Below are 72089 nucleotides of genomic sequence, written 5' to 3' on the forward strand. Positions count from 1 at the left end.
GCAATTATACTTCATATTACACATAATTATCAAGAAAAAATAGAGATAACTCATAAAATTTTCAGATTTGCAAAACAAGCACAAATTCACCACAAAGTGGCTCATATGAACACCGAAAACAAGCATAAACATATTCTAAATAATCCTAACCCTTACCACTTATTTAATTCAGTTCTTAGACCTTTCACACACTAGAAACTTTGCACACAAAGCCAGAGGCACGGTTGGTGGTAGTGTAGTTTCGTTTTTGGCTGAAAAGTGTCACAAAAATGTCAAAATTCAATCACTTTGAGCTCGAATTTCTCTAACTTCTTAGGCGTGTTCCATATAGGATTTAAGAGGAGTTTTCTACACATGGAGAAAGCAATAATTAATCATGGCTACTATTAAAAAAACAAAAAAGGAAGGAGAAGGAACAAGAGCTTACCTTGTCAAAATTTCGGTATAAACATAACAATTAGCGACAACGAACAAGGGTTTGTGTATGTATGGCTTGAGTCCTTGAAGAACAATATAAAAACGGTAAGGAAAAGAGCTGAAAATACAGGTAATAAATGCAGAAGTTTCTTGTAAGAACCGGGTTTTAGTTAACAAGTTAATTAAAATAAAAAAATAATTAAATTGCCCTAAATAAGTTCGAAATTTAGAAATATTAATTTAAAATTTAAATATGATATTTAGACTAAGTAGATTTTTCTGAGTGAGTGACAGAAGATAAATGTCGGTAAAAAAATTCTCAATAAAATCGCGTTGCAAGTATAGTTCTAAACTGACATACAATCCTCGGTCAACATTTAATTTGTTTGTCACAATGCAAACCAATAAAAAAAACCGAAGTATTTAAACCTCGAGTTGTCTCTCAAAGAAATTGCAGGAAAGTGTACTTATTATTGGTTGTGGGAAAGTATTTTTGGAGTTTTGAATGATGAACAAGGGATGTAAATAACAAGAAAATAAACTAACAACTAAGAAAACTCTTAGCAAGAGGTAAGAATTAGAATTTCTATCTTCATTATCATCCTCAATTGTGATGGTAAATGTAAATTGCCTTCACTTAGTTAACCTCTAACCAATGAAGGAAAGTTAAGAGCATACAATCAACTTGAGTTCACAAGTCCTAGTCAACTAATAGTGAAAGACTAGATTTAGTGAAGTTCAAGCTAATCGGCAATCTTCAATTACCAATTAACAAGAGATTTTGATAATTCAAGAGTCTCCAAATCACCAACCCAAGCCAAGAATACAAAAATCTATTTTAAAATCCAACCAAGCATTTTATCAAACACTTGGAAGGCACAAAATAAAAACACAGAACATTAACAAGGAATAGTAAAATCTAAGACTAACAATTGCAGAAAAACAATAACAACAAATTAAAGAAAGTGACAATAAACATAAAATACCTCAAAGTGCATTAAAAGGAAATTGGAATCAACAAGGAGTCATGAACAATAAAGCAACAAGGTAAAGGAAATAACATATAAAATTAAGAAAGCAAAGAGGTAGTAACAAGAAATTAAAAGAGGAACTTGAATCAAGATAAGAAGTGGAACGTAAACTAGCTGAAATTGAAAATAAAAGAATAAACCTTAAAACCTAAAGAGAGGAGAGAGCCTCTCTCTCTAGAATTCTACATCTATCTAAACACTAATGTATGTGATGAATGGAATTGTCCATCCTCCTTCACTCCCAGCCTCTAATCTGCAGACTGGGCTCGAAACTGGGCCAAAAATCAGCTCAGAAATTGCCCCCAATGTTTTCCCTTTACGGAGGCAAGTGCCGCTTGTCATGCGTACACGTCAACCACGCGTATGCGTCGTTTGAACTCTGCACTTGCCATGCATACGCATCAGTCACGCGTACACGTCAGTGGACGACGCTCCTGGTCATGCGCACGCGTCAGCCATGCGTACGCAGTTCATTACCAGCTTCTCAACTCTTTAATTCTTTGTGCTCCTTCCACTTTTGCATGCTCCCTTTCCATCCTCTAAGCCATTCCTGCCCTATAAACTATGAAATCACTTAACAAAAACATCACATCATCGAACGGTAATAAGTGAGGATTAAATATTAGCGATTTTAAGGTCTAAGAAGCATATTTTCAATCATAGTACAAAATTAGGAAGGAAACTTAAAAACATGCAATTTACATGAATAAATGTGAGAATAATTGACAAAATCCACTCAATTTAATCCAAAATATACCATAAAATAGTGGTTTATCAATCTTTTCATGGTTAAACATTAGCATATCCTCATGCTAAGCTCAAGAGAAGCTATAAAGAGGTGAAGAGGGACGGTAGGATTCATTATATACAACCTATTTATATGAATGCAACTAAATGCAAAATATTTTTACCTATTTGGTTAAAATTGTATCTACCTCCAAGAACACATATGAACATGTAGGGCTAACATAGTATGATGATTCATGAATTCCACCAATTTAAATAACAAAATGAAGTATAAACAAACTCACAAGAAGAAAGCTCGTGAAAGCCTGGAACAAGGAATTGAGCATCAAACCCTCACCGGATGTGTATCCGCTCTAATCGCTCAAGTGTTTAAGGTTCAATTATGTCAATTCTCTACTAATCTTGCTTTCTAATAAGGCTTACTCTTCTTCTACCAATCAACATATATTCAATGTATGGATGCACATATCAAGAGATCTTTTCAAGGGTTGTAAGGGGTTAGGATCAAGGTAGGATTATATTTAGTCAAGTGGACTAAAATTTGAATCCTTGAGTACAATACATATGCATTGCTACCACCATTTACTTTGGGGCATTTTGACCCCTTTTATTATTTTTATTTTCTCTTTTCTCTTTTTTTTTGTATATATGGTGGATGATGATTAATGCATACGATTAAAGTAGTGAATGCATGAACATGCCCTCAACATTCTTTTCACATTTTCATCAAAAGTATAACATATCCAATTCCCAAACTAAACGTTCCCATACCCAATTTTCCCATACTTAAATTATACAGACTCTCACTATTCTAAGCTAACCAAGGATTCAAATTAAGGACATTCATTATTTTCCGCTTAAAGTTAGTGATGTGCTAAAATAAAGAACAAATGGGGTAAAATAGGCTCAACATTGGTTTGCAAAGGATGATGAAAGGGTAAGGCTATATGGGTATGTAAGCTTAGTGAAATAAAGACCTCAATCATATAAATGCATTCATACATCAAACAATGGAAATATAGAATCAAGCAAGACAAAGATCACAATCTTAGAAAGAACAACACACACCAAAACAAAATATATTGGTGGATAAGATGCAACCAATCAATTAGGCTCAAATCTCACTAGGTTTGTGTGTTCTAGCTCTAAAACCATGTTCCAAAATAAATTTTTTCAAGAAAGTTCAACAAAAATTTTGATTAAAATTAGTGAAATGCCCTAAAATAGTTTCTTGGAAAGGAATTCATCACATCAACCAAGTAGTCCTAACATAAAAATGGGTAGAATATGTACAAACTCTAACTATCATGCAATGCAATAACTAACTAACAAAGAAGATTAAGAATTGGTGTTGGAAAAGGAAGTAGTTATCCACGGAAGTTGGTCCTCGACCTCCCCACACTTAAAGATTGCACCGTCCTCGGTGCATTCAAAGATGAGTAAGGTGGATTAGGGTGGTTGCTACAACTGATAAGCTCCTTCAAAAGATTGTGTGGAAGGACTTGTTGTTCGCCCCATTTAGAAGCTTTTTCTTTCCCTTCTTGGTGGCCAGCCTGAAAATGGAGAAAAACATAAAAGATTAAGCCCAAGATATCAAAGCAAATAAAATATAGGTGGGGCTAATGCCAAATAAGAGTGGGGTTCTCAACTACATGGTAGCTACAACATGTAAGTGAAAAAGCAATATAAGCGAATAACATATCAACGGTGCAAGAATTGCAACAATGAGTAAGAAAAAGTGGGTCATGAAAGACAATGTGAATTCATATCAATGCACAAAAGAATGCAAGTATCGATAGAGATTAAGCATTGACCTAAAAATTTCATCACCCAATCAATATCAAACAAGTCACAAGGCACCAAAACAATGCAATAAATATGCAACAGTTGAGTAAGAAAATTCAACACCATTGGAAAAATAGCAAACTTAGAAAATAAGAACAAGCACAAAGTTAAAATGCAATGAATAAAAGTATGCGAATGCAATTGACAAAAGAAAAGAAAGAGGATAAAAATGAGAAGTAAAATTTTGAAGAGAGGGAGAAGAAAAATGTAAGATAGGAAGAAGAAAGAAGAAGAAAGGAAAGAAGAAAGAAGAAGAAAGAAATGGGAGAAGAGAAGCGACGCGTATGCGTCGTCCACGCGCACGCCTGGAAAGTAGAAGGAGAAGTGATGCGTACGTGTCAGTCATACGTACGCGTGAGAAGCAGGTAAGAGAAGGTGACGCGTACGTGTTAGTCACGCGTACGCGTGGGGGTGCATTGTGCTCTTCGCACAACACCCGCACAGTTCCATCACAACTCTCTATTTTTTTGAACTATGCAGCAGCAGCATCCCAGCAACGCGTACGTGTCATCCACGCGCATGCGTGGACGGGTGCTTTTTTTTTTAAGAAACTGACAAGCTACCAAAGCAATGCCAAATATTATTAAAGAAGCTAAACAACCACAACTTAAACTAAATAAACCTAACTAAAAATGAAAATTCAACTTATTACCAATATAAACAAAAGGATAAATAGAAAGAATTTACCATGGTGGGGTGTCTCCCACCTAGTACTTTTATTTAAAGTCCTTAAGTTGGACACTTGGTGAGCTCCTTGTCATGGTGGCTTGTGCTTAAATTCATCCTTGAACTCCCAAGAGTGCTTGATCTTCAAGTGGTTATTAGAATTTCCAACCAATTTCACCAAGCCTTGGTGAGGTTCTCCACAAGATACGAGCTCCCAAAGTTGGCATTCATGTTGTAATCCGGGATCCCATATCTTATTTTTGCACCCATCTTCAAATTGATCCTTGTAATTCCACTCAGGTGGTGAGTAAGATGAACTCTCAAGGAGGTACCAAACTCTTCTTCTAGACCCATCTAATTGAGCACTAAACCAATCCTTGCATTTAATTCTTGAAATCTCAACCTTGATGAGCCTTGAATTGCGACGCCAACTACTAAACATCCTTCTCTTATGCTTTATTCCACAAAGCCTCTTAAGTTGACCATCCATTTCAAGCATACCATACTCAAGTGGGACAATAAAGCTCAGAGAGATAAGTTTTACCCACTCAAATGAAAGAGTAGATGACAACCTAGGTAGAGGAGTCTTCAACGATCTTGACAAAGCATATTCAACTCTTGTCCATCCTTTATGAAGGACTTCCACCTTTTGAAAAGATTCTTCCTCTTCAAGCTTTTCCTCACCAAATTCATCCAACTCTTTTCCGTCACTTAAATCATAAATAGGAGGTTTAGAGAAGTCTACCTCCATATCACTTTCAAATTCATCCGAAGAAGGTTCTTCAAACTCAAGGAGTTCACTTGCGGATGCAAATTCATCACTAGGAGGACTTGATTTATGATCATCATCACCAAGGGAACTTGCCTCTTGCTCTATTCCTTCCAATTCTTTATAGGGAACATGTCTTGGAGGTTGTGCACTATCCTCCTCAACATCAATTTCAAGCTACTTGGAGGAATACTCTACAACTCTTGATTTCCATGGAGTTTCAGCATCTCCTAAGTCTTCAACCACTTCCTCTTCTTCGATAATTTCGGCTTTCTCCACTTGCTCTAGTACAAAGTCCCCCTCTTTTTTTTCACCAGAGTCTCTAATCTCTCTCTCATGCTCCGTTCTTCATTAGATTCTCCACATGAGGCCATGGGAGTTCCTTGTGTGTCCAAACATTGGGAAGCTAATCGACTTACTACCTCAATCAAGGCAGCCATGAATTCTAGTCTCCTCCTTTGAGCTTCTCGTTGCTCATGAAGTAGTGAAGTGAAAGAATCATCTATTTGGGACTTGGGGTGGATAAGAGGGTTTATTGGTTGGGAAAAAAGGTTCACAATAGGAAGATGGTTCATTTTGGTAGGGGATTGAGGTGGTATATGTGATAATGGTGGTTCTCGGGAGTAATTGTGTTGGAATGTGGGTGGTTCTATAGGTTTTCTTTCATAGTGGTCACAAGGGTGAGGTATAGGTGATTGGTTGTATGAGGGGTGTGGATAATAGGATGGTGTTTGGTGAAATGTGGCTTGTGAAGAAGGTGGTTGAGGGCTATGTTGAAGATAGGGCTCATAGGCATATGGTGGTTGTGATTGATAATCACAAGGAGGTCCACCATAGCCATTAGATGTGTACGCATCAAGGGGTGATTCTTGCTCATAGTACATTGGAGGAGGTTGTTGCCAAGATGGTTGATCATAAGCATATGGCTCCTCCCACCTTTGATTCTCCTATCCTTGATGTAAGCCTTCATTGTAGTTTTCATTTCCTACAACATAGTTGTAACCATACTCATAGCCAAAATGATGATAATTCATAATAGCAATAGAAAATAAAAACAAAAGGTGACAAAAATAAGCAAACAAAGTCCTAAAACTAACAAAAACTAACAAAGAAGCAAAAGGCGAATATATTCACAATATATACAATAACTAATAACAAGGCACACATTTGTAATTCCCCGACAACAGCGCCAAAAACTTGACGGAGGATAAATGTCTGTAAAGAATTTCTCAATAAAATCGCGTTGCAAGTATAGTTCTAAACTGACATACAATCCTTGGTCAACGTTTAATTTATTTGTCACAATGCAAACCAATAAAAATAACCAAAGTATTTAAACCTCGGATTGTCTCTCAAAGGAATTGCAGGGAAGTGTACTTATTATTGGTTGTGGAAAAGTATTTTTGGGGTTTTGAATGATGAACAAGGAATGTAAATAACAAGAAAATAAACTAACAACTAAGAAAAGTCTTAGAAAGAGGTAAGAATTGGAATTCTTATCTTCATTATCATCCTCAATTGTGATGGTAAATGTAAATTGCCTTCACTTAGTTAACCTCTAACCAATGAAGGAAAGTCAAGTGTATACAATCAACTTGAGCTCACAAGTCCTAGTCAATTCATAGTGAAAGACTAGATTTTGTGAAGTTCAAGCTAACCGGCAATCTTCAATTACCAATCAATAAGAGATTTTGATAATTCAAGAGTCTCCAAATTACCAACCCAAGCCAAGAACACAAAAATCTATTTTAAAATCCAACCAAACATTTTATCAAACACTTGGAAGGCACAAAATAAAAACATAGAATATTAACAAGGAATAGTAAAATCTAAGATTAACAATTGCAGGAAAACAATAACAACAAATTAAAGAAAGTGACAATAAACATAAAATACCTCAAAGTGCATTAAAAGGAAATTGGAATCAACAAGGGGTCATGAACAATAAAGCAACAAGGTAAAGGAAATAACATATAAAAGTAAGAAAACAAAGAGGTAGTAACAAGAAATTAAAAAAGGAACTTGATTCAAGATAAGAAGTGGAACCTAAACCTAGATGAAATTGAAAAGAAAAGAAGAAACCCTAAAACCTAGAGAGAGGAGAGAGCCTCTCTCTTTAGAATTCTACATCTATCTAAAAACTAATGTGTGTGAATGAATGGAATTGTCCATTCTCCTTCACTCCCAACCTCTAATCTGCAGATTGGGCTCGAAACTGGGCCAAAAATCAGCTCAGAAATCGCCCTAGCGTTTTCCCTTTACGAAGGCATGATAGATGAGAATTTCTGCCAATTCGAAAAACTAGATAAAGTAATTCCATTGTGAGTATAATCCAAATTGGCAATGGATCCTCTCAATCAAAATTCAATTCAAGATAATGTCACTATTCAAACCAAATTTAACCGAGAGTATTTCGACTCCCGGGTCGTTCTCCCTAGGAACTAGTGACAACAAGTGCATACAATTTTGGTTGTGGAAAGCAAGGGGTGTTTTCAATGAAGAAGTAAGCAATAAAGGAATTAAAGAACAATATAAAATTGCAATTAATAAACTAATAAAGGAATAAAGGAACTATGTATGTAATATAAACAAGTAATGCTATAAGGTGATGGAAAATTGGTTTAAAGCATAAATGAAACCTTGACTTGGGATGAATTAAGGAATCCCTTCCTTGCCATAACCACAACTATGATAATTATCATGGGTTAATCTTGCTTAGTTAACCCCAACCATCGAGAAGTAAGTCAAGCAAGCATAATTGACCTTAATCCATAAGTCCTAGCCAACTTACCAAACTAGTTGGTAAAATGCTAGCTTTAATGGAAACAAGAATCAACTAACTCCCCAAGAATTACCACTAAATGTTGGATATTATGGCTCTAGTAATCCATAAATTTATTTTTCCCAAGCCAAGGGTTGGAAATTACCCTATAATCAAAATTGGCATTTCATCAAACACATAGAGGGCATAAACATAAAACATGACAAAATTGGAAAAATGGTGAAAGCTATGAACCATAAATGCTCAAAATCAATAAAAGCAACTCAAACAAACATAAAATAAGAATCAAGAATCAAATTAAACAACTAGAAATCAAAATTGCAAGACAATGTAAATGTTGACAAAAGAGAGTAAAATATATGAAAGTGTAGAACAAGTAATGTAATTGAAAGAGGCAATTAAAGAAATACTTACAATGTAAATTGCAAAATCCAAAAGCAAGACTTGAAGTATAAAATGCTACAAATCCTAAACCCTAAGAGAGAATTCCCTAATCTACACTACACTACTCCTAATGTGTATTTTCTAATCTAAGATGGCTCTCCTTTGTTATGGCATGAAGTTCCCTTCATATAGCACTTGATTTCAGCATCCAAACCTTCCAAAATTGGGCCAAAGGCCCCCCAAAATCACGCAGCACATGTTTCATTAACAAAAGCATGTGCAGGGATCTATGCGGACGCACAGATGTGTGCGTCCGCACTCTTAGCTGAAAATTCTCCTGTGCGTACGCACAGGCACTTGTGCGCACACACACGTCGTTGTGTGTGCTTTTCCTTATTTTCTTCATGTGTTCTCCCTTGTACATGCTTTCTTTCACTTTTGGCCATCCATTCTTGCCTCTAAGGCCTGAAATCACTCAACAAACATGTCATGGCATCAAATGGAATAAAAGTGTGGCACGCGTCAGCCACACTTACGCGTCAGTACCAGCCTCTTAACTCTTTAATTGTTTGTGCTCCTTCTACTTTTTCATGCTCTCTTTCCATCATCTAAGCCATTCCTGCCCTATAAACTCTGAAATCACTTAACAAACACATCACGGCATCGAATGGTAATAAGAGAGGATTAAAAATTAGTGATTTTAAAGCCTAAGAAGCATGTTTTCAATCATAGTACAAAATTAGGAATGAAACTTGAAAACATGCAATTTACATGAATAAGTGTAGGAATAATTGACAAAATCCACTCAATTCAATCCAAAATATACCATAAAATAGTGGTTTATCAGTGAGAAAATGTAATTTTCTGCTGAAAATTGCGTAAAAATACGTACCGGTAAATTAGCCGGCAGTACCGGCTTAAGTCTGTTCAGTACTGCATGAGAGTAATAAAAACTGTAGAAAAACTTATATCTTACATATTGGGCACTGTTACCATACTGTGAACCTCCGGTTCTCATACCATATGTTATTATTATTTTTCAGATGTAGGTTGCAACACACCTCGGTGTGTTTGCTGACATGGTGACAGAGCGGAGAGTGGTTTCTCTTTTGTGTTATTCTGCTTTACTTCTATTGTAGTTATTCTCTCATCTTTTGTATAAATATAACTTTTTATCCTTAGAGGCTTTTATTTAAAACTTCGAGAGATAGTTGTAGACTTGTTATAAAACTCTGTTGTATTTCCTGACTAGTCTGCTTAAACTTCGCAGGCTATGACTAGTTTCTTTTGTATAACCAATATATATATTTTTACCTTGTTTATTTATTAGCTACTTCCTTGTATCTTGGGGCTTTACTACATGGTCGTATATTTATATGTTCTATTCTTATGTTGCCTACGCGTTTAGTTATCGTGTGTGAATGCTTCATGTGTTATAATTCCGCTTTATGCAACTTTGAGCTTATTTCTTTCATCGGGCTTCTAGTTATATAAATTCTTGAAAATATATTTTATAATATGAGCTTTAGAACTGTCATGGGACTTTGTTTTCCTTTGCTTTATGGCTAAGGTAAGGTTTAGGGTGATAGGGTGTTACATTTCTTTTTTCTCCTCTCTCACGGTTTTTATCTCTCTTTTTGTGGTAAAATGTTGTTAAATTTTTGCTTGGTAATTGTCTTAAATAAAATGCTAAGTACAACCTAATTAATATGGTAAAAGTGTGCTGGAAAAATTAGCGAAAAATGGGCTGAGAATAAGAGAGAAAGGGCATAATTCCGAGAAAACACCGTCAGCTTTATAATGACGTGTTTATCTGTAGTTAACTGCGGTTAATTATTCGTAGCTAAAAAACATAGCAGAGAGGGGTGAGAGGCTGAGAGAGGGGGACACGTTACTCGGGTGGAAAGTAAGAGGATTCGGAATTTGTAGGAGTCGTTTGCGGAATACTAGTAAAAAATTCAGTTCGGGTAACTTTTACCGTGCAGCAAAATAATTAATGGTTAATATTTATTCTTAAAGAAGTAAGTCATGAATGGATGACTAATATAAATTTTGAGACACATTTATTTGGGTAAAAATTTATTTTTACCACTAGTTTCGAGATTTTCGGTTACCAGCGTTTTTCTCAGTGCGCGCAAAATCGTTAGTAAAAATGTTTTCCTAACTCAATTTTGACTTAAAGGGATTAATTACCCTCATGAAGCCAAGTTTGACCTCGTAAATCTCATTTTTCTATTTAATTTTTGTTTTTTAACCCTTGGGCCTTCCTCGCTATTTTTTATAAGGCATTGGTTCGGAATTTTACAAGATAAATTTTAAAATAGCTAGAAAAGTCTATTTACCGAAAATTGGGTTCTTACAAACAACACTAAAACTAGCATTAAACGTAACAAAAATAGATTAATGAAAAAAATAATTCAAACTCCTTGATTTCATTCAAATTCAAATCCTTCATCATCAACACTGATTTTCACAAAGAAAAACAAATTTTCAACTCGTATAAAAACTACTACACAAGCATCAACTACTCACGAACTACATTAATCAAAAGAACGAATCAAACCTTGTCGAGTTGATTTGATTCAGAACAATAATCCAATTCATCCTGATTCTACAAATCTAAAATTGCATCATATATTAATTTCAAAAATGAAACTCCTATACGATTTTGATTTTACTGCTTGACTTCAAGAAAACTAGAATCACCACCAAACAACTAAAAATTTGATCGAAAATAAATTCAGATCAAACAACATTAACTGTAAAAGGAAAAATCCATATAGAAGTAAAGAAAAAATTCATAGAGAATGTAAAGAAATTAAGAAGAAAATAAAAAAAAAGAAAGTCGTTCATGTTAAAAGTCAGGTAAAAAACTCAAATAAGTCAAGGGGAGTAAAATTTTACACAAATCCGCCAAATCAAAATCTACTTCGTAAATCCACCAATGCACATTTATATGTAGTTCAAACCAACCTGATTCGAACTCTATTTCTACATAATTCGAATAAGCTTGGTTCGAATTATACACAAACACATGCACACACTAATTCGAACCAGCTTGGTTCGAATTATACACTTATTAAAAAAATTAATAATTTAAAAATTAAAAAATATATATTTTATTTTATACATTAAAAAAACTAACAAAATATTTAATTACGAGACTTCTTTAAAATATTAATGAGCTATCAATTCGAATTCCATACAATACTCTTTTATCTATTTTTAATAGCTTATGAATATTTTTTAATAAATTTTTTTAAATTATACTAAAAAAAATTTGATCCTATGCAAAACAATTTAAAAAAAATGGCTTAAAAAATGTTAGGAGTACTATAAAAATTTGTAATATCCTAATGACTTAGGACATTAAAGAAATACTCTACATAGTCAATAATAATTTAGAAATTAAAGAAAAAATATTTTTTATCATGTATTTACCTAAATCACTAGAATATTACAAACTTTTATAGTACTCATAACATCTTTTAAGCCATTTTTTAAAAATTATTTTGTATAGAATAAAATATTTTTTTAATTGTTTTATATGGAATAAAATATTTTCTTTTATTTCTAAATTATTATTGACTATGTAGAGTATTTTATTTAAAATTTGAGTACATGCATGTATTTATCTAAGTTATTAGAACGTTACAAATTTTTATAATACTTCTAACATTTTTTAAGCAATTTTTTTTAAATTATTTTGCATAGGATCAAATATTTTTTGTAGTATAATTTAAATAAATTTATTAAAAAATATTCATGAGCTATTAAAAATAGACAAAAGAATATTGTATGGAATTCGAATTGATAGCTCATTAATAATTTGAAAAAGTCTCGTAATTAAGTATTTTGTTAGCTTTTTTTTACGTATAAAATAAAATATATATTTTTTTAATTTTTAAATTATTAATTTTTTTAATAAATGTATAATTCGAACCAATTAGTGTGTGCATGTGTTTGTGTATAATTCGAACCAAGTTGGTTCGAATTATGTAGAAATGGAGTTCGAATCAGGCTGGTTCGAACTACATATAAATGTAGGAAGCAGATTTTGATTTGGCAGATTTGTGTAAAATTTTGCTCCTCTTGATTTATTATTGTGATTTGCCCTAAAAGTCAATTACATATAAATTGCGCGTGGATGTAAAAGAGGTTATAACAATTTGATTGGAGTTAATTAAGTAATTGACTTAATTATAAAATATTATTATTGATTAAATTAGATTATTTTTGTAATTTTCTACTTTCAATCTATGTTTATTAGTAAGTTGATTTGAGTGGGGTTATTAGATTTAAGATTCTACTAAATATTTTATTTATATAAAATTCCATAAATTAAATGTCAAAAGATTTTAAAAAATATGAATAAATCTTAAGAGCTTTTGGAAAAACATGTTTTAGTTCTAAAAACTATAACGACAATACAAATTATATAGACTAATTGAAATTAATATCTTCCTATTAAAAATTTATATATACTTTGCTTTTAAAACCAGATCAGTTGGGTAGTTGTATGGATAAAAAAAATCTACCAAGCAATTCCCATGTTAATTCATAATTTTCTGTTTGAACGGGATCAAAACTCATGTATAAGGGTTAATTTAACAATAAACACACTTAAAATCTCTACACAATTTTTTTAATTAAGAATTAAAGATAAAATTTTTTTATCGATAATGTTTACACATTGCTGATTCGCTGTCATCCTAATTTAAGTTTTAGATAAATTTTTTGTATATACTATATACCAATAGAATAAAATTGAAACATTTTGAAAATATAAAATATTTAAAATTAACATTGCGTTTTTTCCCCAAAAAAGGCAATTGGTGTGGGAAATCAGGGAAATGCTAATGCAACTAAAATTTAAAAATAATAAATAATATAATAAATAATTGTTTTTAATTTTTTAATTTTTCTTTTTGTAAAAATGTATTAGCTCATTTTTTAATTTTTTAAAACTAATATTGTAGCCTAATTAACAGGTTATCTTTTTTTCAATTTTAATTATCCATATAAAAAATAATAAAATGAAAAGATAATATTAGAGAAAACTAAATAAAACATAAAAATTTCAAGCTAAATAAAATAAATAAATGATTTCCTGTCATACTCGTAGAAGATGGGTTACCTTCGTAATTTTAACGCTATATTTCCATATTTTTTCTGTTTAGGACGGAATTTTAACGCTATGATGCAGCACTTATTACTATTAGGCATACAATCACCATTCTCTCTGTCACTGTGACCCAAACCCCCATTTCTCTCTCTCTCTCTCTCTCTCTCTGCCCTAATCCACCACCGTTCCCACTCTTCGGAACCAAGATCCATTTCCCAATAATATCACTGTAAGTTTTTCTCTTTTGTCATTCTTTTCTCTCTTTCGTTGCGCCATCTTTTTTTTTTTTTGGTTTAAGAACGCCTCCGTTTTTGTTTAAAGTTTCCGTCGTTTTGTCACGTCGTTTCCGTCTGCTCGAGCTGTGCTTCCTGCTCGTGTCGTCGCCGCGCCTCCCTCGCCTCTCTCTCTCTCCTCACGTCTCAGCAGTAACCACCAGAGAGAGTTTAATTTGTATTTTGCAACCTTGTTTATCTTTTTCAAGCACAAGATCTTCTTCTTCAGGTAAGGATTTGGGTTAAGGATACCTCAGTATTTTAATGTATTTATGTATCTATAATTGCTTGACATCTTAGAAATCTACGTATTCATCTATGTTTCTCTTTGATAATTTTTTTTTCCTTTTAAACTGTTAGTGCTTCTGCTAGAACATGTGGTTTGACATTGTTTTATGTTTGGATTTTTACTTTTTATTTGTTATTTATTTATTTTTTTGATGAACTCTGTTTGTGCTGTGAGTTATTGGCATGAGGGTTTGTGTTAGGTTTGAAAAATTTTGTCAAATAGATATTTCATATTTGGTAATATATATGTTGATGATTTTTATCGAAAGCAATGAATATATGACATATGATGTAGTTTATGGTAGTATTTGATTTGTTTATTACTATGTTAGTGAAATTTGATTTGTGAAGGTAAATGTAATAATTCATTTATCAGTCAGAAAAGCACAATTTTGGAGAGTGTTGGTGTTAATTTGATGATTCTAGATTTGATATATTTAAGTTAGTAAATCCTTTTCATGTTTTCAAGTTTTACATGTTTAGTGGGCAGTAGAACTCAAAGGTGTTTGTTTTGTCCTGTATTCCTCAGTTTTTGATACGGGTGAAAAGCTTTTTGAGCCAATTGACAATGGGGTTTATTAACGAGTATTAATTTATCACTACAAGGAAAATGTTGTTTGTTTCCTCACTTTTCAGGAGTTGAAACAAAATAAAATGAAAGAAACTGCTTTCCTCTCTGTAGATTTTGGCAGAGAAAGATAATATATAATTCTTTAAATACTTTTTTTCCTTATTTATTTATTAAAAGTATTATAATCTATAATGCCAGTTCCACTTGCTCCTTATCCAACACCATCGGCTCCATATACTTCTTCTCTATCTGCAAATGGTATCTTAATTTTTCTTGATGTGTGCCTACTTGGATTTTTTTTCTACTGTCTAATTTTCTATCATTACTCTTATATAATGTTGTGGATCATGCTTGTATAACCCATGCTTGTATAACTATGCAAAAATGGACAGTGATGATTATTGTTGCAATTTCTTCTATTACTAGTCTTTTTTACTTGCTATAATATTTTTTTATTATTATGTAATCAGAAAATTGTTATATCACTACTTCAGATGAGAACTATATATAGTAGTGGTTGTTCAAATTTCTAATAGAATATAATTTATGATTATCATGACTGGAGTTTCGGTTGTGTATGATGATGAGGAGAATCTTCTGTAGTGTATGTTGTGTTAGTGATTTTTGTTGTTATTAATCAGGGGAAGGAAAAAAGCAGGGGAAAATTAAAGAAGAAAACAGAGAAATTTTGATAACATTTTTACAAGAGTTGTGCATGTATGCTTTAGGGCCTGTTTGGATAGGGTCATAAGTAACTTTTTTTAACTTTTAACTTATGAAAAGGTATAGTATTAATGTCTGATGCAATTTTTAAAACAAAATTATAGCTTTTTAAGAAGCTATTTAAGTGCTTATGGAGAAGTTAAAAAAATGACTTCTCTCATAATAAAAGCTTTTTATCACGTTTCTTTTAAAATAAGCACTTTTAGAACTAAAAAACCAAACACAAAATAACTTATTTATAAAGCTACTTTTAATATAAGCATTTATTATTTAAGCTATTCTTTCAAAAGTAGCTTAATTAAGCTATTTACCGAAACTATTATAAGTTAAACTTATTAGTGCTAGTAAGTTTTGACTTTTGAGATTTCTTTGTAACTTTGATTTGGATAATAGTGAAGCTTTTTAATACATGTGGTTAGAATTGTTTAGATTTGTTTTATATAAGTTTAACTGTGGATTATGAGACGAACATGAATTATGGGATTTTTAGAAATTTAGATAAGTATTTTGTGCTAATTTTAATTGTGATAATGTTAATTTTAATTGAAGATATTTGATATTAGGGGTATTTTAGTAAATTAAAAAATTAGAATCAATAATAATTTTAATGAAACATATTTGTTATTAGGGATATAATAGTAAATTTATTATTAGAGGTATTTTTGTAAATTCAAGAAAAATTTCAATGTAAAAAAGTAATATTCAATTAGGTTTATATTTAATTTTTTAAGAAAATTAGAAAATATTTGATATTAGGGGTAATTTTGACATATTACATAATATGTCCAAGGAACTTAAATCAAACCAAACAAAAAATTATTCATTCCCAGGAATTAAATTTTGTAAACCAAACATAGAAATACTACATGCTAGAGTAATCTCATCCCTAGGCATTATATTCTTGGGGATGATATTCGTAGGAATGAAAACTAATATTTGAACCACACACCCTTCAGATAATATTGTTGCATCTTCTACCTTTGATCAACTGATTGGTGTCTTAAGAATGTCGTTGATTAATTGATTATTTGATCCCTAAATCTAAATCATACGACTCGCGTTTTGCTATTTATTTTGGTTAATTTTGTTCCTTATTTAGGATAAAATATAAAGAGAAATTAAATTAATTTTTGCTTCTAATGTGCATATTGTTGAATGATGATTGCAGTTAGGGGCAACAAGAGGCCGCTTTGTGTTTTGGAACTTGTGACGATGTTTGGTTCAACGAACCGTAAGTGCATTTGCCCTTGCTTATTCATCTCTTTCTTTTATTTTTATGTTTTGTGATAATTTTCTGTCTCATTTTCTTAATTGTATATTTATGATTTCTTAATTTCTTTTTTTCTTTGAGATGTGTATCGGTTAGAGCTTAGAATGTGATAATTTATTAGACTATAATTGGTTTGTCATTTAGGATTGGGTAATTGTATATTGTTAAAGTGGTGTGTTTCTTTTTCATTTGCCAGCTTTTGGGCAGTCTTCATCGAGCCCGTTCGGCTCACAGTCTGTTTTCGGGCAGAATACTTCTAGCAGCAATCCATTTGCCCCTAAGCCTTTTGGTAGTACGAATCCTTTTGGTTCGCAGACAGGTAGTTCCATATTTGGAGGTACTTCAACTGGTGTGTTTGGTGCTGCTCAGCCTTCTTCTCCCTTCTCTTCTACCACAACGTTTGGTGCTTCATCTTCGCCCGCATTTGGTAGTTCGGCTCCGGCTTTTGGTGCGTCATCTTCCACCCCAGCTTTTGGTGGTTCATCATCATCATTTGGGGGTAAGCATGCTTATGTAATCTTTGTTGTTACTCCAATTATTAGTCAGTTTAGTTCTCATTTTACTTTTGTTTAACTGTCTTTCTTTCGGCATTTGGAAGAATGAAAAGCATCATATTAATAAAGGTTGTGTATGTGATTTGAGTTTTTTGGTTTGCAAGTGAGGGAATGGAAAGGTTCCTCTATTATAATCTTCAAACCCTTCCATTCACACGCCCCAAAAAGGAAATGCCAGTTTACAGTCTTCATACAAAGGTTTGCACCGTTACCTTTGTTATGAGATAAAATCACGATGCTGTGGTCCTATTGGTGATTAGCTAATTATTTTAATGGTTTTGTTTTGGTGGTGGACTTGCAATGCAATTATTGAGCTTTGTTTACACACTTCGAGTGACATATTATATTACACATTCCTGCCTCGAATTCTTTGCACTTAATAATTCATTAGCATCTTTTGGCATATTTTCTGCTTATTCTCTTATTTGTTTTATTTCATTTTTCTCTAAATCAATCTGCTAACCGTCTTGGTTGCTATATAGGATCATCTGTTTTTGGTCAGAAGCCTGTTTTTGGAGGTTTTGGATCTACTCCCACTCAAACAAGTCCATTTGGAAGTGCCACCCAGCCGTCACAACCAGCATTTGGAAGCAGCATCTTTGGTTCGTCAACTCCTTTTGGTGCATCGTCTCAGCCAGCGTTTGGTTCCACGGGCACCCCTGCGTTTGGTGCCACAAGCACCCCTGCGTTTGGTGCCTCAAGCACCCCGGCATTTGGTGCTACTAGCACCCCTGCATTCGGTGCTGCTAGCACCCCAGCATTCGGTGCAACTAGCACCCCTGCATTTGGTTCAACTTCCAGCCCATCCTTTGGTAACACGGGAAGTGCATTTGGTGGGTCCAATACTTCCGTTTTCGGAGGCGGGGGAGCATTTGGGGCCTCAACTAGCCCTTTTGGTGCATCAAGTGCTCCTGCATTTGGCACTTCAAGCACTCCATTTGGTGCCTCTAGCACTCCGGCTTTTGGAGCTTCTAGTACTCCAGCTTTTGGAGCTTCAAGTACCCCTGCATTTAGTTTTGGCTCTACTCCAGCTTTTGGTCAGTCTTCTTCTGCATTTGGTGGCAGCACCCCATTTGGAAGTACAAGCTCACCTTTTGGAGGGCAGAGTTCTGCATTCGGTGAGTTAAAAAAGCCTTTATAATACTGACTACTTAGTGACAATTATTCTTAACTACTTGGGACTTGTGTATACCTTATGCCATGGGAATTGAATGTTCTCCTTACATATTTCTTCATACAGGATCCCAGACTCCATCACCAGCCTTTGGAAATGCTGGTATTGGTCAGCCGGGTTTTGGAGGTCAACGGGGTGGAAGTAGAGTAGCTAACTATACACCAACGACAGAAGCTGATAGTGGTACCTCTGGACAGACTGCTAAATTGGAATCGATATCAGCCATGCCTATTTACAAAGAAAAAAGCCACGAGGAGCTAAGATGGGAGGACTATCAATTGGGAGATAAAGGTACTTACTTCTTTATTATAAATAATAATGTGATAAATTTGCTCATTCCAATTACAATGACCCTGACATGATCTATATTCGATTTAAATTCAGGTGGGCCACACTCCTCTGCTCAGACCACTAGTTCGCCATTTGGAGCATCTACAACACAGACAAACACCTTTGCTCCTATACAAGGGTTTGGTCAAACATCTGCCAACCCTTTTTCTGGCACGACAACTAGTTCTAACCCATTTGCCCAGAAGACTTCAACTTTTTCTGGATTTGGTACAACATCATCTGCTCCTGCCTTCAGTTCATCAGCTTTTGGTTCTTCAACAACAGGCGTATCACAGCCTTCTATTTTTGGTTCATCCCCCTCTCCGTTTGGAGCTAACTCTTCTCCGAGCTTTGGGACATCTTCTACATCCTTGTTTAATACTGTTTCTTCTCAGACTTCATCTTCACCATTTGGCTCAAGCATTTTTGGGAACACTCAGCCATCCCAATTATTTAGTTCTATAGCCCCGCAACCAAGCTCCGGTTTTGGACAGACATCCTCTCCCTTTGGGCAGACTTCATCTTTTGGTCAGACTAGCTTGTTCAATTCACCTTCTTCTGGGCTTGTTGGAAGCATTTTCTCGAGCAGCTCATCACTCACATCTAATTCTCTGACAGGCTTTGGGCAAACGGTGGTGAGTATTTATATGTATGCAGTATTGCTTTTTACTTTTTAATCTTAGTTTCGTTAGAGTACAATGTTTGTATCAAGCAAGATAAAATATGGTCATGTTCACACAAAAGCCAGGGTTGTTGAGATGGATCATTGAAACCAAATTTTCGGTTAACAGTGTAAGAATCTTTACCAAGTATTGTTTAATATTAGAGGAGTAATGCAGGCTAAGTAAATGAAAGATGGTATGCAATACAGTTGTATTGAAACATTAACCTATCTAGTTGTGACTGAACGAGTTGATTCTTGACATGATGTTAAACCTTCCATGACCAAGTGGTTAGGAGTTTGGTCCTTGCTAATACATCCCATAACAGCAATAACAACTGAGCCTATACTCATCGCATTGTTTGCTACATGTATTTAATGGTACTATTGCTTCCTAATTGTGTCTAAACTAATTAATTTTACTGCTAGGTAAAATGGTATCGACAAAAAGATTAGCACAGATTTGTGTGCAAGACTGAGCCTATACTCAACTGCATTTTGACTTTCTAATATATTTTTTTTCACTTATGTGTGCAGCCATCCATTTCAACACCTTTCCAACAACCACAGACTGCTCAATCAGGTGGTTCCTTTGCCTTTGGCAACTTCGGCCAGACACAACCAAGTCAGTGAAATATATTATCTATTGCCTATTCTCTTTTCTCCCTTGCACTGATTGAAGGATTAATGTTTCTAATGAGTTCTTACTGTACTGTCTTAAATAGTTGGTGCAAGTAGCTTCGGGGGCACTCCAGGTATATTTGGGCAGAGTAACTTTGGACTGTCGTAAGTTACAACTCTTTTAACTAAGTAAAGTCATGTATTCGATATTAAATTGTTTAGTGGTTTTCCTCACTCAATTGTGTTTGCCTTTTTATTTGCTTGTCTTTTTGGAGTAGAATTGTCATTTTTATTCTTTCTTTGATAAGTTTGGATGTTGTATTTAAAATATATAAGGTTCTTTGCTTATGTGTTCACTTGACAGGTCTTCTACTCCGAGCTCTGTAGTTGCACAACCAGCACCAATGACCAATCCATTTGGAACACTTCCTGCTTTGCCTCAGATGTCAATTGGTCGAGGTGGAACAACTTCAATTCAATATGGAATCTCTAGCATGCCTGTAAGAAGATCTATCTTTTATTTGAACTTTGGTTCTATTGGTCTTTAATACTGGTTTTCTAATTGAGCATAAATTACTTTGATCTTTTATGTGCATTTAAAATATGGTTGACGATATCTCATTCCAGGCTCAAGACAAACCTGCGCCTGTTAGAATATCATCGTTATTGACTTCTCGACACTTGTCACAAAGACGAGTCAGGGTTCCTCTCCGGAAATTTCCGTCTAAAACAGATGGACCAAAGGTGAGTACTGTAGTTTTTATTATCAATCTAGGTTTCTAAATAACATGCTCCTTTATGGAGATGAATATGGTGTATGACTGCACTTCTTGCCTGCAGGTTCCATTCTTTAGTGACGACGAGGACACTCCAACCACTCCAAAGGCTGATGCACTTTTTATTCCTAGAGAAAACCCAAGGGCACTGATTATTTGTCCCATGGAGCAATGGCCTGGAAGGGCTTCATCTGAGAAAGCATCACCTTTTAAGGATAGAAATACCCCAGTGAAGGAGAATGGTAATGTTTTCTAAATTGTTTGTGTTTAGTGTTTTATTTATTTTACTTGAGTATGGGCCATGTTAGTATATTTGATTATGTGCTAACACAAGGCATGCCATCCAAAGATTTGTGTTCAAGTGTTCAACATTGTGCAACACCTTTATTAACCCCCCCCCCCCCCCCCCCCCCACACACACACACACACACACACCAAAAAGGGAAAAACTATATAGAAAGAAAATTGTGTTACTGTAATGGCTTTGCATCCCATATTATGTTGGTGGTCCTATTGTCTCTCATATGTCCCCTTTTGAAAAAGTAAATTCCGTTCCTAGAGATTTAATGAAATGGCAAGCAGACTTATTATTTTGTTTCTTAATACCATGTTCAGGAAGTGCATCTACTCAACCAGTTAATGGGACCAGCTCAGCTAGCAATAGTATGTACATATGAATTTTGTAGTAGTTGCTTTAGTTATACAGAAGCTCTTTGGTTTGTGAATACTATATTTTTGATTGTTTTATTGAAACATTGTCTGAATTTTGATGATTGATTTCAGAAACTGCAGTGGAAAATGGGGTTGTCAAGGAGCATGTTCAGCCTCCAACAAAGCAAGTACCCAATGGGAGTGTTGAGGACCATTCTCCTCAGAAGGCAGATGTATACAAGACCCTCAGTGGGCACAGGGCTGGTGAGGCTGCAATTGTGTATGAACATGGAGCTGATGTTGAGGCACTAATGCCAAAGCTTCGGCGTTCTGATTACTATACACAGCCTCGAATCCATGAGCTGGCGGCAAAGGAAAGAGCCGAACCAGGATTCTGCAGTCATGTCAAGGACTTTGTGGTCGGAAGGCAAGGTTATGGCAGCATCAGATTCTTGGGTGAGACAGATGTAAGAGGACTTGACCTTGAGTCCCTTGTTCAGTTCAACAACCGTGAGGTGATTGTATACATGGATGATGCAAAGAAGCCACCTGTTGGACAAGGGCTGAATAAGCCCGCTGAGGTTACTCTCCTTAGCATCAAATGTTTTGACAAGAAAACTGGGCAACAATACACAGAAGGGCCAAAGATCGAGAAATACACGGAGATGCTTAAGAGAAAGGCTGAGGACCAAGGTGCTGAATTTATTTCATACGATCCCATTAAAGGAGAATGGAAAATCAGGGTCAACCACTTCAGTGTCTACAAGCTGTTGGATGAAGAAGACTGTGAGGTGGATGAATGACAAAAGAACGTTGTTGGGAATTACTACAGTGAGTTTAATATTTTGACAACCAAGTGCCTTTTTTTATATGTAAAATTTTTGTTTTTGCCATGTGTTGATAGATTTTGGGGTAATGTTGTTGATTTTTTTTTTTTAATATCATTTCTTTGGGAGTTCTTCTGTTAGGTCTTTTAGTTGGGGGATGATAAAATGTGGTTTGTCTAGTCTCTTTTGTATCCCTTCTAAAATACCATTCAATTTACAAGTGGTAAAGTTCCTCTGGACAAGTTTGTTTTTATTTTAAAGAATTGTGATCTTTGATATACCATTCAATTTACGTGTGCTTGTTGATTTTTCTACGAGGATAAAAATGCCAATGTGTGCTTTTTCAAATTTCATTATAGTTCCTATGTTGACTGCATTGAAAAGTTCTGCGTTAAAAGTTGGTGAAAAGTGGCGGTGGAGGGATAAGTGATAGGAGGTCGGGACTGCGTCTAAGACTCTAGGGGCTTGTCCTAATCCTTTATCCGAAATGGTTATGAACTTATGATTTCACATGGCATGACTACGATAGCAATATTCCTTTATTAAGCCAACCTAAAAATGAAACTAAATTGGCCTTTTACTAGATGTTTCTCTACTCATTTTCTTTGGAAAAAAAGGCAAGCAAAACTCTACGGTGTAGATAAGAAAAACATTCACATGTATAGATTCCATGTGGGGCATGTATACATGTACTGTGTCTTTTTTGGGTCAGACATGTACTGTGTCTGAATGTTTCAGTTGAAGCAGTAGCTATTGGAAGTTGGGAAGGTAGCAAAGTTTTGTCTTTTTTCAATTGTAATTAGTTGTAATTTGCAGTTATTACTGGTTTCTTTTTGTTGAGCTTCTTGTATTGTTGGACTATGAAAATATTGGCTTTGATGGTTTGGTTTGTGGACTCTCTTAAATATTTATCGGTGTCTCTTCCTCGAGTCTTACTCTTATTTTCACCCTTCTCTTTTAGTTTTCTCGTGGTTCTAAGATTGAAGGCTTGGACGAAGAGGAGAGAGTTGTTTTATAGAAACAATGAGAAGAGGTATCGGAGGTGTAGACCGAGCAGTGGAGCTTGGGAGCAGGAGCAAACAGGAGGCAGCGCAGAGGCGAGGGAGCAGAAGGGAAGCATGATGTGACAACATACAGTGCAAAGATGACACGGTGAACGGCGGAAGAGGAGAGGTTCAGGGGTGAGGTATAATGAAAGAAGTGTGAGAATTTTATTTTTTGGACGAGTGGTAATTTGCCTTCTAGGATTAGGAATTGAGTAAACAAGAGCGGTATACTCTTCTTGCTGATCAACGATTATGGCAATATCGGGTAAGCCAGTCATATATTTAATGCCACCCAGATAAGTTTTCAAGTGCGATAACTGTCTCTTCAAAATACCAGTATTTTTTTTTGCAAACTATGGATTCTGCCCGTTTTTTGTTCTGTTCTCAAAGACCTGAACTTATGAAGTCTTGTTTTTGTAGTATACCAATTGGTTAATATACTGCCGAGCCATTTTTTATTAACATAATGACACCGAGCTCTTGTTGCAGCCCGTGCTATTAAATCCGCATCTTTATTTTTTGTGCCAACAATTAAAAATTGTTTCCCCTTACTTGCTGCATCAAAAATCAAATAACAAGCTTCTGATAAAAAGCGAGCAGTTCTTGTAAGATTTAGAATATGAATACCCTTACGTTTTGTGGATATATAAGGTGCCATTCTGGGATTCCATTTTCTAGTACCATGTGTAGAAGGTTTTGATCCTTTTGTTCCGGGAGAAATAGCCTCTCATCATATTGCAGCAGAGCGGTTCGTTCCATAAATTCCTACCTCTCTATCTATTTCTGAGATGTTTGGATTTTTCAAAACTCCAACGGAACAGGGGGGATACACGTTACACCACGATTTTGAATCAGAAGAGAGATCTCAAGAAATGGCAGATCTATTCACTCTATCGATAACCGAGCCAGATCTGGTACTCAATCCAGTCTTGTCTATTTTTTAGAAGGACAAAGTGATCCCTGTTAAAAAAAATGGTATGTTCTGACTCTCGTCTTTGTGTTTCGTGAGACATGACGGCCCTTCTGTAGCTTCAGTGTTAAAAACAAATGGAATTAGTATCTGTGTCACTTAACGGTAATGAGCTGGTTGTCAGGTATCCATTAAGTGCCAAGCTAGCTAGTGAAAAATGGACACGGGTCAATTTGTCCATCTCTTCAAAACAAAAACGTAATTTTAAGTGGGAATTGAAATGGTGCGTTAAGTGGGTGCTTTAGGTTTCCATTTAGCCATTCTTCCCTTTTCCCTAATTATAGAATATCCAAGAATTATTTCATCTTCTATCTGAAGACGATAAAACGACGACGCTCTACCTGACTGTGGAGATGAGTAAGACGTTGATAGTGTTGCTAACAACGCTCCAAGTGAAGCTTCATACGGCACCACAACAGACTCCCTAACGACGTTGACGGAATTTCCTAGTGTAAGCTTTCGAGGTAAGTAACGGATTCTTCAACTAAAATATTAGTGACATTGTGTATTGTTTAATTAGTTTTGGGTAGTAAGTGGTTGTATTTTTTTTGGGTTGGTGTCGCATTGCATAGATAAAGTTTGGTTAGAGTTCAATGTTGCTAATTTTGGGACATTTTGCCATCAAGAAATAAAGATTTTTTCCCTTTCTGCAATGGAATTCATATATGAAAAATAGGAAGTAAGACCGTAATATGAATGTATCAATTTGCTTATACTAAAACCACAAACTTTATATATAACAACAAATCCTACCGATATATATATATATATATATATATATATATATATGATTAGTGTTTATAAAAGAGTTCACAACAACTTTTTATTAAAGTTTAAGGCAAATATATACTTTCGCAAATATTTATGTACTCTATTGAAATTTGATTTTTACGTAGAAAAAGAAATCAGCAAATATATACTTACGTACTTTGACTATATTACATCATGCATAGTAGTAGGTTTGGATTTTTTTTTCTTGTGTCTCTATATTTGTATTACTTCATTAAAATATATACCTACTTTGACTATATATGTATTCTATTAAAATATACCTACTTGGATTATATATACTCTATTAAAATCACAATTATTTATTTAGAGGTTGTAATTTAAAATATCAATTACTTTATTTGTTTTAGATGGATGATTTTATGGTTGTTTCTGTATTTCATCATGGAGAAAATTTTAAGAGAAATTTAGAGGGGGTATTATGTTATCTTAATAGAAAAGTGCATAAGTATCCACCCATAGATTTAGACTATATTAACTTTTTTGATCTAAAAATTTTATTTAAAGAGTTAGGTTACACAACATATAAGGAAATATATTGGTTTGACAACACTGCTAATGACATGGAAGTTGGGTTACATGTTATCAAAAATGATGCTGAGATAAACGAGCTGAGTGCTCAGAAGAGAAATAAGGACAATAATGAATTTTATCTTTACTTTGATCACCCGATAAATGTCTCTGATGTTGTTGATGATGGTGTGGAGTGTGATACTGTTGCCCCTGCTATTGTTATTATATAATTAGGTGCTAAGACATGCAACCACGGATATAATTGGTTGAATACTCTTTTGGATAACTATATTAGTAAGGGCTGTGATGATGTTTCCCTTATTTTATTATTATGGTATTATGTGTTAAAGTTTTAAGTTTCAACGGATGGCTTCTTATTTTGTTTAACAAATGCATAATGCCTTATTTTATTACAAAATCATTTATATTACTGTATTTTTTAAAATCAAATAAACGAATATATAAAAAAAGTAGGTTAATTATATTTATATTCATGCATTAAAAGTGATCGATAGCAACAAATGTCATAATCTAAACAACTTAACAACCATGATCATGATGTTTCACAATAGTCCAGAAACAACATATGATCTCTTTAAACTACACCACTAAACAGGTTTGTAACTACAATTCCAGCAATAAATGGCAACACAACACATCTAACACTAGTGCACCTAATTTGACTAAAATTCAATCTAATTTTCTTCAAATGAATTTCTAAACCAACCAATCTTTCCTCTAGCTCCCTAACTTTGTTATCATTTACAGAAGAATGACCTTCTTTATGATTTTGATTCAGCTTCAAACCTCCGAACAAAAGAGTTTTTGTAACATCCTCATTGAATGATGCAACATAATCATCAAGCCAACAAAAGTACTTGCAATGAGTTTTTGGAGTCTACAAAATAATATTATTTTGTAAGAATCTAATAGAAAACAAAGTGAACATAATTTTAATTGTTAATAAACCTACCTTGAAGTATGAGCATCCAAAGAATAGTCTGTTTGGGTTCATATTGGTTTCGGACATAAACAAAATTGCATAAATTCCACAATTACACTCTGGGGCAACCCACTTCTTCTTCCTCCTTGATCCCATACTCCCAGTAACATTCAAACTCCAACCTGATTCATTTTCAACTCTCCCACTTTGCAATTTGACATTGACCCATGTTCTTCACTCTCAACCATGCCGTTCTAGGGTTTACAATCGAATACAGTGGCACATTTCCAGAGTAAATAGTGAAGATGCACAACATTTGAACCTCCCATCCCACTTAAAACGAAAACATTTTTATTTTGGAGACAGGGACAGATCGACTGTCTATTTTTCACTTGCCAGCTTGGCACTTAATGGACACCTGACGACCAGCTCATCACCGTTACGTGACATGTATACTAGTTCTGTTTGTTTTTAATGCTGGAAGCCACAGAAGGGCCGTCATGTCTCACGGAACAGAAAGATAGGGACCAAGACGTACCTTTTTTTTCGGACAGGAATCGTTTTGTTCTTTCGAAAAATGGACAGGATCGGTTTAGGTGTTCACTTTTAAAAATTTCACATATAAACTAAAATAAAATCCACATGGTTTAAACAAAAACTATGAAAGAGAAGGTTTATAGACCCAGTTGAATGGATTTTATTTGGCTCAATATAAAACAATTAATTCAGTATTATTAACACTATAATAATAAAATTAAGCTTAAATTTATGGGGGCAAAAACTGAATAATAAAATTAAGCTTAAATTTAAGGGGCAAAAACTGACATTTGCAGTTTTATTATTGCAAAATATGGAAAATAGAGATAGCAGGAATAAGTGTCACTTATACACCTAAGCCATGATAGTATTTTTTTTCATCCACACCATACCCCTTTCCAAAAAGTAATACTTTATAGAATATGCTAGTGCATATTTTTTGGCCAATAAAGAACAAAGAAAGCAGAGAAACGAAATAAAAGAAAACTAAACAGCTAAGTCTCGTAGCAACAAGACTTCATTGGAAAGAATCCAATTAGCACACTCATGTTGAATCTTTTCTCTTCACGTTGCTAAGAAATTAGCCACCAACTTCATCTCCTTCTAGACAAATGTAAATCGGACTGTCCAGCTTCTCCATTTGAACTCAGATTTTGTTGAGGACACCTCTTTCTGGATTGATCTAAATCTAGCTTCCCAAGTAGTGCACAAAACTGACTCCGCACGTTTCGGATAGATAGACGAGCAAGTATACGGGATTGTCTAAGTAATACCTTAGATGAGTGAGGGTCATCCCATGGAGATTGTTGGTTTAAGCAAGCAATGGTTACCTTGCAGATCTTAATTAGACGGATAGAAAATATAGTTATCATGAGAAAACGCATAAAACAGATAAATAAATAAAACGCTACTGGATAGGTGTGAAATCTATGATATGAGAACGGTTGAGGCTTCGAAGATGTTTCTTCCTTCTGGATCAACTTTTCTCACCATCTACTCCAACTTCTGATTGATTCATTTCATGGCAGGCTATATATGATTAACGCCGGGTCAGCGGTCATCCAATCTGGATGGGGGTAAAGTTCTAACAGTCCATTCCCTTGGTGATTCTACTCAAAACGCCACAGACAAGGTCGGATTTTCTAGATCAGAAAACGCTGCTCCTTTGGTTCTAGCCTATACCACAAAGGCCCTAATCGCCCCGCACCTCGGCTGCACTGATGTTTCAAGAAGTACCCAACAAAGCTCTGGATTAGCCGTCTAAGAGATGTATAATCAAGCTGGTGGTTCAGTACTATCCCGTCCAGGACTCGCAAGAACCCATGTGGAATTGGGATGGCGGTCAAGTTACACTCCCAATTCATTAGAATGAAGAACGAAGACACATCTTTGAATAGAATCAAGCATAAATTGAAGTAGAATAGTGATATTATTAATTCATGAGAATCAGCAGAGCTCCTAACCTTAACTTAGGAGGTCAGTGACTCATACTGTACAGAAAATAATAGTGAAAGGTTCGGATGGGCAAAGATCTCTAACAAGGGTGATCTTTGTTCTATATATACTAGTCTGCTAACTAAGAATTACAGAAAATAAGATAAACTAGTCTTGCAGTGCGAAAATTCACTTTTCGGGCTCACTTGGTGAGTGTTTGGGCTGAGCTTGAGTGAAATCCACGAGCTAGAACCCTTCTTGGGCGTTGAACGCCAACCTTGGACTCCCGTTTGGGTGTTTGGACGCCAGCTACTCCCCTTTAGGCGTTGGACACCAAGAATGAGGCTGGTGGTTGGCGTTGAACGCCAGTTTTGGGCTTCATTTTCAAAGCAAAGTATGAACTATTATATATTTCAAGAAAGTCCTCGATGTTAGCTTTCCATAGCCATTAAGAGCGCACCATTTGGACTTCTGTAGCTCTAGAAATGCTCCTTCGAGTGCATAGAGGTCAGATCCTGACAACATCTGCAATCTTTTCTCTTTCTCTGAATTAGACTTTTACTCAAGCTCCTCAATTTCAGTTAGAAAATACCTGAAATTACCATAAAACACACAAACTCAATCTAAGCTAATCGTTGTTTGTTGCAATTCTGGTAGTTAAAGCTTTGCAATTTTTGTATTTTCATGCTTCTTAACTTTTTCTTGGTGGGATTTGGTTTGGTGTTGTTGCAGGAGAACACTAAAATGAAGCATCCTCAATTGCTTTATGATGCCAAGCTTTACAACATTCTCCAAGGAGGAAGTATGTTTTTTTTCTTTTTTTTTTGGAAACATTAAGCTATTTTCTGAGTGAGGAAGAAAAACAAAAGAATTGACTTTTGACTTTTGAGATTTTATTTTCTTAATATGTAGGTGGCATTCCTAGCATAAGATGGTCTGGTGTAGATGGGGAGGATAATGTTCTTGTGATGGATTTGCTTAGGCCTAGTCTTGAGGATCCCTTTGTGTATTGTGGAAAAAAGTTCTCATTGAAGACAGTACTGATATTGGCTGATCAAATGGTGACCTTGCTTTGCTTTCACTTATTTTATTTTATTTTTTGGTTATAAGGGTAACCACTGTACTAGAAAATTAACCACTTACCTGTTTTATTTGTGTTCATTTTTTTCTAGATGAAACAGATGAATTGTTTTAGCACTCTTTATCTGCTATACAATTCTGCTGAAAATTTTGTCATGTGCATCACTATTATAAATTTTGTTGTGTATTATGTGTTCTGATGCTAAGAGCCGTTTGGTATTGACTCTTTCTTAATTTTGTTGGGATGCAGATGACTAGAATAGAATATGTGCATTCCAAAGGTTTTCTACATAGAGATATAAAGCCTGACAACTTCCTCATGGGACTTGGTCGGAAAGCAAACCAGGTAGCTACATGATTATTACTGCAACGCTGTTTCGCGTTAGTTAGGTTTTAGCAATTGAGTGGCACTTTTGTTCTTCAGCTCTTTGTTAGTGTTAAAGCACCATGCATGCATAATGAAATTGTTCTACTTGTCAGGTTTACATAATTGATTTTGGGCTTGCAAAATGATATCGGGCTCTACAACCAATCGCCACATCCCTTACAGGTTTCTATAATTCTTCCATTGACTTGGTCTAGTTCTCTTTTCCCTTCTACTTTTCAAGTTTGGTTTGATGTGAAATTGTCACTCATCTGACTATAAGTTCGTTGTCAGAATCCAACCAATTTGTTAAGCAGCTTTCTTGAAGATTGTTTAATATTTTTGTGTGCATCTCTTTCCTTCTGCATCTCTCTTCTCGTCCGTCACTGTCCCATTCAGGGAGAACAAAAACTTAACGGGGACTGCATGCTATGCAAGTTGCAATACACATCTTGGGATTGGTAAGTCTGACGTCAAAAGTTATTTAACTGCTTCATTGCAAATAAGCTGAATTAACTACTTTTATTACAAGAAAGAAGTAGGTTTTGGAAACCACTTTATGTCGTAGTTTCTGTGCTTTGCTGATATTCCTCAATAAATTGGCTTGAGAAGCATGATGTCAGTATATAGTATCTGTAATGTAATTAATATTGACTCATCTTTTTTATACATGCAGGACATAGCTGTTGTCCCTCTTCAAGTCATTCTTCCAATACTAGAGAGCTAGGTAAAGATGGAAAATATATAAGATATCTAACTGGGTGGAACTCCCTTTTTTTGTTTAAAGTTTGGTTCATCACCTTCGTGGAATGGAAGTTCTAGGTTTTAACATTTTGGAGTGGCTCTTTGTGTTCATGTGTGTGTGTTCCATTTTATGGTGGTATCCTAATTATGTTATTTTTTCTTTCTACATTTAAATGCTAAAATTGTTATATTTTCAGGACCAATATTTATGATTGAAAAATTGCCATCTGACTATTATAATTATTGGTGACCTGAGCTTTCCAATTTCTTTTTCTAGAATCTGGCTAAGGAAGCATTTGGCCAATGCTTGCTCAAGAAAGTTTAAAGGCATTAGGTGGATTGGGTCTGCTATCTTTGGGGGGAAAATATATTCTTAGAAGAGTATTTGAGGTCTGACTGCTATATTTTTAGCTATTCTATGCAAGAATTGGGGGGGGGGGGGGAGTATACAATCTTGTGTTAATATATTCTAGGAAGTAAATTGTTGGTCAAATTCAGGTTGTTGCAGATGCAAGAAGCTCAGAGGCCTTCGTTGCACTTTGCTTGCTAACTATTGCTGGAACTTCACTTGCCATGCAGCATTTGGATTTTAGTGATATGGTTGCTATTTTCCCAATGCACAGTTTTAATTTTGGGTTGCGTATTGGAGAAATCATCGAAATAAATATCTGCAAAAATTGTTTGTAATTATTTTATATTGACGACGACTTTACAGTACATCCAAAAATTCCTATTGGTTCTCTCATATATTCTTTGATTCTCTCTTGCTTTTTTTTTTCCTTTGTCATGGAGTTGTGGTAGGTGGCTAAAGCTAAAAGGCTAGCAATCCCAGAAATATTCTATTAGCACTTCATTTTTTTTAATCTTTTCTTTTCTTTTCTGGGTTGCTGCAAAAATCTTGTTTTGATTAGCTGAAACATGGGTTATTATCTTTCCTATGTTGTGTTGGTCTTGTTCATTTTTGTGGGAGTTTTAGTTTCCCTATATTCTTCACCAATTGAAGATCAGAAGAGAGATAGGGTCACTGATTTGCCAGGGCAACCCAAGAATACGGGGTTTGCTCAATATTCTGGCTATGTCATTGTGAATGAGAAGAGTGGGAGTGCATTGTTCTACTGGCTCAATGGTGGCCCTGGATGCTCCTCCATTGCTTATGGTGCATCTGAAGAAATTGGCCCTTTTAGGATTAAGCCTGATGAGAAGTCACTTTACTTGAACCTTTATATGCTTGGAACAAATGTATGAAAAAAATTGAAAAATTTTGCATCACCAACTGTGTTATTTTTTCTTGTTCTTTACATGCTTTTGATTGTGTTACGGATCTGGCCCACGAATTCGACGCTTGGAATGGTCCTCGAACCCAGTTACTCGGGTCCGACCTGCTTCGCCCTTCTAGAAGGCACGGAACCGGCCCACTAAAGCTCCTAACCAACTTTCGAATTCAAACGTCTCCCTTATCTTAGCCAAACAAGATAAGATAAGATAGCTACCATCACCTATAAATAGAGGACTCAGGTCCCTCCAGGTATTCATTGACTCCTCACTCCTTCTACCTCTTAGATCCATTCTGACTTGAGCGTCGGAGTGTTTTTGCAGGTACAACCTCCCATTGCTCCAGTCGAATAATCCGGCATCTGCCTCGATCCGCTAGTTCCCGATCCATCCCTCAACCTGTACCGGAGGCATCCAGTACATTGGCGCCGTCTGTGGGGAACTTACGCCGGATTAGTCGGAATGGCGAACCAACCCGAAGAGCATTCCATAAGTCGCCAAGATAACTCCCGAAGACGAAACCCTACTCCTGAAAACCAAGAAGCCATACTCCAAGGAAGGATAGCAAGCACTGTCCATAACAAAGAAAACAACCCCGCCAAGACTCGGAACCCCAGGAATCCGGAAGACAAGTCAGCGCAAATAATCCGAGAACTCTGCCACAGAGTGTAGGAACTTGAAGGTCGGATCGCCAACAAAGAAAGGCACAACGCCGAACACGAAAGTCACGCAACCTCCAGATCCAGGTCCCGCCATGGCAGATCGCCAGAACGCCGACACGCAAAAAGACATGATAGAAGCACCTCACGTAACAGATCTCCAGAACGAAGACATAGCAAAAGATACGACCGCAGCATATCTCGCGATCCTGCCCACACTGACGATGACCGACGATACCGAGAAACCAAACGCACAAGAAACGACCATGTGATAATAGGAGCCACCCCCTTCATAGAAAGAGTTTTGAAAGCAAAACTCCCCAAAGGATTTGATAAACCCACGGACATGAAATACGACGGAACCAAAGACCCCCAGAAACACCTAACAGCCTTCGAAGCCAGAATGAACCTAGAAGGCGCCACCGACGCTGTCCGATGCAGAGCCTTCCCGGTGACCTTATCCGGACCAGCGATCAAATGGTTCAACGCTCTCCCCAATGAATCCATAACCAGCTTTCGCGACATATTACGAAGGTTCATGGCCCAATTCACCACCAGAATCACCAAAGCCAAACACCCCATCAACCTATTAGGGGTCACACAAAGGCACGATGAATCCACAAGAAAGTATCTCGACCGTTTCAACGACGAATGCTTAACAATTGACGGGCTCACAGACTCAGTCGCAAGTCTCTGCCTTACGAACGGAATCATGAACGAAGACTTCCATAAACACCTTACCACCAAACCAGTATGGTCCATGCACGAGATCCAAAACGTCGCCAAAGATTATATAAACGACGAAGAGGTTAGCCAGGTCGTCGCCGCCAAAAAATGGCAACACAACAACGCCCAACACCGCAACCCGACTCCTCGGCACAACCCACCCAGAGAAGGCCTAAGAGAACACCCTAAACCAACAAACACAAAGCGACCACCCAGGATCGGCAAATTCTCTAATTACACACCCCTAACGGCCCCAATCACCGAGATATACCACCAGATAGCAGATAGAGGCATCATCCCAAAGGTCCGGCAACTCAAAGAAAGAACAGGCGGCAACAAAATCCTCTACTGCGACTACCACCGAGGTTACGGGAATAGGACACAAGACTATTTCAACCTCAAAGACGCACTCGAACAAGCCATAAGAGACGGCAAGCTCCAAGAGTTCGCCAAAATCATCAGAGAACCAAGACGCGCAGAAAGGGACAAGTCAGCTGAAAGAGAAGGACGCAACCCGAGAACATAAAGACAACCTCCCAAGGAAAGCCTAGAAGATGACCCAACCATAATAGTAAACGTTATCACAGGCAAAGACATATCAGGCAAATCAAAATTGACGTTAAAGAAGGACCTCAAGGTCTTGGCCGTCAGAAATCAAGCCTGGTGCACAAAATTGTGATCATCAATGGTGCCATCAACATGGTACGCTCAATTGCAATCTCAACTCTTTATCACAACTTCTTACAACTAACCAGCAAGTGCACTGGGTCGTCCAAGTAATAAACATTACGCGAGTAAGGGTCGATCCCATGGAGATTATTGGTATGAAGCAAGCTATGGTCATCTTGTAAATCTCAGTCAGGCAGATTCAAATGGTTATGGATGATTTATGAATAAAGCATAAAATAAAGATAGAGATACTTATGTAATTCATTGGTGAGAATTTCAGATAAGCGTATGGAGATGCTTTGTCCCTTTCGTCTCTCTGCTTTCCTACTGTCTTCATCCAATCCTTCTTACTCCTTTCCATGGCAAGCTGTATGTTGGGCATCACCGTTGTCAGTGGCTACAGTCCCGTCCTCTCAGTGAAAATGTTCAACGTGCTCTGTCACAGCACGGCTAATCATCTGTCGGTTCTCAATCAGGTTGGAATAGAATCCAGTGATTCTTTTGCGTCTGTCACTAACGCCCAGCCTTCAGGAGTTTGAAGCTCGTCACAGTCATTCAATCCTTGAATCTTACTCAGAATACCACAGACAAGGTTTAGACCTTCCGGATTCTCTCGAATGCCGCCATCAATTCTAGCTTATACCACGAAGATTCTGATTAAGGAATCCAAGAGATATCCACTCAATCTAAGGTAGAACAGAGGTGGTTGTCAGGCACATGTTCATAGATGAGAATGATGATGATTGTCACGGATCATCACATTCATCAAGTTGAGGAACAAGTGATATCTTAGAATAAGAATAAGCTGAATTGAATAGAAGAACAATAGTAATTGCATTAATACTCGAGGTACAGCAGAGCTCCACACCTTAATCTATGGTGTGTAAAAACTCTACCGTTGAAAATACATAAGAACAAGGTCTAGGCATGGCCGAATGGCCAGCCTCCCAAAGAGGGTTCAATCATAAAAACATGATCAAAAGATGAAAATACAATAGCAAAAGGTCCTATTTGTAGAGAACTAGTAGCCTAGGGTTTACAGAAATGAGTAAATGACATAAAAATCCACTTCCGGGCCCACTTGGTGTGTGCTTGGGCTGAGCATTGAAGCTTCCATGTGTAGAGACTTTTCTTGGAGTTAAACGCTAGCTTTTGTGCCAGTTTGGGCGTTTAACTCCCATTCTTGTGCCAGTTCCGGCGTTTTACGCCAGAATTTTTGAGCTGATTTGGAACGCCTGTTTGGGCCATCAAATCTCGGGCAAAGTATAAACTATTATACATTGCTGGAAAGCCCAGGATGTCTACTTTCCAACGCAATTAAAAGCGCACCAATTGGGCTTCTGTAGCTCCAGAATATTCACTTCGAGTGTAGGGAGGTCAGAATCCAACAGCATTTGCAGTCCTTTTCAGCCTCTGAATCAGATTTTTGCTCAGATCCCTCAATTTCAGCCAGAAAATACCTGAAATCACAGAAAAACACACAAACTCATAGTAAAGTCCAGAAAAGTGAATTTTAACTAAAAACTAATAAAAATATAATAAAAACTAACTAAAACATACTAAAAACACACTAAAAACAATGCCAAAAAGCGTATAAATTATCCGCTCATCACAACACCAAACTTAAATTGTTGCTTGTCCTCAAGCAACTAAAAATTAAATAAGATAAAAAGAAGAGAATATGCAATGAATTCCAAAAACATCTATGAAGATAAGTATTAATTAGATGAGCGGGGCTTTTAGCTTTTTGCCTCTGAACAGTTTTGGCATCTCACTCTATCCTTTGAAATTCAGAATGATTGGCTTCTATAGGAACTCAGAATCCAGATAGTGTTATTGATTCTCCTAGTTAAGTATGATGATTCTTGAACTCAGCTACTTTATGAGTCTTGGCCGTGGCCCAAAGCACTCTGTCTTCCAGTATTACCACCGGATACATACATGCCACAGACACATAACTGGGTGAACCTTTTCAGATTGTGACTCAGCTTTGCTAGAGTCCCCACTTAGAGGTGTCCAGGGTTCTTAAGCACACTTTTTTGCCTTAGATCACGACTTTATTTTTTTTCTTTTTCTTTTTTTCTTTTCATTTTTTTTGTATTCACTGTTTTTTTCTTGCTTCAAGAATCATTTTTATGATTTTTCAGATCCTCAGTAACATGTCTCCTTTTTCATCATTCTTTCAAGAGCCAACATTCATGAACAACAAATTCAAAAGACATATGCACTGTTCAAGCATACATTCAGAAGTCAAAGTAATGCCACCACATCAAAATAATTAATCTGTTATAAAATTCAAAATTCATGCAATTCTTCTCTTTTTCAATTAAGAACATTTTTCATTTAAGAAAGGTTATGGATTCATAGGACATTCATAACTTTAAGGCATAGACACTAAGACACTAATGATCATAAGACACAAACATAGATAAACATAAGCATAAAAATTCAAAAAACAGGCAAATAAGGAACATGGAGATTAAAGAACGGGTCCACCTTAGTGATGGCGGCTTGTTCTTCCTCTTGAAGATCTTATGGAGTGCTTGAGCTCCTCAATGTCTCTTCCTTGCCTTTGTTGCTCCTCTCTCATGATTCTTTGATCTTCTCTAATTTCATGGAAGAGGACGAAGTGTTCTTGGTGCTCCACCCTTAGTTGTCCCATGTTGGAACTCAATTCTCCTAGGGAGGTGTTGATTTGCTCCCAATAGTTTTGTGGAGGAAAGTGCATCCCTTGAGGCATCTCAGGGATTTCATGATGAGTGGGATCTCTTGAAGATCTTATAGAGTGCAAAGGGGGTTCATCCTCCCAAGTCTCATTACCAAATAACTTGTCATTTAACTTCATGATTGCTCCAAGGTATTTGGCAACTTGCTCTTCAGTGACATTTTCATCATCTTCAGAGGAAGAATACTCATTAGAGCTCATGAATGGCAGAAGTAAATCCAATGGAATCTCTATGGTCTCATTATGAGCCTCAGATTTTCCCATGGTTCCTCATTAGGGAACTTATTGGAGGCCAGTGGACGTCCATTGAGGTCTTCCTCAGTGGTGATCACTGCCTCTTCCTCCTCTCCAAGTTTGGCCATGTGGGTCATGTTAATTGCCTTGCATTATCCTTTTGGATTCTCTTCTGTATTGCTTGGAAGAGTACTAGGAGGGAGTTCAGTAATTTTCTTGCTCAGCTGTCCCACTTGTGCCTCCAAATTCCTAATGGAGGACCTTGTTTCAGTCATGAAACTTTGAGTGGTTTTGATTAGATCAGAGACCATGGTTGCTAAGTCAGAGTGGCTCTGCTTAGAATTCTCTGTCTGTTGCTGAGAAGATGATGGAAAAGGCTTGCCATTGCTAAACCTGTTTCTTCCACCATTATTGTTGTTGAAACCTTGTTGAGGTCTCTATTGATCCTTCCATGAGAGATTTGGATGATTTCTCCATGAAGGATTATAGGTGTTTCCATAGGGTTCTCCCATGTAATTCACCTCTTCCATTGAAGGGTTCTCAGGATCATATGCTTCTTCTTCAGATGAAGCGTCCTTAGTACTGCCTGGTGCAGCTTGCATTCCAGACAGACTTTGAGAAATCAAATTGACTTGCTGAGTCAATATTTTGTTCTGAGCCAGTATGGCATTCAGAGTATCAATCTCAAGAACCCCTTTCTTCTGATTCGACCCATTGTTCACAGGATTCCTTTCAAAAGTGTACATGAATTGGTTATTTGCAACCATTTTAATGAGTTCTTGAGCTTCTGCAGGCGTCTTCTTCAGATGAAGAGATCCTCCAGTAGAGCTGTCCAATGACATCTTGGACAGTTCAGACAGACCATCATAGAAGATACCTATGATGCTCCATTTAGAAAGCATGTCAGAGGGACACTTTCTGATCAATTATTTGTATCTTTCCCAAGCTTCATAGAGGGATTCACCTTCCTTCTATCTGAAGGTTTGGACTTCCACTCTAAGCTTACTCAATTTTTGAGGTGGAAAGAACTTTGCCAAGAAGGCATTGACTAGCTTTTCTCAAGAGTTCAGGCTTTCTTTAGGTTGTGAGTCCAACCATATCCTAGCTCTGTCTCTTACAGTAAAAGGGAATAGCATAAGTCTGTAGACCTCAGGGTCAACCCCATTAGTCTTGACAGTGTCACAGATTTGCAAGAATTCAGCTAAAAACTGATGGGGATCTTCCAATGGAAGTCCATGGAACTTGCAATTCTGTTGCATTAGAGAAACTAATTGAGGCTTAAGCTCAAAGTAGTTTGCTCCAATGGCAGGGATAGAGATGCTTCTCCCATAGAAGTCGGGAGTAAGTGCAGTAAAGTCACACAGCACCTTCCTTGCATTACTGGCATTGTTGTTGTTTTCGGCTGCCATGTCTTCTTCTTTGAAGATTTTTGTTAGGCCCTCTACAGAGAGTTGTGCTTTAGCTTCTCTTAGCTTTCGCTTCAAGGTCCTTTCAGGTTCAGGATCAGCCTCAACAAGAGTGCTTTTGTCTTTGCTCCTGCTCATATGAAAGAGAAGAGAACAAGAAAATATGGAATCCTCTATGTCACAGTATAGAGATTCCTTGAGGTGTCAGAGGAAAAGAAAAATAGAAGGAAGAGGTAGAAGAATTCGAACTTACCAAGAAAGATAGAGTTCGAATTGTGCATTGAGGAGGAGTGTTAGTCCATAAATAGAAGGATGTGAAAAGAGGGGAAGAAATTTTCGAAAATAAATTAAAAACATTTTGAAAAATTGAAGAATGATTTTCGAAAAATATGATTGGGAATGAAATAAAGTGATTTTTGAAAAAGATTTTGAAATTATAAATAAAAAAGATATGATTGAAAACTATTTTGAAAAAGATGTGATTAAGAAGATATGATTGAAAAGTTATGGTTTTAAAAAGATGTGATTGAAAAGATATGATTGAGAAACAATTTAAAAAGATTTGATTTTTAAAATTAATGACTTGGCTAACTGATGAGCGGATAATTTATACGCTTTTTGGCATTGTTTTTAGTATGTTTTTAGTATCTTTTAGTTAGTTTTTATTATATTTTTATTAGTTTTTAATTAAAATTCACTTTTCTGGACTTTACTATGAGTTTGTGTGTTTTTCTGTGATTTCAGGTATTTTCTGGCTGAAATTAAAGGTTCTGAGCAAAAATCTGATCCAGAGACTGAAAATGACTGCAGATGCTGTTGGATTCTGACCTCCCTGCACTCGAAGTGGATTTTCTGGAGCTACATAAGCCCAATTGGCGCGCTCTCAACGGCGTTGGAAAGTAGACATCCTGGGATTTCCAGCAATATATGATAGTCCATACTTTGCCCAAGATTTGATGGCCCAAACCGGCGTTCAAAGTCACCCTCAGAAATTCCAGCGTTAAACGCCGGAACTGGCACCAAAATGGGAGTTAAACGCCCAAACTGGAATAAAAGCTGGCGTTTAACTCCAAGAAGAGTCTCTACACGAAAATGCTTCATTGCTCAGCCCAAGCACACACCAAGTGGGCCCGGAAGTGGATTTTTATGTCATTTACTCATCTCTGTACACCCTAGGCTACTAGTTCTCTATATATAGGACCTTTTACTATTGTATTTTCATCTTGGTTCTTCTGGTTCCCTCTCTGGGGCCGAAACCAATGATCACTTTTGTTCTTATGTATTTTCAACGGTGGAGTTTCTACACACCATAGATTAAGGTGTGGAGCTCTGCTGTACCTCGAGTATTAATGCAATTACTATTGTTCTTCTATTCAATTCCGCTTGTTCTTGTTCTAAGATATCACTTGTTCTTCAACTTGATGAATGTGATGATCCGTGACACTCATCATCATTCTCACTCATGAACAAGGTAACTGACAACCATTCTTGTTCTACAAGCAATCAAGGCTTAGTGAATATCTCTTGGATTCTTTAATCGGAATCTTCGTGGTATAGGCAGGACCTGATGGCGGCATTCAAGAGAATCCGGAAGGTCTAAACCTTGTCTGTGGTATTCTGAGTAGGATTCAATGATTGAATGACTGTGACATGCTTCAAACCTGTAACCTACTGGGTGTTAGTGACAGACGCAAAAGAGGGATTCTATTCCGGTAGGGGAGGGAACCAAACCGGTAATTGGCCGCACTGTGACAGAGTGTATGAGCATTAGCTTTCACTGCGAGGATGGGAGGTAGCCACTGACAACGGTGAAACCCTACACGAGCTTGCCATGGAAAGGAGTAAGAAGGATTGGATGAAGACAGTAGGAAAGCAGAGAGACGGAAGGGAAGGCATCTTCATACGCTTATCTGAAGTTCCTACCAATGAATTACATAAGTATCTCTATCTTTATCTTTATGTTATTTTCGTTCATCACCATTATACATTTGAGTTTGCCTGACTAAGATTTACAAGGTGACCATAGCTTGCTTCATACCACCAATCTCCGTGGGATCGACCCTTACTCGCGTAAGGTATTACTTGGACGACCCAGTGCACTTGCTGGTTAGTTGTGCGAAGTTGTAGTGATCACAATTTCGTGCACCAAGTTTTTGGCGCCGTTGCCGGGGATTGTTCTTGTGTATGGACAACTGACGGTTCATCTTGTTGCTTAGATCAGGTATTATTTTTCTTCAGAGTTCTTAAGAATGAATTCTAGTGTTTCAAGGTGATGTTCTTATCATCACCAAAGCTGATTGATCATCATCAATTTAGCTCTTGAATGCAATGTCTTGCTGAAGCTTAGCTAGCTATGTCTAATTCCTTTAGACTAAAGCTTTAGACTAACATTGCATGATTCCTGGAATTCTCATTAAGAATTTTGATACCTTTATTTTCCTTTTCACCTAATTTTCGAAAAAGCAAAAAAAAAAAAATTTACAAAAGCATAAAATCCAAAAATATTTCTTGTTTGAAGTCTAGAGTCTCATCTTAAGTTTAGTGTCAATTGCATGTTTCTGTTCTTACTGCATTCATGCATGTGTCTTCATTAATCTTCAAGTTGTTCTTGATGATTTTCTTGTTTTGATCTTTGAATTCTATTGACCTGAGTGTTTTGTTGTTTCTCATGTGCATTCTCATCTTGTTAGTGTCAGTAGTATACAAACTGCTAAGTTTGGTGTCTTGCATGCATTTGATTTTAGTTGCATTTTAATTATTCCTTATTATTAAAAATCCAAAAATATTTTTAATTTGTGTCTTTTCAAGTCAATAATACAGAGAATTGAAGATTCAGAACATACTGCAGAGGAATCACACAGAAAAAGCTGGGCATTCAAAAATGCCCAGTGAAGAAGACAAACTGGCGTTTAAACGCCAGCCAGGGTGCCTGGCTGGGCGTTTAACGCCCAAAAGGGTATAGGTTTGGGCGTTAAACGCCAGAATGGATACCATTCTGAGCGTTTAACGCCAGGATGGTGCTAGGGGGAAGATTTTGTTTTCAAAATCAAATTTTTTTCAAGTTTTCAAAGTTTTTCAAAATCAAATCTTTTTCAAATCATATCCTTCAATCAAATGTTTTCAAAATCAATTTCTTTCCTTTTTCAAAGATACTTACTAACAATTAATGATTTGATTGAACATTTTTTGCCTTTTCTGTTGAGGAAGGTTTTATGTTTGAATCATTTCTTTTCTTGTTAGGCAAGTCATTAATTTTTAAAATCATATCTTTTCAAATTGTTTTCAAAGCATATCTTTTTAAAATTGTTTTCAAATCATATCTTTTTAATCACATCTTTTTCAAAATAAGTTTTCAATCAAATCTTTTTAATTTCTAATTTCAAAATCTTTTTCAAAAATCACTTGATTTCTTTTCCACTCTTATTTTCGAAAATCAATTAAGTGTTTTTCAAAATGTTTTCAAAATCTTTTACTTAATTTTCGAAAATTACTTCCCTTCTTCTCACATCCTTCTATTTCTGAACTAACTCTATTCCTTAATGCAAAATTCGAACTCCATCTTCTTTGATAAGTTCGAATTTTCTACTTCTGTCTTCTACTTTTCCTTTCCTCTGACACCTCAAGGAATCTCTATACTGTGACATAGAGGATTCCATATTTTCTTGTTCTCTTCTCTTTCATATGAGTAGGAACAAAGACAAATGCATTTTTGTTGAAGCTGACCCTGAACCTGAAAGGACCTTGAAGCGAAAGAAGCTAAGGCACAACTCTCTGCTGAGGACCTGACCGAATTCTTCAAAGAAGAAGAAGACATGGCAGCCGAAAACAACAATAATACCAACAATGCAAGGAAGGTGCTGGGTGACTTTACTGCACCTACTCCCGACTTCTATGGGAGAAGCATCTCTATCCCTGCCATTGGAGCAAACAACTTTGAGCTTAAGCCTCAATTAGTTTCTCTAATGCAACAGAATTGCAAGTTCCATGGACTTCCAATGGAAGATCCACATCAGTTTTTAGCTAAGTTCTTGCAAATCTGTGACACAGTCAAGACTAATGGGGTAGACCCTGAGGTCTACAGACTGATGCTATTCCCTTTTGCTGTAAGAGACAGAGCTAGAATATGGTTGGACTCACAACCTAAAGAGAGCCTGGACTCTTGGGAAAAGCTAGTCAATGCCTTCTTGGCAAAGTTCTTTCCACCTCAAAAATTGAGTAAGCTTAGAGTGGAAGTCCAAACCTTCAGACAGAAGGATGGTGAATCCCTCTATGAAGCTTGGGAAAGATACAAACAATTAATCAGAAAATGTCCCTCAGACATGCTTTCTGAATGGAGCATCATAGGTATTTTCTATGATGGTCTCTCTGAACTATCCAAGATGTCTTTGGATAGCTCTGCTGGAGGATCTCTTCACTTGAAGAAGACGCCTACAGAGGCTCAAGAACTAATTGAAATGGTTGCAAATAACCAATTCATGTACACTTCTGAAAGGAATCCTGTGAACAATGGGACTGGTCAGAAGAAAGGAGTTCTTGAGATTGATACTCTGAATGCCATTCTGGCTCAGAATAAAATATTGACTCAACAAGTCAATTTGATTTCTCAAAGTCTGTCTGGAATGCAAAATGCACCTGGCAGTACTAAGGATGCTTCATCTGAGGAAGAAGCTTATGATCCTGAGAACCCTATGGAAACACCTACAATTCTTCATGGAGAAGTCACCCAAATTTCTCATGGAAGAATCAAGAGAGACCTCAACAAGGTTTCAACAACAACAATGGTGGGAGAAACAGGTTTAGCAGTAGCAAACCTTTTCCATCATCTTCTCAGCAACAGACAGAGAATTCTAAGCAGAACCCCTCTGACTTAGCAACCATGGTCTCTGATCTAATCAAAACCACTCAAAGTTTCATGACTGAAACAAGGTCCTCCATTAGGAATTTGGAGGCACAAGTGGGACAGCTGAGCAAGAAAGTTACTGAACTCCCTCCAAGTACTCTCCCAAGCAACACAGAAGAAAATCCAAAAGGAGAGTGCAAAGCCATTAACATGGCCGAATTCTGGGAGGAAGAAGAGGCAGTGAACGCCACTGAGGAAAACCTCAATGGGCGTGCACTGACCTCCAATGAGTTCCCCAATGAGGAACCATGGGAATCTGAGGCTCAAAATGAGACCATAGAGATTCCATTGGAATTACTTCTGCCATTCATGAGCTCTGATGAGTATTCTTCCTCTGAAGAGGATGAGTATGTCACTGAAGAGCAAGTTGCTAAATACCTTGGAGCAATCATGAAGCTAAATGACAAGTTATTTGGAAATGAGACTTGGGAGAATGAACCTCCTGTACTCACCAAAGAACTGGATGACTTGTCTAGGCAGAAATTACCTCAAAAGAGACAAGATCCTGGGAAGTTTTCCATACCTTGTACCATAGGCACCATGACCTTCAAGAAGGCTCTGTGTGACTTAGGGTCAAGTGTAAACCTCATGCCTCTCTCTGTAATGGAGAAGCTAGGGATCTTTGAGGTACAAGCTGCAAGAATCTCACTAGAGATGGCAGACAACTCAAGAAAACAAGCTCATGGACTTGTAGAGAATGTTTTGGTAAAAGTTGAAGACCATTACATCCCTACTGATTTCATAGTCCTAGAGACTGGGAAGTGCATGGATGAATCCATCATCCTTGGCAGACCCTTCCTAGCCACAGCAAGGGCTGTGATTGAAGTTGATAGAGGTGAACTGATCATTCAAGTGAATGAAAAATCCTATGGGTTTAAGGCTCAAGGATATCCCTCTGTCATCATGGAGAGGAAGCATGAAGAGCTTCTCTCAAATCAGAGACAAACAGAGCCCCCACAGTCAAACTCTAAGTTTGGTGTTGGGAGGCCACAACCAAACTCTAAGTTTGGTGTTGAACCCCCACATTCAAACTCTAAGTTTGGTGTTGGGAGGTTCCAACATTGCTCTGAGTATCTGTGAGGCTCATTGAGAGCCCTCTGTCAAGCTACTGACATTAAAGAAGCGCTTGTTGGGAGGCAACCCAATGTTATATTTTATATATTTTCCTTTGTTATTTTTTGTTATTTTGTAGGTTGATGATCATGAGAAGTCACAAAATCCATTGAAAAAGCAAAAAACAGAATGAAAAACAGGAAGAAAAATAGCACACCCTGGAGGAAGAAGTCACTGGCGTTTAAACGCCAGTGAGGCTAGCTGTTGGGCGTTTAACGCCCAGTCTGGCACCATTCTGGGCGTTTAACGCCAGAAAGGGGCACCAGACTGGCGTTAAACGCCAGGAAAGGGCTAGAACCTGGCGTTAAACGCCAGAAATGGGCACCAGCCCGGCGTTTAACGCCAGAAATGCCTCAAAACGTGATTTGAGTGCCATTTGGTGCAGGGATGACTTTTCCTTGACACCTTAGGATCTGTGGACCCCACAGGACCCCCACCAACCCAACCACTCTCTCTTCTTCTTCACCCATTCACCAATCACCTCAACATCTCCTTCTCTTCACCACTCACATCCATCCTTCATCAAACACCACTTCTCCCCCTCTTGTGGCCGAACCACAAAGCCATCTCCCTCTCCTCCATTTCTTCTTCTTCTACTCTCTTCTTTCTTCTTTTGCTCGAGGACGAGCAAACCTTTTAAGTTTGGTGTGGTAAAAGCATTGCTTTTTGTTTTTCCATAACCATTTATGGCATCCAAAGCCGGTTCAACTGAGAAGGCATGACCTCAAGCCCATCACTAAGAAGAAGATGGAGCAAACAAGAGACCCCTCTCATCAAGAGATCCCTGAGATACCTCAAGGGATGCACTTTCCTCCACAAGACTATTGGGAGCAAATTAACACCTCCCTAGGAGAATTGAGTTCCAACATGGGACAACTAAGGGTGGAGCACCAAGAACACTCCATTCTCCTCCATGAAATTAGAGAAGATCAAAGAATCATGAGAAAGGAGCAACAAAGACAAGGAAGAGACATTGAGGAGCTCAAGCACTCCATAGGATCTTCAAGAGGAAGAACAAGCCGCCATCACTAAGGTGGACCCGTTCTTTAATCTCCTTGTTCTTTGCTTTTCTGTTTTTCGAAAATTATGCTTTATGTTTATCTATGTTTGTGTCTTATGATCATTAGTGTCTTAGTGTCTATGCCTTAAAGCTATCAATATGAATCCATCACCTTTCTTAAATGAAAACTGTTTTTATCACAAAAGAACAAGAAGTACAGGATTTCAAATTCATCTTTAAAACTAGCTTAATTAGTTTGATGTGGTGACAATACTTTTTGTTTTCTGAATGTATGCTTGAACAGTGCATATGTCTTTTGAATTTGTGGTTCATGAATGTTAAAATTGTTGGCTCTTGAAAGAATGATGAAAAAGGAGACATGTTACTGAGGATCTGAAAAATCATAAAAAAATGATTCTTGAAGCAAGAAAAAGCAGTGAATACAAAAAAAAAAAAAGAAAAGAAGGAGAAAAACGAAAAAAAAAGAGAAAGAGAAAAAGAAAGAAAAAGAAAGAAATAAAGTTGTGATCCAAAGCAAAAAGAGTGTGCTTAAGAACCCTGGACACCTCTAATTGGGGACTTTAGCAAAGCTGAGTCACAATCTGAAAAGGTTCACCCAATTATGTGTCTGTGGCATGTATGTATCCGGTGGTAATACTGGAAGACAGAGTGCTTTGGGCCACGGCCAGGACTCAATAAGTAGCTGTGTTCAAGAATCATCATACTTAACTAGGAGAATCAATAACACTATCTGGATTCTGAGTTCCTAAAGAAGCCAATCATTCTGAATTTCAAAGGATAAAGTGAGATGCCAAAACTGTTTGGAGGCAAAAAGCTACTAGTCCCGCTCATCTAATTTGGAGCTATGTTTCATTGATAATTTGGAGTCTATAGTATATTCTCTTCTTTTTATCTTATTTGATTTTCAGTTGCTTGGGGACAAGCAACAATTTAAGTTTGGTGTTGTGATGAGCGGATAATTTATACGCTTTTTGGCATTGTTTTTAGTATGTTTTTAGTATCTTTTAGTTAGTTTTTATTATATTTTTATTAGTTTTTAATTAAAATTCACTTTTCTGGACTTTACTATGAGTTTGTGTGTTTTTCTGTGATTTCAGGTATTTTCTGGCTGAAATTGAAGGTTCTGAGCAAAAATCTGATCCAGAGACTGAAAAGGACTGCAGATGCTGTTGGATTCTGACCTCCCTGCACTCGAAGTGGATTTTCTGGAGCTACAGATACCCAATTGGCGCGCTCTCAACGGCGTTGGAAAGTAGACATCCTGGGCTTTCCAGCAATATATGATAGTCCATACTTTGCCCAAGATTTGATGGTCCAAACCGGCGTTCAAAGTCACCCTCAGAAATTCCAGCGTTAAACGCCGGAACTGGCACCAAAATGGGAGTTAAACGCCCAAACTGGAATAAAAGCTGGCGTTTAACTCCAAGAAGAGTCTCTACACGAAAATGCTTCATTGCTCAGCCCAAGCACACACCAAGTGGGCCCGGAAGTGGATTTTTATGTCATTTACTCATTTCTGTACACCCTAGGCTACTAGTTCTCTATATATAGGACCTTTTACTATTGTATTTTCATCTTGGTTCTTCTGGTTCCCTCTCTGGGGCCGAAACCAATGATCACTTTTGTTCTTATGTATTTTCAACGGTGGAGTTTCTACACACCATAGATTAAGGTGTGGAGCTCTGCTGTACCTCGAGTATTAATGCAATTACTATTGTTCTTCTATTCAATTCCGCTTGTTCTTGTTCTAAGATATCACTTGTTCTTCAACTTGATGAATGTGATGATCCGTGACACTCATCATCATTCTCACTCATGAACAAGGTAACTGACAACCATTCTTGTTCTACAAGCAATCAAGGCTTAGTGAATATCTCTTGGATTCTTTAATCGGAATCTTCGTGGTATAGGCAGGACCTGATGGCGGCATTCAAGAGAATCCGGAAGGTCTAAACCTTGTCTGTGGTATTCTGAGTAGGATTCAATGATTGAATGACTGTGACGTGCTTCAAACCTGTAACCTACTGGCGTTAGTGACAGACGCAAAAGAGGGATTCTATTCCGGTAGGGGAGGGAACCAAACCGGTGATTGGCCGCACTGTGACAGAGTGTATGAGCATTAGCTTTCACTGCGAGGATGGGAGGTAGCCACTGACAACGGTGAAACCCTACACGAGCTTGCCATGGAAAGGAGTAAGAAGGATTGGATGAAGACAGTAGGAAAGCAGAGAGACGGAAGGGAAGGCATCTTCATACGCTTATCTGAAGTTCCTACCAATGAATTACATAAGTATCTCTATCTTTATCTTTATGTTATTTTCGTTCATCACCATTATACATTTGAGTTTGCCTGACTAAGATTTACAAGGTGACCATAGCTTGCTTCATACCACCAATCTCCGTGGGATCGACCCTTACTCGCGTAAGGTATTACTTGGACGACCCAGTGCACTTGCTGGTTAGTTGTGCGAAGTTGTAGTGATCACAATTTCGTGCACCACTAACAAGAAAAGATATGATTCAAACATTAAGCCTTTCTCAACAGAAAAGGCAACATACTTGAAATGTTGAATCAAATCATTAACTGTTAGCAAGTATCTTTGAAAATGGAAAGAAATTGATTTTGAAAATATATGATTGAAAAGATATGATTTGAAAAAGATTTGATTTTGAAAAATTTTGAAAACCTGAAAAAAATTTGAATTAAAAACAAAATCTTCCCTCTTGTGCCATCCTGGCATTAAACGCCCAGAATGGTATACATTCTGGTGTTTAACGCCCAAAACTCACCCCTTTTTGGGCGTTAAACGCCCAGCCAGGCACCCTGGCTGGCGTTTAAACTCCAGTTTTCCTTCCTTACTGGGCGTTTTGAAAGCCCAGCCTTTTTCTCTGTAATTCGTCTGCTGAACATTTTGAATCTTCAATTCTCTATATTATTAACTTGAAAAGACACAAATTAAAAATTTTTGGATTTTTAATGATGAGGAATGATCACAATGCAACTAAAATCAACTAAACAATGCATGCAAGACACCAAACTTAGAGGTTTGTATACTACTGACACTAACAAATTGAGAATGCACATGAGAAACAACAAAACACTCAAGACAAGAGAATTTAAAGATCAGAACAAGGAAATCATCAAGAACAACTTGAGGATCAACGAAGACACACGATTGAATTCGAAAAAAATGCAACAAGAATAGAAACATGCAATTGCCACCAAACTTAATATGAGACACTAGACTCAACAAGAAATATAAAATATTTTTTGGTTTTTTCAAAAATTATATGGAGAAGAAAATAAAGAGATTCAAAATTTTTAATAAGAATTCCAAGAATCATGCAATGCTAGTCTAAAGCTTTAGTCTAAAGAAATTAGACATGGCTAGCCAAGCTTCAGCAGGACATTACATTCAAGAGCTAAATTGATAAGAATCAATCAGCTTTGGTGATGATGAAAACATCACCTTGAAACACTAGAATTCATTCTTAAAAATTCTGAAGAAAAATACCTAATCTAAGCAACAAGATGAACCGTCAGTTGTCCAAACTCAAACAATCCCCGGCAACGGCGCCAAAAACTTGGTACGCGAAATTGTGATCATCAATGGCGCCATCAACATGGTACGCTCAATTGCAATCTCAACTCTTTATCACAACTTCGCACAACTAACCAGCAAGTGCACTGGGTCGTCCAAGTAATAAACCTTATGCGAGTAAGGGTCGATTGATGAGCGGATAATTTATACGCTTTTTGGCATTGTTTTTAGTATGTTTTTAGTATCTTTTAGTTAGTTTTTAGTATATTTTTATTAGTTTTTAGTTAAAATTCACTTTTCTGGACTTTACTATGAGTTTGTGTGTTTTTCTGTGATTTCAGGTATTTTCTGGCTGAAATTGAGGGATCTGAGCAAAAATCTGATCCAGAGACTGAAAAGGACTGCAGATGCTGTTGGATTCTGACCTCCCTGCACTCGAAGTGGATTTTCTGGAGCTACAGAAGCCCAATTGGCGCGCTCTGAACGGCATTGGAAAGTAGACATCCTGGCCTTTCCAGCAATATTTGATGGCCCAAACCGGCGTAGCAAATCAGCATCAGAAATTCCAGCGTTAAACGCCGGAACTGGCATAAAACTTGGAGTTAAACGCCCAAACTGGCATGAAAGCTGGCGTTTAACTCCAGAAAAGGTCTCTACACGAAATTACTTCATTGCTCAGCCCAAGCACACACCAAGTGGGCCCGGAAGTGGATTTTTCTGTCATTTACTCATTTCTGTAAACCTTAGGATACTAGTTTACTATTTATAGGATCTTTTGACATTGTATCCGTACCTTATGACCTCATGACATTTTTTACACGTTTCTTGTGTACCTTCCACGGCATGAGTCTCTAAACCCCATGGTTGGGGGTGAGGAGCTCTGCTGTGTTTTGATGGATTAATGCAATTACTACTGTTTCTTATTCAATCATGCTTGCTTCCATTCTAAGATATCACTTGCTCCTAACCCGGATGAATGTGATGATCTGTGACACTCATCATCATTCTCAACTATGAACATGTGCCTGACAACCACCTCTGTTCTACCTTAGATTAAGTAGATATCTCTTGGATTCTTTAATCGGAATCTTCGTGGTATAAGCTAGAACTGATGGCGGCATTCAAGAGAGTCCGGAAGGTCTAAACCTTGTCTGTGGTATTCTGAGTAGGACTCAATGATTGAATGACTGTGACGTGCTTCAAACTCCTGAAGGCGGGGCGTTAGTGACAGACGCAAAAGAATCACTGGATTCTATTCCGGCCTAATTGAGAACCGACAGATGATTAGCCTATGCTGTGACAGAGCATCAGGGACGTATTTTCACTGAGAGGATGGGAGGTAGCCATTGACAACGGTGAAACCCTACATACAGCTTGCCATGGAAGGAGCCTTGCGTGTTTGATGAAGATGACAGTAGGAAAGCAGAGATTCGGAAGATGGAGCATCTCCAAAGCCTCAGCCTATTCTCCATTACTGCAAAACAAGTACCTTTTTCATGTTCTTTTGCTTTTTACAATCAATCCTGATAATTTCTGATATCCTGACTAAGACTTACAAGGTAACCATAGCTTGCTTCAAGCCGACAATCTCCGTGGGATCGACCCTTGCTCACGCAAGGTATTACTTGGACGACCCAGTGTACTTGCTGGTTAGTTGTGCGGGATTGCAAAAGTGTTATTGCAATTTCGTGCACCATCGATCCCACAGAGATTATTGGTATGAAGCAAGCTATGGTCATCTTGTAAATCTCAGTCAGGCAGATTCAAATGGTTATGGATGATTTATGAATAAAGCATAAAATAAAGATAGAGATACTTATGTAATTCATTGGTGAGAATTTCAGATAAGCGTATGGAGATGCTTTGTCCCTTCCGTCTCTCTGCTTTCCTACTGTCTTCATCCAATCCTTCTTACTCCTTTCCATGGCAAGCTGTATGTTGGGCATCACCATTGTCAGTGGCTACAGTCCCATCCTCTCAGTGAAAATGTTCAACGCGCTCTGTCACAGCACGACTAATCATCTGTCGGTTCTCAATCAGGTTGGAATAGAATCCAGTGATTCTTTTGCATCTGTCACTAACGCCCAGCCTTCAGGAGTTTGAAGCTCGTCACAGTCATTCAATCCTTGAATCCTACTCAGAATACCACAGACAAGGTTTAGACCTTCCGGATTCTCTTGAATGCCGCCATCAATTTTAGCTTATACCACGAAGATTCTGATTAAGGAATCCAAGAGATATCCACTCAATCTAAGGTAGAACGGAGGTGGTTGTCAGGCACACGTTCATAGATGAGAATGATGATGATTGTCACGGATCATTACATTCATCAAGTTGAGGAGCAAGTGATATCTTAGAACAAGAATAAGCTGAATTGAATAGAAGAACAATAGTAATTGCATTAATACTCGAGGTACAGCAGAGCTCCACAACTTAATCTATGGTGTGTAGAAACTCCACCGTTGAAAATACATAAGAACAAGGTCTAGGCATGGCCGAATGGCCAGCCTCCCAAAGAGGGTTCAATCATAAAAACATGATCAAAAGATGAAAATACAATAGCAAAAGGTCCTATTTGTAGAGAACTAGTAGCCTAGGGTTTACAGAAATGAGTAAATGACATAAAAATCCACTTCCGGGCCCACTTGGTATGTGATTGGGCTGAGCATTAAAGCTTTCATGTGTAGAGACTTTTCTTGGAGTTAAACGCCAGCTTTTGTGCCAGTTTGGGCGTTTAACTCCCATTCTTGTGCCAGTTCTGGCGTTTTACGCCAGAATTCTTGAGCTGACTTGGAACGCCTGTTTGGGCCATCAAATCTCGGGCAAAGTATGGACTATTATACATTGCTGGAAAGCACAGGATGTCTACTTTCCAACAAAATTGAGAGCGCGCCAATTGGGTTTCTGTAGCTCCAGAAAATCCACTTCGAGTGCAGGGAGGTCAGAATCCAACAGCATTTGCAGTCCTTTTCAGCCTCTGAATCAGATTTTTGCTCAGATCCCTCAATTTCAGTCAGAAAATACCTGAAATCACAGAAAAACACACAAACTCATAGTAAAGTCCAGAAAAGTGAATTTTAACTAAAAACTAATAAAAATATAATAAAAACAAACTAAAACATACTAAAAACACACTAAAAACAATGCCAAAAAGCGTATAAATTATCCGCTCATCAAAGCCCCATCTACCACTCCCGACCAAACGATGAACTTCCTACCTGAGGAATGCCAGCACGGCACCTCGGCCGAAGATGCACCCTTCGTCATCTCGGCAAGAATTGGAACGGGACTAGTTCAACGGATTCTGGTGGACACCGGTGCAGACTCTAACATACTCTTCCGAGGAGCCTTCGACAAACTCGGGCTCCGCAACGAAAATCTCCAAACACACCGCAATGGAATTACAGGACTTGGAGACAACTTCCTCAAACTAGACGGCTCTATAACCCTACCCCTCACCATAGGGACAGGCGACCAAAGGAAGACAATTCTGTTCGAATTTGTGGTCCTTAAAGATTTCACCGCCTACAAAGTCATCCTCGGAAGGAAATGATCAATGACTTCTCCGCCATCATTTTTACCAAGTATCTCCTTATGAAATTCATAGCGGACGATGGCTTCATAGCCACTATTCACGGAGACCGCGAGGTCACAGCAGAATGCGACAACACCAGTCTAGCTTTGCGAAAGAAGTCTCGCGACGCGGCTGGGATATTCCTAGCCGACTTAGACACCCGACAAGACGGCTAGCCCAGACCAGAACCAGAAGGCGACATGGAAAAACTAAAAATAGAATGAACCAAAGACGAATACACTTTCATCAACAGGAACCTCCCATACGACCTTAAAGAAAACCTTTCTCAATTTCTAAAACAAAACAGGACCTATTCGCTTTCACACCAGCCGACATGCACAGGATAGACCCCGACCTAATGTCCCACCGACTAGCCGTAGATCCCAAAGCTAAGCCCGTGGCACAAAGAAGACGAAAGATGTCCCAGGACTGGGCAGCCGAGGTCAGGAGACAAGTAAAAGCCCTACTCGAGGCAAACTTCATCAGAGAACTGGCATACACGATGTGGTTGGCAAACGTCGTATTAGTAAAGAAGTCCAACGGGAAATGGCGAATGTGCGTCGATTATACGGACCTTAATAAAGCTTGTCCGAAAGACGCCTTCCCCCTACCCAACATCGATGGATTGGTAGACGCCGCATCCGGCCATTGATACCTGAGCTTCATGGATGCATACTCCGGCTATAATCAAATACCGATGCACCGACCCGACGAGGAAAAAATAGCGTTTATCACCCCCGACGGAACATACTGCTACACGGTCATGCCTTTCGGCCTTAAGAACGCCGGTGCAACCTACCAAAGGCTCATCAATAAGATATTTCAAAACCTGTCCGTAACCAAAGTAGAAGTCTACATAGACGATATGCTCGCCAAAACCAAATCCGGCGAACAACTCATTGATGCGGTATTTATAACCCACACTTACTAACCGGCAAGTGCACCGGGTCGTACCAAGTAATACCTTACGTGAGTAAGGATCGATCCCACGAGGATTGATGGATTAAGCAACAGCTATTGAGTGATAAGCTTAGTTAGGCAAGCAGAAATTGGTTTTGAGATGTTCAAAAGGTTTAAGTTCGAATTCAAAATATAAGAAATATAGACAATTAAATAAATTGGGAATAAAATATGGATAAACAGTTAACGCTTCAGAGTTATCTATTTTTTCAGGATTAACTTTTCTTACTAACTATTTTAATTATGTAGGATTTAATTTATGGTAAACTATATGTGACTAGACCCTAATTCCTTAGACCTTCCTAGTCTCCTCCAAAATTCATTAACTGCCAATTCCTTAGTCAATTAATTCCAATTAAAGGGTACATGATCAAATTCCAGTTTGCATGCCACAAAAACTCTAATTACCCAAAGAATAAAAGGATTATATGTTACGTTCCCATTAAATCCAGATAATTAGAATTTAGGAGAACATATTTTCAAGCTGTTGTTCAAGTATAAAGCTTTTCCAAGTTATACAAGAATTTAAATAGAAAGAGGGTCATACTTCCGTTCCACCCAAATTCATAAGATAAAGAACGAAAACAATTCTTAAATATAAATCCAAAACATAAATTAAAATAGAAAAAGTAATAAAATCAATCCATATAAATAGACAGAGCTCCTAACCTTAACAGTGGAGGTTTAGTTGCTCATAGAATGTAGAATGTAAATTTGTATAAAATTCCCTAATGGAATCCCTCTAATGTAATGTTTGAATAGAAGAGAAGTCTCCCCTATTTATAACTAATCCTAATTAATTTTAAAATCTAATTATCTAAAAATATAAATAAAAATAATATCTTTTCCTAAAAGATAAGATTTGAATTTAAACTCGAATTAATTTACAGATCTTCAGTTGATGGGTGGGGACCACTTGCTTTGTCCATTCTGCAGCTTCTAATCTGTGTTTTCTGTATTATTGGAGATCGCGTATGTGACGCGTCCGTGTCGTCCATGCGCTCGCGTCATTTGTGCAGATTCCAGTCTACGCATTCGTGTCATTGCGATTTCTCCATTCCGCGCGGTCGCGTGAGCCATGCGTCCGCGTCGGTCTTCGCTGGTCATCTCTTTGGTTTCTTCTTTTTCTCTGTAGAAACTTCATCAAATCCCTCCGAATGCTACCTAAAATAAATAAAATTGCACAAAACTCAAAATAGCATCCATAGTGGCTAAAATATAATTAATTCTTAATTAAACTCAACAAATTAGATGCAAATTCACTAGGAAAAGATAGATAAGATGCTCACGCATCACAACAGCAAACTTAAACTGTTGCTTGTCCTCAAGCAACCAAAACTAATATAAGCTTATGATGTGAATTTGTATGAGAATGAGAGTTTGATTAAGCTCATGTCTCTTTTTATAGTGGGGTTTATAACTGTAATCCTGAATAGGTTTGGCATCTCACTCTCCTTTAAATCAGAAGGATGTCATTGTCACTTGGAATTAGAATCCGGATAATATTATGAATTCTCTGATCTTTTATATTTCAGTTTAATCCTTGAACACAGCAAAATTTAGTTTAATTTATTTTTCTTTGGTGTTTTGCACCTTGAGCCTAGCCGTGACTTTAAATATTTTGTCTCAAGGATTACTTGACACAGAAACACCACAAGCACTTAACTGGGGAACTCTCTTTGAGTTCTGATTTTTCTTTCAATTACTCCCAGACAGTGGTGCTCAAAGCCTTTGGCATACTCTGTTAAACGCACTTGGTCTTGACTCTAAGTGTTCTGTCTCAAGGATTACTTGACACAATCACACCACAAGCATATGACTAGGGAAACAACTCTTTGAGCTTTTAATAATGTCTGACCTCCCTAGTCATTGATGCTCAGAGCCTTGGACCTTGCTTTTATTATTGTTTATTTTTTTATATAATGATTTTTTCTTTTTCTGTTTTTTTTTTGCTTCAAGGATTAAATTTTTGTTTATTTTAGAGAAGTCATAATAATTCTCTAAATTCCTGTTCCTTATACATCAACATCCCTTGATTCAAATTCAAATATGCACTGTTCATATCATGCATTCAAAAATCACAGAAAATACCACCACATTTAAGTAAATAGGACTATTCTTAGAATTAAACTCAATTTCTCATGCAATACATCACTTCTTTTTCTTTTCTTTTTAGATTCAAGTTCAGTGAGTGGTACATGAAACATCTTTTCAGAATTAAAGCAATTAAAAGAAAACTAAACTAGTCCTAGGATTCTAACTAATAAAAGATCATACAATAAACAAAGCAAAATAGCAGAAAACCAGAACATAACATAGAAAAAAAGAAGGGAGGAATAAAAATGAAAGGAACTCAACCACCTTAGTTATCCTAACGGTCGCTTTACTCTTTAGGTTGTGCTCCTCCGTGAAGATGATTTGCCTCCCTTTTGGTGCCAGAAAACCAATAAGCGCAGCGTCAACACCAAACTTAAAGGTTTGCTTGTCATCAAGCAAAGAAGAACTGAAAATAGAAGAGACAAATATTATGAGGAGAGAAAAATAAAAGGATAAAAGAATAAGAGAGAATTAGAATTGGGAGAGAGAGAGAAAGAAAACTGGGCGGCGAACTAGTGTGGCGCAAGCGACGCGAACGCGTGCAACACGCGTTCGCGTGGGTCGCGAAATTTCCATAATGACGCGTGTTCATACCCTGACCGGGCTCCTCCAACTCGGCAAATTCATAAGAGGTCCGACCTCGTCCTAAAGTTCACGCCTGAAAGGTCGGACCTCAGACATTAAAGCAAGGAAGGCCCATCAAAAGGAACGCAGCCCAAAACCTAAAGGCCGAAAGGGCATAGAAAGGGCGGTTCCACAAAGATAGGGATAAAACTCCCAAAGATAAGATAAGATAAGAATATCTTATCCAGGGAAAATCGCGGCCAACTACTATAAATACACTGGAGCACCCAGGTATTTCATATATTCTACATTCTACATATATCTGCTTGAACCCATGCTAACTTAAGCATCGGAGTGTCATTGCAGGTACAACCACCAACCACTCCACACATCAAGCTCGGGTCCTTGACCCCCACCTCGGGCCTCTCCAGACGACCGAGCTACACGTTTCAGGTAACCCTCGGAACATTGGCGCCGTTGCCGGGGAACCTGGAAGTCATCCCTCTACCATGGCGGACGACCCTCACAACAATGACCGCGCTGCATCTGAACAAGAGGAAGAAATTGACACCGGAGAACGTCCGGACAGCCCTCTATCACCGCGCACTCCAGGAGGAAACAAACAGAATCGCCCAAAGACATCACTCCCAAGAGATCCACAAAATCCCGAAAAAGAAAAGAGCTCGGAAATTCTAGAAGCAGTCCAGGCACAACAAAGCCGACTAAAACGACTCGAAGAGGACATAAAGAAACAGAAAGAAACTGAACAGGATCTGAGGAGGGAGACTCGAAAGCGCAGAAAATTAGAAGAAAAACTGCAGAAAATAGAGGCCAACCTGAAAGGCCGGACAGAGCGCGGCACCACCCCCGAAGGCAATCATGATCCCTTCACGCAAGAAATCATGAAGGAAAAGGTACCGCGAAACTTCAAACCACCCGATATGGATCTCTACGACGGCACCACCGATCCAAGTCACCACCTCAGCAACTTCAGAAGCAGAATGTACTTAGTCGACGCCTCCGATGCAATTCGGTGCAAAGCCTTCCCCACCACTCTCACCAAGTCAGCCATGAAGTGGTTCGACAACCTGCCACCAAAATCAATCACCAGCTTCGAAGACCTGACCAAAAAATTTCTAACAAGGTTCTCTATTCAAAAGGACAAAACAAAACATGCCCCCAGTCTACTCGGGATCAAACAGGGTAACCAAGAAACTCTCCGAGAATACATGGAGCGATTCAACAAAGCCTGCCTGGACATACAACACTTGCCCACTGAAGCAGCCATCATGGGACTAGCAAACGGCCTAAAAGAGGGACCGTTTAGCCAATCCCTATCCAAACGATACCCGACCTCCCTATACGAGGTGCAGGAACGGGCAGAAAAATATATCAACATGGAGGAAACCTCCCAGCTAAGAGACTCGTCTAGGAAAGAATCAACCTACCCACTCCGAGATCGAGATCGGGAACAGAAGAAGAAAGAAGAACCCAACTCGGACAAGGCACGGAAGTACCACAACTACACCCCCCTCCGAGTCTCCCTGGTAGACGTCTACAGAGAAGTATGCCACACCGAAAAGATCCCCCCGCCCCGACCTCTAAAACACAAGAGAGCGGGGAGAGATCGGTCCGAATACTGTGAATATCACAAGCTCTACGGTCATTCTACTAACGACTGCTACGACCTAAAAAATGTTATAGAAAAGCTAGCCAGAGAAGGAAAGCTCGACAGATACATAGCCGAGAAAGGAGAAGAGACCAGAAAAAGAAGGCGGGGAGACAACGAAGGTCGGGCCGAACAAACCCCGCAAACCCCCGAAAGGCACGTACATATGATAAATGGAGGTTTTGCAGGCGGAGGAACATCCAGATCCTCACGGAAAAGACACCTCAAAGAAGTCTATCATGTCCGAGAAGACAGTCCGCTGCCCGAATTACCTACTATCTCATTTACCCGAGAAGATGCCCAAGGGGTAATACCCGGGCACGATGATCCAATGGTAATCACCATTATCCTAGCAAACGCCAACTTACATCGAACCCTGATTGACCAGGGAAGCTCAGCAGATATCCTGTTCAAAACGGCCTTCGACAAACTCGGACTTGAAGAAAAAGAGCTAAAGGCCTATCCCACCGACCTATTTGGGCTAGGGGACACCCCGATCCATCCCTTAGGATACATCTCGCTACACACTACCTTTGGAAGAGGCGAGCAATCTAAAACATTAAGCATCGACTACATTGTAGTCGACGTCACTTCAGCATACAATGCCCTCGTTGGACGACCAACCCTAAACAGACTGGCAGCAATAGTCTCGACCCCACACCTCTGTATGAAATTCCCTACCACGAAAGGAATCGCTACCCTAAAAGGAGACCAGAAACTTGCGCGGCAATGCTACAACGAAAGCCTGAGCCTAAAGGGGAAGGAGATCAACACAATAGAACTCGGACGAGTTCAAACCCGAGAAGATCTTCGGCCACAACCAGAGGGAGAAACCGAAAAAATCCAGATCGGGGACACACCTGAAAAAATAACAAACATAGGAGCAAACCTCGAAGCAGGCCTAAAAGAGGGACTCATAACCCTCTTAAAGGAGAATTCCGACCTCTTCGCCTGGAAAGCCTCCGACATGCCAGGCATAAGCCCCGACCTGATGTGCCATAAGCTATCAGTATACCCGGGATCCAGACCGGTCCAACAAAGACGCCGGAAGCTCGGACCTGAGCGCATACAAGCCATAGAAGAACAGGTACAGGCACTGCTAGATGCAGGGTTCATTAGGGAAGTAAAATACCCCCTATGGCTCGCAAACGTGGTCCTGGTAAAAAAGCCTAACGGAAAATGGAGGATGTGCGTCGATTACACGGATCTCAACAAAGCCTGCCCCAAAGACCCATATCCGCTACCAAACATCGATGCCTTAGTAGACGCAGCCTCAGGCTACAGATATCTCTCCTTCATGGACGCATATTCGGGATACAATCAAATCCCGATGTACGGACCCGACCAAGAAAAGACCTCGTTCATAACCCCAAGGGCAAACTACTGCTACGTAGTAATGCCCTTCGGACTGAAGAACGCAGGGGCAACCTACCAGAGGCTAATGAACAAAGTGTTCTCAGAGCACATCGGACTACAGCTGGAAGTGTACGTCGACGACATGCTGGTAAAGACACAAGAAGACAGAAACTTGCTGACCGACCTCACCAGCGTCTTCGGCACCCTCAGAAAACACAATATGAGACTTAACCCAACAAAGTGCACCTTCGCCGCAGAAGCTGGAAAATTCTTAGGCTTCATGCTGACTCAAAGGGGCATCGAAGCAAACCCGGACAAATGCCAAGCGATACTCAAAATGAAGAGTCCGACGTGTGTCAAAGAAGTACAACAACTGAATGGAAGGCTAGCCGCCCTATCAAGATTCTTGGCAGGATCAGCAATAAAATCACTACCTCTCTACTCACTCCTAAAGAAAGGGAAACCCTTCTCATGGACCCCGGAGTGCGAAAAAGCCTTTCAAGAATTCAAGGAATTCCTCGGACAGCCACCAATCCTGACCCGACCTTTAAAAGGAGAAGAACTCATACTGTACCTCTCGGTTGGAAATCGAGCAGTCGCTTCAGCGTTAATACGAGAAAATGACCAAGGACAACGCCCCATATACTTTGTAAGCAAGGCACTACAAGGGGCCGAATTAAACTATCAGAAGATAGAAAAATTCGCCTACGCCCTAGTGTTCACAGCTCGGAGGCTCCGTCCCTACTTTCAAGCCCATACCATCAAAGTTCGGACAAACCAACCCATGAGACATATCCTGCAAAAAACAGACCTGGCAGGACGAATACTGCAATGGGCGGTGGAACTGTCCGAGTTCGACCTCCACTATGAAGCCCGGACTGCTATAAAATCTCAGTATCTAGCCGACTTCATCGCAGAATACACTGAGACCCCTGGAACCCCACTCTCATGGAACCTGTATGTCGACGGGTCCTCAAACAAAACTGGGAGCGGAGCCGGAATTATACTCGAAAGCGACCAAGGAACGCGGATAGAACTATCCCTGAAATTCGGGTTCCAGGCTTCAAACAACCAAGCCGAATACGAGGCCCTACTAGCAGGTCTAAAGCTAGCCGAAGAGGTCGGAGCCCAGAAAATCACGATCTTCAGCGACTCCCAGGTCGTCACATCGCAAGTAAATGGAAGCTACCAGGCCAAAGACCCGACTATGAAAAAATACCTGGACCAAACACAGGCACAATTACGCCACTTTTCAGAAATACAGATCCAGCACATACCTCGGGAACAAAACGCACGGGCAGACGCCCTCTCAAAGCTCGCCAGCACCAAACCCGGAGGCAACAACAGAAGTCTCCTCCAGGAAACCTTACAATCTCCCTCCGTGCTAAGAGAGGAAGAAACGCTAAATATATCCAGCCAACAGCAAGGATGGATGACCCCCATACTCAACTACCTGAAGTCAGGAACTCTTCCCACCGAAAGAAAGGAAGCTAAAAGACTCACGAAGGACGCCCAGAATTATACACTAATTCACGACGTATTATACAGAAGAGGATTCGCAAACCCCCTCCTTAGGTGCGTCCCGACCTCAGAAACAAAGAACGTCCTCGAAGAAGTCCACGGAGGCATGTGTGGGAACCATCTCGGAGCTCGGGCATTATCCAAAAAAGTAGTCCGAGCCGGGTTCTACTGGCCAACCTTGCAAAGAGATGCAACGGAATTTGTGAAAATATGCCCCCCTGCCAAAAACACGCCAATTTTCACAAGGCACCACCCGAAGACCTTATCAGCATCACCGCACCATGGCCCTTCGCAAAATGGGGACTTGACCTACTCGGCCCGTTCCCCCAAGGACCGGGGCAAGTCAAATACCTCATAGTAGGGGTCGACTACTTCACAAAGTGGATCGAAGCTGAACCCTTAGCCACCATCACGGCCCAGAAAAGTCGCAAATTCCTATACAAAAACATTGTCACAAGGTTCGGAGTCCCCTACTCCATCACAACAGACAATGGAACACAGTTCACGGACACAAGTTTTCAGAACTTGGTGGCCGAACTAAAAATCAAACAGCAATTCACCTCGGTCGAACACCCACAAGCCAATGGACAAGCAGAGGCTGCAAATAAAGTCATCTTGGCCGGGTTAAAACGGAGACTCCAAGAAGCCAAAGGGGCATGGGCCGAAGAGCTTCCCCAGGTGCTATGGGCATATCGGACAACTCCACACTCTACAACGGGAGAATCGCCATTCCGACTAGCCTATGGGATGGAGGCAATGATTCCTATCGAAATAGAGGAAGGGTCACCTAGAACCATCTTCTACAACGAAAAAGATAACCCACAGGCACAAAGGGAAGAACTCGACCTCCTCCCCGAGGTCCGAGAAAGAGCCCGAATTCAAGAAGAAGCCTTAAAACGGCGAACGACACTCAGATACAATCAGAAAGTTATAAAGCGAAGCTTCTCCATTCACGACCTGATTCTAATCCGAAATGACATCGGAACACAAAAATCGGGAGAAGGAAAGCTAGCCGCAAATTGGAAAGGACCCTACAAGGTAACAGAAGTCTTAGGGACAGGCTACTACAAAATATCCGACCTAGAAGGCAATGAGCTGCCCAGGGCCTGGCACGCCTGTAATCTAAGACGGTACTACAGCTAGAAAGATTTAACCCGAGGTGTACTCTTTTTCCCCACAAGGGTTTTTTAATGAGACACCCGGTTAAATAAGACACCCGACCTAGTCAAGGGTAAACACTCTGTAAATATTCTTTCTTTTTTAATACTAATCAAGTTTTTCTATTTTCTTTTCTCCTTCCTCATGATGAAACAAACACTAGAAAGTACCCCGCCAAGGCGCATTAATTTATGCTCGGCAAAACGCAAAAAATCATTTGCCAAGAGACCAGACAAGGTCGGCAAAGATAAAGCGACGAGGTTCAAATTAATGTGAGAAGTTATAAAGCAACTCTGAAAAGGCTCAAAAAGCCAAATAAAAAGAGATTACAAAAATAACTTAAAAGGCCGACCAACCACAAGGTCGGATCCAACAAAAGGAGGTACTCGAAAGCCCGAGGTCCGAGAGAAAGCCCGGATCCAAGAAAGACGCCTTAAAACGGCGAAAACCAAGATTTCGAAAACGCTTACTAAAAAGTTGCTATACAAAAACAGCTAAAAGGTACAAGCGAAGAAAACGAAATCAAAAGAAGGGTAAAAAGCGCTAGCTAAAAAGTTGTTATCCAAAAACAACTAAAAAGCATAAAAGCGGAACGAAAGTCAAAAGCGCAAACAAAACAAAAGTTTCAAAACGCTAGCTAAAAAAGTTGTTATCCAAAAAAAACGACTAAAAAAGCATAAAAGCGGAACAAAAGGTCAAAGCAAAACAGCGCATAATAAGCTAAAAAGTTACTACAAGTAGCTAAAAAGCGTCCAAAGCGTTCACAGAAACCATCCAAAAACAAAAGAGCCCACAGGCCGGGCAAAGAACCAAAAATAAAAGATTACAGAGGATCAAGGTCCTTTCCGGATTCCACATCGGTAGAAGGCTGCGGAGGAAGAACCATAGAAATCGGGACGGCCTTGACAGGACCATCATCCCGGTTTGAAACCTCCACACCAGATCCATCCCTGGCCAAAAGTGAAGTCGGGTTCGCAATCGGAGCATTAAGGTCGGACACCGGAACCTCATCCTCGTTGGGAGCAGGAACAATCTTTCCCTCCACAACAACGTTATCCGTACTAAACAAACTCAGATCCAGGTCAGGAGCAAGAACCCGGACTTGATCCTTCAAATTTCCAAACATAGCATCCATACCCTTGGCCACATGACCCTCTAGCTCGTAAAAATAATCCCAAGCAGATTGCAACTTCTCCTTTGTCTCCACAAAGCTCGGCGTATATCCGAGTATAATTCTCCGTCGCTGCCTTCGCCATCTCCTCAGATGCTTTCGCTGCCGCCACAGCCGCGGTAGCTTTAGCTTTCTCTTTCTCCAGAGAGGCCTCCAGCTCAGTAATCCTAGCAGCCTTCAGCTCACTAAACCTCTCAAACTCAGACTGAACCTTCTCAAGTCGGGAGCTGGTCGCGCCAATGGGGGATTTCTTGAACTCCCGGGCAATAGCAGCATGAAGACTGGCCATCCGAACACAACTCCGCGCCATATATTGAAAATGGTGCTCCATAGACACGTCATCAGTAGAAATAAAAGTCTGAGGGAGAATATGCTCTTCAATCCAACCAAGAGCATCGAAATCCTTATCGTTAAAACCCGCAAGCTCTTGAGAGGTCTTCTGCTTCTTAGGAGGAGGACCCGAGAACGGGGGAGGAGAAGAGGTAGCAGGCCCGGAGGTCGGAGGATCTTGATTTATGGCTCGGAACTGAGGAGTCGGAATAGTCTTCGACCGAGTCTGAACACCCACAGTAGGCTTCTGCGGAGAAGATCGGGCAGAACCCTCCTCAGCCTCGATATTTCGAGCAGCCGCAGACTTTTTCGCCCGACGAAGGAACTTCATGGAATCCGCCTGGGACATCTCTGCAGAAACAAAAGAAAAACATTCACCACAACAGAAAACCCACCAAAACAAGCAAAACAAAAATACTGAAAAGATGAAGTCTCGGAGAGGTCGGGAAACTACCTAACTCGGAACGGAGAAGGCTTGGATCTCCCAACATTTTCTTCGTGTCCAAGTGAGGTGCCCGACCCCATAGACTGCTCACCACACCCACAAAAGCCTGCTCCACCTCATCTAGACTCTCAAAGGTATACTTAACAGACACTACATTCTCCTGCCAACAAAGAGGAAAAGAAGGCTCCCCACTCTCATCTAGAAAGAAAGGTCGGACATCTCCAGTAGCCCAGACCTTGAAATAAAAGTTCTTAAAATCATGAAAGGACTCGTCATACAGGGTACAAAACTTCTTTCCCTGGTTAGCCCTAAAAGAGACCCAAGATACCTTCCCTCCACCCGACCCCGGCTTCGTCAACACAAACAAATAGGAAAAAAGAGAAATAGAGGGAGCGACGCCCAAAAACTGACACAAAAGTTGAAACAGCTTTAAAAACGCCCAAGAATTTGAATGGAGCTGCGTAGGGGCAAGGTTACAAGACCACAACACCTCGGACTCCAGGTCGGTAAAAGGAAGTCGGACACTCAGCTTAGAGAAAAAACAATCATAAGCATAAAAGAAGAGCTTCTCGGAACTATCTAAAGGCGGGAAGCAAACTCTCTCCTCGGAATCCGGGGCAACTAGTTCATAATCCCTCTCAGACTCTCTATTCTCACATATGCTACAGTGCCTACGGAACCTAGCCAAATATTCAGAATCTACCACAGAAGGGACTTTTAGAGGAAGAGGGTCTACCCAACCAAGACCACTTGGAATCTTGGTCGACATCGCCTGAAGAACCTTTCGAGACATAAAACTCTTACCTACAAAGAAGAAATACAAAAGCAAGCAAAATCACATAAAGCAGACAGCGAAAAACCCGTTCAGCCAGGCAAGAAACAAAAACCCGGAACAAAGTACCAGAAAAGCAAAAAGAGCCCCCCCATATACAAATAAAGCAAATGGCGGCGCCTCTTTTCGGGGCAACCTAGGCATAAAAGAAACAAACAAAGAGCCACACAAAGAACAGAAGCATATGATCACAAGAAAATAGGAACAGGAGAACAAACCTGGAAGAAAGAAAACGAAGGCGAAGAGCTCTGAAATAAGGAAGAACAAAGCGGCGGCGCAGAGGAAACCCCGGAAAGACACACAGAAAGATTCAGGGAAAGAAGAAACAAAGAAAGAGAAGCGGCGCTCGAAAAAGGGAGATGGCGAAACTTAGAAAAACAGGAAAGGAACAGAATAAACGAAGAAAAAGGAAGGGAGCAAATAAATAATGCCTTCACAGAGCCCGAACGGAAATCGAGGAGAAACGGTAAAATGCAATAAATGCAGGAACGGCCATTTTTGAATTTTGAAAAACTACTATGCCCGAGCTCGACCTCCCAAAAAGGACGAACTCGGGCAGGGGCACTGTTCATACCCTGACCGGGCTCCTCCAACTCGGCAAATTCATAAGAGGTCCGACCTCGTCCTAAAGTTCACGCCTGAAAGGTCGGACGTCAGACATTAAAGCAAGGAAGGCCCATCAAAAGGAACGCAGCCCAAAACCTAAAGGCCGAAAGGGCCTAGAAAGGGCGGTTCCACAAAGATAGGGATAAAACTCCCAAAGATAAGATAAGATAAGAATATCTTATCCAGGGAAAATCGCGGCCAACTACTATAAATACACTGGAGCACCCAGGTATTTCATATATTCTACATTCTACATATATCTGCTTGAACCCATGCTAACTTAAGCATCGGAGTGTCATTGCAGGTACAACCACCAACCACTCCACACATCAAGCTCGGGTCCTTGACCCCCACCTCGGGCCTCTCCAGACGACCGAGCTACACGTTTCAGGTAACCCTCGGAACAACGCGTAAGCGTCAGGCACGCGTCCGTGTGCCCTGGGATTTGTGCGATTTGCGCGAAGCCAGCCGCGCGCCCGCGTGACTTTCTTTTCGCATGGCTTGGGAACCAAAATTTTCATACGACGCGCTCGCGTCATGCACGCGAACGCGTGGATGGCCAAATGTGCAATTGACGTGGCCGCGTCCGGGACGCGTCTGCGTGACCAAATTTTGTGCTTCTAGCACACTTCCTGCCCCAAGCCAGCACAACTCTCTGCCCAAACACTCTTTTATGTCGAATTTGCAGGTCACGCGTCCGCGTCAGTGACGCGTCCACTTGAATGCCGAAAATCACAAACGACACGAACGCGTGGGGTACGCGATCGCGTGGGCTTGTTTGTGCGAAAGGCTCCATTCTTGCGCCACTCCCGCGCAACTCTCTGTTCATTTTTATTTTTCACGCACGCCCCTCTGATGCGTACGCGTCAGCGACGCTTGCGAGTCGTGTGCCCTTTTTTTTTATAGCTTGAGGTGTTTGCTTCCTGTGATAAAAATAGCTGCATGATTAGAAAATTAGTAAGAACTTAATAAAATAAATGAGAAAATAACTAAGGATACGAAAAAGAACGATCATACCACGATGGGTTGTCTCCCACCAAGCACTTTTAGTTAAAGTCCTTAAGTTGGACATATGGTGAGCTCCTTGTCATCGTGGCTTGTGCTTGTACTGATCCAGGAATCCCCACCAATGTTTGTAATTTCAATGGCTACCAGGATCCCTGGTGGGCAAAATCGTGATCACTACAACTTCGCACAACTAACCAGCAAGTGCACTGGGTCGTCCAAGTAATAAACCTTACGCGAGTAAGGGTCGATCCCACGGAGATTGTTGGTATGAAGCAAGCTATGGTCACCTTGTAAATATTAGTCAGGCAGACTCAAATGGGTATAGATGATGAACGAAACATAAAGATAAAGATAGAGATACTTATGTATATCATTGGTCAGAGCTTCAGATAAGCGTATGAAGATGCTTGGTCCCTTTCGTCTCTCTGCTTTCCTACTGTCTTCATCCAATCCTTCTTACTCTTTTCCATGGCAAGCTTATGCAAGGGTTTCACCGTTGTCAGTGGCTACCTCCCATCCTCTCAGTGGAAATGTTCAACGCACCCTGTCACGGCACGGCTATCCATCTGTCGGTTCTCAATCAGGCCGGAATAGAATCCAGTGATCCTTTTGCGTCTGTCACTAACGCCCCGCCCTCAGGAGTTTGAAGCACGTCACAGTCATTCAATCATTTAATCCTACTCAGAATACCACAGACAAGGTTAGACCTTCCGGATTCTCTTGAATGCCGCCATCAGTTCTTGCCTATACCACGAAGACTCTGATCTCACGGAATGGCTGGCTCGTTTGTCAGGCGAACGCTCGGTTGTCAGCGATCAACCATGCATCGTGTATCAGGAATCCAAGAGATATTCACACAATCTAAGGTAGAACGGAGGTGGTTGTCAGTCACACGTTCATAGGTGAGAATGATGATGAGTGTCACGGATCATCACATTCATCAAGTTGAAGAACAAGTGATATCTTGGAACAAGAACAAGCGGAATTGAATAGAAGAACAATAGTAATTGCATTAATACTCGAGGTACAGCAGAGCTGCACACTTTAATCTATGGTGTGTAGAAACTCCACCGTTGAAAATACATAAGAACAAGGTCTAGGCATGGCCGAATGGCCAGCCTCCCAAAGTGATCAAAAGATCTAAAGATCAAAAGATTCCAAAGATCAGAAGATGTCAAATACAATAGTAAAAGGTCCTATATATAGGGAACTAGTAGCCTAGGGTGTACAGAGATGAGTAAATGACATAAAAATCCACTTCCGGGCCCACTTGATGTGTTCTTGGGCTGAGCAATGAAGAATTTTCGTGTAGAGACTCTTCTTGGAGTTAAACGCCAGCTTTGGTGCCAGTTTGGGCGTTTAACTCCCATTCTTGTGCCAGTTCCGGCGTTTAACGCTGGGAATACTGAGGGTGACTTTGAACGCCAGTTTGGGCCATCAAATCTTGGGCAAAGTATGGACTATCATATATTGCTGGAAAGCCCAGGATGTCTACTTTCCAACTCCGATGAGATCGCGCCAATTGGGCTTTTGTAACTCCAGAAAATCCACTTCGAGTGCAGGGAGGTCAGAATCCAACAGCATCTGCAGTCCTTTTCAGTCTCTGAATCAGATTTTTGCTCAGGTCCCTCAATTTCAGCCAGAAAATACCTGAAATCACAGAAAAACACACAAACTCATAGTAAAGTCCAGAAAAGTGAATTTTAACTAAAAACTAATAAAAATATACTAAAAACTAACTAGATCCTATTAAAAACATACTAAAAACAATGCCAAAAAGCGTATAAATTATCCGCTCATTACAACACCAAACTTAAATTGTTGCTTGTCCCCAAGCAACTGAAAATCAAATAAGATAAAAAGAAGAGAATATACTATAGACTCTAAATTATCAATGAAACTTAGCTCCAAATTAGATGAGCGGGACTAGTAGCTTTTTGCCTCCGAACAGTTTTGGCATCTCACTTTATCCTTTGAAATTCAGAATGATTGGCTTCTTTAGGAACTCAGAATCCAGATGGTGTTATTGATTCTCCTAGTTAAGTATGATGATTCTTGAACACAGCTACTTATTGAGTCTTGGCCGTGGCCCAAAGCACTCTGTCTTCCAGTATTACCACCGGATACATACATGCCACAGACACATAATTGGGTGAACCTTTACAGATTGTGACTCAGCTTTGCTAAAGTCCCCAATTAGAGGTGTCCAGGGTTCTTAAGCACACTCTTTTTACCTTGGATCACAACTTTATTTCTTTCTTTTTTTTTTCTTTTTCTCTTTCTTTTTTTTTCGTCTCTTTTTTTTTTTCGTTTTTCTCCTTTTTTTTTCTGTATTCACTGCTTTTTCTTGCTTCAAGAATCATTTTTATGATTTTTCAGATCCTCAGTAACATGTCTCCTTTTTCATCATTCTTTCAAGAGCCAACCAATCATGAACAACAAATTCAAAAGACATATGCACTGTTTAAGCATACATTCAGAAAACAAAAAGTATTGCCACCACATCAAACTAATTAAGCTAGTTTTAAAGATGAATTCGAAATCCTGTACTTCTTGTTCTTTTGTGATAAAAACAGTTTTCATTTAAGAAAGGTGATGGATTCATAGGACATTCATAACTTTAAGGCATAGACACTAAGACACTAATGATCATAAGACACAAACATAGATAAACATAAGCACTAAAATTCGAAAAACAGGAAAATAAAGAACAAGGAGATTAAAGAACGGGTCCACCTTAGTGATGGCGGCTTGTTCTTCCTCTTGAAGGTCTTATGGAGTGCTAGAGCTCCTCAATGTCTCTTCCTTGTCTTTGTTGCTCCTCTCTCATGATTCTTTGATCTTCTCTAATTTCATGGAGGAGAATGGAATGTTCTTGGTGCTCCACCCTTAGTTGTCCCATGTTGGAACTCAATTCTCTTAGGGAGGTGTTTAGTTGCTCCCAATAGTTTTGTGGAGGAAAGTGCATCCCTTGAGGAATCTCAGGGATCTCATGATGAATGGGGTCTCTTGTTTGCTCCATCCTTTTCTTAGTGATGGGCTTGAGGTCATGCCTTCTCAGTTGAACCGGCTTTCCTCTTGAATCTCTCTTCCATTGAGCGCCCTCTTCACAAAATGTTTGTGAGGACTTGGTCCAACCTTTGATCAAAGTTGACCCTTTTTGAGTTTGAAAGGGACCTCAGGGATCACCTTCTTCAAGGCCACAACTTCATAGAAGTGGTCTTGATGCACCCTTGAGATGAATCTCTCCATCTCCCATGACTCGGAGGTGAAAGCTTTTGCCTTCCCTTTCCTCTTTCTAGAGGTTTCTCCGGCCTTGGATGCCATAAATGGTTATGGAAAAACAAAAAGCAATGCTTTTACCACACCAAACTTAAAAGGTTTGCTCGTCCTCGAGCAAAAGAAGAAAGAATAGAGTAGAAAAAGAAAATGGAGGAGATGGAGATGGCTTTGTGTTTCGGCCAAAGGGGAAAGAAGTAGTGTTTAGGGTGTGTGAAAATGAAGGAGTGAAGATGGGTTTATATAGGGGTGAAGGGAGGGGTAGGGTTCGGCCATTATGGGTGGGTTTGGGAGGTAAAGTGGTTTGAATTTGAATGGTGAGGTAGGTGGGGTTTTATGAAGGATGGATTTGAGTAGTGAAGAGAAAGATGGGATTGGATAGGTGAAGGATTTTTGGGGAAGAGGTGTTGAGGTGATTGGTGAATGGGTGAAGAAGAAGAGAGAGGGTGGTGGGGTAGGTGGGGGTCCTGTGGGGTCCACAGATCCTGAGGTGTCAAGGAAAAGTCATCCCTGCACCAAATGGCATGCAAAAATGCGTTTTGAGCCAATTCTGGCGTCAAACGCCGGGCTAGTGCCCATTTCTGGCGTTTAACGCCAGGTTCTTGTCCTTTCCTGGCGTTTAACGCCAGTCTGGTACCCCTTTCTGGCGTTAAACGCCCAGAATGGTGCCAGACTGGGCGTTAAACGCCCACCTGCTAGCATTACTGGCGTTTAAACGCCAGTAGGTTCTTCCTCCAGGGTGTGCTATTTTTCTTCCTGTTTTTCATTCTGTTTTTGCTTTTTCAATTGATTTTGTGACTTCTCATGATCATCAACCTACAGAAAACATAAAATAACAAAGGAAAATAGATAAAAATATAACATTGGGTTGCCTCCCAACAAGCGCTTCTTTAATGTCAGTAGCTTGACAGAGGGCTCTCGTGGAGCCTCACAAATGCTCAGAGCAATGTTGGAACCTCCCAACACCAAACTTAGAGTTTGAATGTGGGGGTTCAACACCAAACTTACAGTTTGGTTGTGGCCTCCCAACACCAAACTTAGAGTTTGACTGTGGGGGCTCTGTTTGGCTCTGTTTTGAGAGAAGCTCTTCATGCTTCCTCTCCATGGTGACAGAGGGATATCCTTGAGCCTTAAACACAAAGGATTCCTCATTCACTTGAATGGTCAGTTCACCTCCATCAACATCAATCACAACCTTAGCTGTGGTTAGGAAGGGTCTGCCAAGGATGATGGATTCATCCATGCATTTCCCAGTCTCTAGGACTATGAAATCAGCAGGGATGTAATGGTCTTCAATTTTCACCAGAACATCCTCTACAAGTCCATAAGCTTGTTTTCTTGAATTGTCTGCCATCTCTAGTGAGATTCTTGCAGCTTGTACCTCAAAGATCCCTAGCTTCTCCATTACAGAGAGAGGCATGAGGTTTACACTTGACCCTAAGTCACACAGAGCCTTCTTGAAGGTCATGGTGCCTATGGTACAAGGTATGGAGAACTTCCCAGGGTCCTGCCTCTTTTGAGGTAATTTCTGCCTAGACAAGTCATCCAGTTCTTTGGTGAGCAAAGGAGGTTTGTTCTCCCAAGTCTCATTTCCAAATAACTTGTCATTTAGCTTCATGATTGCTCCAAGGTATTTAGCAACTTGCTCTTCAGTGACATACTCATCCTCTTCAGAGGAGGAATACTCATCAGAGCTCATGAAAGGCAGAAGTAAGTCCAATGGAATCTCTATGGTCTCATTTTGAGCCTCAGATTCCCATGGTTCCTCATTGGGGAACTCATTGGAGGCCAGTGGACGTTCATTGAGGTCTTCCTCAGTGGCGTTCACTGCCTCTCCTTCCTCTCCAAATTCGGCCATGTTGATGGCCTTGCACTCTCCTTTTGGATTTTCTTCTGTATTGCTTGGGAGAGTACTAGGAGGGAGTTCAGTAACTTTTCTTGCTCAGCTGTCCCACTTGTGCCTCCAAATTCCTAATGGAGGACCTTGTTTCAGTCATGAAACTTTGAGTGGTTTTGATTAGATCAGAGACCATGGTTGCTAAGTCAGAGTGGTTCTGCTTAGAATTTTCTGTCTGTTGCTGAGAAGATGATGGAAAAGGCTTGCCATTGCTAAACCTGTTTCTTCCACCATTATTGTTGTTGAAACCTTGTTGAGGTCTCTGTTGATCCTTCCATGAGAAATTTGGATGATTTCTCCATGAAGAATTATAGGTGTTTCCATAGGGTTCTCCTAGGTAATTCACCTCTTCCATTGAAGGGTTCTCAGGATCATAGGCTTCTTCTTCAGATGAAGCATCCTTAGTACTGCCAGGTGCATTTTGCATTCCAGACAGACTTTGAGAAATCAA

General features: G+C 39.0%; 1 protein-coding gene and 1 non-coding gene across 2 annotated transcripts; one reads left to right on the forward strand and one right to left on the reverse strand.

The window, feature by feature from the left end:
• The first annotated feature begins 13823 nt into the window (after nucleotides 1-13823).
• Nucleotides 13824-22772, forward strand: LOC130948539 (nuclear pore complex protein NUP98A-like). Its single transcript, XM_057877300.1, has 14 exons — nucleotides 13824-13995; nucleotides 14088-14267; nucleotides 16789-16851; nucleotides 17087-17389; nucleotides 17927-18562; nucleotides 18685-18909; nucleotides 19003-19583; nucleotides 20147-20234; nucleotides 20335-20395; nucleotides 20595-20730; nucleotides 20858-20974; nucleotides 21071-21248; nucleotides 21622-21669; nucleotides 21790-22772. The coding sequence occupies exons 3-14, from the start codon at nucleotides 16833-16835 to the stop codon at nucleotides 22458-22460; spliced, it is 3063 nt and encodes a 1020-aa protein (XP_057733283.1). The 5' UTR covers nucleotides 13824-13995; nucleotides 14088-14267; nucleotides 16789-16832; the 3' UTR covers nucleotides 22461-22772.
• Nucleotides 22773-42812: 20040 nt separating this feature from the next.
• Nucleotides 42813-42920, reverse strand: LOC130953948 (small nucleolar RNA R71). Its single transcript, XR_009076107.1, has one exon. It is a non-coding gene; the product is annotated as a small nucleolar RNA R71 (small nucleolar RNA).
• Nucleotides 42921-72089: the final 29169 nt, after the last annotated feature.

This window comes from Arachis stenosperma, chromosome 9, assembly GCF_014773155.1.
Source record: "Arachis stenosperma cultivar V10309 chromosome 9, arast.V10309.gnm1.PFL2, whole genome shotgun sequence".
Lineage (NCBI taxonomy): Eukaryota > Viridiplantae > Streptophyta > Magnoliopsida > Fabales > Fabaceae > Arachis > Arachis stenosperma.

Bases quoted from the DNA above. Each gene is read 5' to 3' on its own strand.
- LOC130948539 (XM_057877300.1), top strand. The intron at 20,235-20,334 runs GTCAGTGAAATA...TGTCTTAAATAG, and splicing joins CTTCGGCCAGACACAACCAA to TTGGTGCAAGTAGCTTCGGG. The intron at 21,670-21,789 runs GTATGTACATAT...GATTGATTTCAG, and splicing joins GACCAGCTCAGCTAGCAATA to AAACTGCAGTGGAAAATGGG.